Source organism: Sceloporus undulatus, chromosome 6 (assembly GCF_019175285.1).
Source record: "Sceloporus undulatus isolate JIND9_A2432 ecotype Alabama chromosome 6, SceUnd_v1.1, whole genome shotgun sequence".
Taxonomy (NCBI): domain Eukaryota; kingdom Metazoa; phylum Chordata; class Lepidosauria; order Squamata; family Phrynosomatidae; genus Sceloporus; species Sceloporus undulatus.
The window spans coordinates 103,518,346-103,584,265 of record NC_056527.1 but is presented as its reverse complement, the minus strand read 5'-3'; the positions used below and the strand labels follow the sequence as shown (position 1 = coordinate 103,584,265).

Here is a 65,920-nt window from a genome sequence, read left to right as displayed (position 1 = left end):
CAATTTGCAGCAATTGAAATAAACTGTGAACCTAGGGGCAAAGTGGAAGGAAGACAGAAACCGGGACATTTTAAAAGCAGCTGAAAGATGGGACAGGAGAGAATTAACTGGGACTGTCCCTGCCAAAACATACAGTTGGAGAGTGTATGTGTTTATACTTACACACAAATATAAATGCTCTTATCTAAATAACTGTCCTTAACACCACTGAGTGTAGGGTGGGAGGAATCAGGGTCTCACCCTGGAGGAACAGGGAGTTTTATATAGGTTTAAAAAGGACAGCGGACAGCATTTCTGACTTCTGAAGGGCTGAAAGCTGATCAGGATGCAAATAAAGACAAATAATATTCTCTATCTTGGGCTTTCTCCCTGGTATACTGATCTATACATCTATCAGTCTACTTCAAGCACTGGCTTTCTTTTGACTTTCCAACTTTTAGGAACTGAAGATGAAAACCACAATGAAGCAAGATTGTTGAACTATATTAAAGCAATTGAAATTATACAGCAAGGAAATGCAAGTTTTGTGTATATACCTCAAAGCATGTGTATTTTTCTTAACAGTTTTGTTGTTGTTGCTGCTATTTATAAGGAGAGGCACAGAAATAGCCATGGCACTGAAGGCTTCCCTCAGAGATACAAGAAAAACTGTTTCACCAGTCATTGACTATATCCTTTATAGGTTACCTTTACAGCCATAAGAGCTAGAAACTTGTTTTTGAAGAATACAGATAAGTTGAATTTCTTAGTAGGGTAAATTTATGTCCAATTCAGAATTTGGATTGAAGGGAGCTCCTTGGTTTGCTGCTCTTTGGCATCTATACTGCACTACAAATATTTGTGTTGGCTTTGGTACAATTGCATCATCGTGTCTTTCTCCAAAGAGTTTTGCAAATGAAGATGACTTCTAGTGCAGTGAATTCCATTATAGAAGAACTAACATTCCCAAGGGAAATGGTCTTATGCCAGATATGACAATTTCTCCGTCTAGCTGAAGACTGTCCACTCCGTCTGGCATGGGGCTTCTCTGCTGGGAGATCTTTTCCATTCCCTGCTACCTGATCCTTTTAACTACAGATGCCAAGGGTTAGAACTTTGGAGCTTCTGCATGCAAGACATGTGCTCTACCGCTGTGGTCCCTCCTGCCATAAATGAGCTTGGAGATGGTAATATAGAGACACCCTTGAAGCTTCAGATATCAGAGATGGGACAGAGTTGGCAGGACGATAGAACTGACCAAGACAGGCAGGCAGGAATATATTCTTAGGATGAGCAGCTACACCTTTAAATCATGCTCTTCAACTAGTGCTAGCTATCCCTATCCAAAATCCAACTCAGAAAAATATAGCTGCCAGCAGAAGTGACACAGATAGACCTCTCTTTCTACACTTGAATAGTCAGCAAATGTTGCTGATCTTTGCTTTTTAACAATCATATCCAAACTCTGTCAGCACTCCCTCCAACTCAACCCTTTCTTTACCATCATACCACTCAGTCATGAACAAGGGCATCATGTTGAAGCTGGATTTGCCAATCTTTCTTCCACTGGGATTCAGTCAGCCCCTCCTCTACAATTATTCAGTTGTGTTGAGCTTTTAATAAATACTCAGGGCTAGGGGGCTCCTAGACCTTGTCAGACCCAATAAAGATTCCCAGTATGAAAGGCCAAGTGCTGCCTCACTGAACTGGAGCCTTAACCCTAAAACCAGACCGGTAGCAATGACCAGTTAGTAGACACCCTGGATTCAGCTCTACATTGAATTGGAAAAGACAGACAAACCAAAATAAGATTAAAAATGTATTTACCATAAAAAGGGGGGAAAATAGCCAGTATCTGACCAGAGAACCATACAAACTTATATTCAGGCAGGCCTGAAGATAACAGTTTAGCCTAACTCATATATTAACAGACATTGGACCAGATCCCAGAGTCGAGCATGTATACAGTACAATGCAATGACACCCATCATGCAGCATGTCTTGCAGCAATGCATAGCGAGGCTGATTTTAGACTAAGGCCTTTCTACATCTAACAACCAACCAAAGGTCTCTGTGATGGAATCTTTGTGATGGATGTTTGAGGTACATGAATTTTGCTCAGCTGGAATCTTTTGGGCTGAGCAAAATTCACGCGCCATGCCCAGCTCAGGAATGGGTTAGGGTAAGCGATGGCATGGGGACGCCTTGAGGACAGTTTAGCATGTGATAAACTCCATTTTCACTCAGCACACGTGTTCCTTGCCCATGCCCAGAACGGATACAAAAGTGTGTGCTATAAGCTCCTTGATGACAAAGATCCTTTAAAAAGTTATGAATATAAAAAAGATGTAAGCATCAAAAGATTATATAAAACATCCATAAATCCACATGAAAATGAGAGAGAGAAGGGATATTACAATTAACATAGAAAATGAAAAGAAACCAGATACTGTATTGAAGAATTTATTTTACTGATCTGAGGAATAACTTTGTTCTCTACCTTGTGCTCTAAGTTTCTCCATAATGACTAAGGACCACATTTTCTGTTTCCACTGACTTATGGATAGACTTTTACCTTCTCTGTTACTTTGGAGAGATTTTTGTTGACAAAAATAATCCAAAGTCAAATGATAAAGTTAAACAACCAACTTCAATATGGACAGTACTGGGTAAATTTTTTAGTTTATGTATAATTCCTTATTCTAGTCCACTCCTGTTCAAGAGATGGAGGGCAAAATTGATGTGCAGCTTTTTAAAACCCCACTGTTGCATTGCCAGAAACTCTGTGAGCATCCTCTTTGCCCACTTTCCTACAAGGTTCCCAGACCTGAAGCCCAATTACATACAAACACAGAGAGAAGAAAATGTCAACATCTGCATTTGGCACTAAACTCTGTGTTTGCATGATGTTGTTGTGGAATTGCACTGAGTTCTGCTTAAATCCTGTTGGCTGGTTTTAATCTTTTGGGAGGAGTGAGAGACCCATGTCAGAATCTGGTGAAAGCTGTGCCCCCCCCTTTGTCAAAAAGGTGCATTTTCTCAAAAATAAAACAAAAAAACCCACAATTCTCAAAGTAACAGGAAGGGGGTGGAAGGAAATATAATGTTCCTAGTTCATGGACTCACTGAAGTTCATCCATGGATGCTTTAGGGCCCCATGGACCACACGTTAAGAACCTCTGCTTTAAGGTGGCATAGGACTTTTGTTATGATAGCCACATGGTTTGAGTGCTGGACTGCAACTCTGGAGCCCAGGATTTGATTCCCTGCCCAGCCATGAAACCTGTGGGGTGACCTCAAGCAAGTCACATACTCCCAGCCTCAGGAGATGACAATGGCAAACTTCCTCTTGCCAAGAAAACTCCATGATAGGTTTATCTTAGGGTCACCATAAGTTGGAAATGACTTGAAGGCACACCACCACCACAACAACAATGGACTCTTGTTGTTCTTGCTGCAATACATAGCTACCTCTCTGAGATAAAAAGACCCTACAGTTTTAATTTTCAAGGCTGCCTTCTTGGGAGAAGTGATGGTGTTCTAGGTACAAGAGTATATGTTTTATTTGGTAATTATAATATGGGTATGTATGGAAGAGCTCTGCCTATCCTTTGACTTTTGTACGTCTCTGTTTGAATCCGGTCCAGTTAGCCCACTGATATTAACCTATCTATCTGTTTGCCATAATGTGTCTCACTCCCCTAACCCCCCTTTCCCATCTTAGTTTCCCTTTCCCTCTGAAAGTCTTCTCTTGAGCTCTCTCTAATCCAGAGGCGGCAGCTGCATCTATTTTGAGCTCAAGGAGCTCCCAGCTGCTCCCCTTATAGGGTAAAAGCCGGTGCCCCAGCAGGGGACAGACATGGACACCACCTCCTTCAAGACGGATCTTGTGGCTGGGGAAGGAGTGGGGGGGGGGTGACGGAGGAAAGGGGACCTGTCAATCATGGGGGGCAGGGAGGAGGAGAGTGATGCTGGGGTGAGGGACCTCAGCAAACTCTGTCCCTACCAGCACACGCACATGTGGTTGTGGCACCATGATCTTGGTTGTGCATCTTCCAAAAAACCCTCAAAACTCCCTTGTGCATAGAGAGGAGAGGGAAATACAGATATGCTTTTTAGCAGACAGGGTTGGTCCTACGATTAGGTAGAGTGAAGAGCCTACCTCAGGAAGCAGATTTTAAGTGTCAAGAAAGGGTCACCATTTTCTGGATATGTAATTTGTTCTTTTACTGACAAGGAGGGCAAGAAGTGCTGGTGGAATTATCTGCCCCATTATCTGCCCATAGGATGTGACAGCTTTGGAGATAATAATGTGTCATCAATTGGATGGGAAGCTGGCATTTCCTGCTCTACCTTGGGCAAGAAGGGATCTTTGGCTTGCCCTGTTATAGTGTTTAACTGAATTCACTGGTGATGACACAAACAACAAAGTACTGTATAAGCTATCTACAGTATTGGATGTCTCAAGGAACTCCCTACTTGTTTCCCAGGAAGAAATTACAAAGAAGAAGATGTTTTAGATGTATGATACTTCATATGAAGATAGATAAGAAGAGCTGGGAGGACATGATCAGACCAAAGACATAGCAATCAAGCCTTGTTCTCCTTTGGGTACCCTACCTAGAGCTTTGAGGAGAGGCAGGAAAGAAATTATTATTATTATGGAAATAATAATTATTAATTTATTATTATTAATTATTATTATTATTAATAAAATTTTCTTCCACTGCAAAATAATAATAATTTTGCCATTTGCCCCCTCCATTCTTCTCCTTCCTCCTCTTCCTCTTCCCTCCCACATTCAGAGGGAGCAGAGGGCATTCACGTGAGGCTAGCATTCACGTGAAAGTGGAACCAGGAAGTGGCCCCCTTCTTCATCCCAGGTTCATGATGTGTTCAGAGCCCCACTGAGCATGCACAAGGGTGCCAATTCGAATTGTCGAATCTGCATGGTATGTACTGGTGTGATAATTTATTTTGCACTCACTCCACTTTGTCTCAGGAATGACCACAATTTCGCTGTTCACGTGTGATAATTCATCATGTGAATTGCCTTGGATTCGAATTGACTCTGCCTCCCTTTCCCTTCGAATTGGCTTTGGATTGGAGTTCCAGTTTCACGTGTGATAAACTCCTTGGCAGAAAGAGCAGCTCTCAAGAGAATTTGAAAGTCATGTGTGGAACCTGGTGATGGGAAAGCTGCTTCTAAAATATTCCTTTTCACTAGGCTTGTGTCAAAAGTAAATAGTTCAAAATGGCATACATAGGATTTCTCCAAGCTTTGTGCCAGGGGAATTCAGCTGAACAGAGATTTGAACCTATCCTAAATGCACCAGAACCCCTCTCATTTTGGAAACTAAGGGCCTGAACAGACAGGCCAAAATAAAGCTGCTTTGGGTCTCTTTGGAAGTATGCTGTTAAAAGAGGCCAGAAGCCGTGCCAAAGCCACTCTCCAGTCCTAAGGTCTAGAACACAGCTTTGGCGCAGCTTCTGGCCTCTTAAGAGGCATGTGTCATTTAAACAGCATACCTACAAAGAGACCCAAAGCAGCTTTATTTTGGCCTGTCTGTTCAGGCCCTAAGTAGGGTCAACCTTGGTTAGAACTTGGATGGGAGACTGCCACTAAATACTAGGTGCTGCAGGCTATATTTCTGAGGAAGGAACTGGCAAAACCTCCTCTGAGTATTCCTGGCCTAAGAAAACACTATGAACTTCATGGGGGTCACCATAAGTCAACAGATGAGTTGCAGTCACACATATATCCGTTATATGTCTTCTAATGCTCATTGTGCTCCCAATGTCAGTGAATTTATTTCAGCACTTTGGAGAGCACCTTGAGAAGATCCTGTAAGGCAGTGATTCCCAAACTCTGTTCCTCCAGGTGTTTTGGACCTCAACACCAAGAAGCTCCAGTCACCGTGCCCCAAAGCCAAGAATCCTGGAAGTTGAAATTGAAAACACTTGGAGGACCAATGTTTGGGAACCACTGCTGTATGGTTTGGACCAAAACTTGGAATAGATTCACTGATCCTTGGAAGCCACTAGCTGCCACTGTTTCCCATGAAAAACAGAGACAGAAGAAAAAAACTTCATATGACTGCAATTATGAGGCGAAAGGGATTAATGGCCAGAAAAATGGGAGTCGTAACCTAGAAGTGAGCCATAAGCTGAGACAGTACTACATCTTTGTGGCCTGAAAAGCTCAACCTGTTGAATTTCTTTCAGGGAAAGAAAAAGACATAAACTTTAAGCGATTCACCCATTGGTCACCGCCTATGGCCTGGTTTATTTTTTATGCAGCTGTTGTTCATACACTTGAAGCAACAACTTGGCAGGTTGAATGGAGACACCCTGAAGTGACCTGCAAACTATTAAGGAATAAGGTGCTAAATGTATAAACTTTCTGCCTTAAGCCTGAGGCTGGATCTGCACTGCAGAAGTAATCCAGTTTGACACCACTTTAACTGTCATGGCTCAGTGTTGTGGAATTCTGTAAACTATGGTTTTGTGAGACATTGTGCTTTCTCTGTCAGAGAGCTCTGGTGTCACAACAAACTACACTTCCCAGAATTCTATAGCATTGAGCCATGGCAGTTAAAGTGGTGTCAAACTGGATTATTTCTGCAGTGTGGCTGGAGGCTGAGACTGATCTGGGATACTGGGAGCTGGAACAAATCAAAGGCTTAATTTGCAATCTGGTTCACCAAATATAGAGCCCTAGAACCTGTGGTTTTGAGTTTTAATGAAGAAAATGCCTCTCTGAGCACTTGGGAATGGAGAAGTACCTAACAACCAGCTTCAGCCTCACAGACAGATAGTATGCATTCCTTCCAGGTGGTCCTCACTAAGCCCTGGACTGGTCTTTTCTTAGAAATGAAGTACTAGGAAAGTTCTTTCGAGGGCTTTGGGACCTTCCAGCAAAAGGTTTGGGGACTTTATTTTTATGTGGAGAAGTTGGTGGAAGTGGGCCAGTTGGCTCCATGGAACCTTGGAGAAGAGAAGAAGGTGCACTGGAGTTATTCTTGTATCTCTGTGAGAGTATGGATTACTGACAGTCTTCGTTGCTGAGTCTCTGAGAAACAAATTCAAACACCCTCAATTTGCAGATTTTAACATGTTACATCTGAAAGCAAGGATGGGGGTACCTGTTTGTTTTGGTTTGTCTCTTTTTAAAAAAAAAACTTGCATTTTTTTTAAAAAAGGAAGAAGAAAGTTCTCTTTCTCTGTTAGTAAAGTTAGTGTTTGTACCCTGCTCTTCTTCTAAAGAGCTCAGCAAAAATATTCCACTTTATCCCCTACAAGTACACTGTGATGTTGTTTAGGCTGTGAAGTAGTGACTGGCTCAAGATCACTCCGTACTTCAAAGCTGATCCCAGCCTCCCCTGGGACCAGTCCAACTCTCTATCCATGACACACACTCCACACAGGCTTTCCTTAGATTTTCCTTCTGTCTCAAGGACTTCAAAGCTTCTTAGATGATGTGATGGTTTTTGTGAAGCACTAGACAGCTGTCAGATGTTTGGGTGCAAAGGACCTCCTTAATCCAGCAAAAGGAGGCAACTCATAACTGATTCTATTCATCATATTCCATAACTGGTTCTGGGCTGGGCAGTTGGCAAAACAAAAAAGATGCAGCACTTTTGTCTATATCTTGCCCCAACAATTTCACACTAGAGCAGGGAACAAGATGGTTCGATCTCCATTCCACCTCCAGAGCCTGATTGGACTTCCATTTGAGTCCCAATTCTATTCTAGCAATGAGACAGGATCTATCCAGTACAGGACAAATCAGCAGACACTGTGTTAGTGGTGTACATGTGACACCCAGTGTGGATCATTTTTAAATATCCCCATCCTCTCTTCAACAGCCTTCTCTGGGCTGGGCGGAGCTGTTGGCAGGGCAGGAAAGAGAGGAACTTGCTTTCCTGTCTGGCCAGCAAAGCCATCAGAGGGCAGCTCCTTCCCACCAGTGGCCACTGGTGGGAAAGGGCTGCCACCACCACCCCACAGCCTTTACAGGTCTGGCATTGCTCCTGGGCAAACAGGAAAGGGATTCAATTTGCTTTTCCACCAGACTAGCCAGACCCAGAGGGCCCCTTCCCACCAGCACACCAGGTGGCACCCCTTTTTGAAGTGTTACCCAGTGCTTTCCGCACCCCCCACTCACATCCCCAATGATGACCCTGCAGTGCTGACCACAATGGCAGGTGAATGAATGGCTGTGGGGTCTCAGATGGAAAGGCCAAGTAGTAGTAGTAGTAGTAGTTGTTGCTGCTGCTGCTGCTGCTGCTGCCATCTCAACATCAACTGCCTGAAGCTGTTGCTTCATTGCTGGATGCCAGGATTGGCCCTGCCTGAATGTATGTTTGTATTGGGATGTGGGATGGGGTGATCAATTGCTGGATTTCTAAGGAATCCTGTTTCCTTTGCCTTATATACAGTGGATTTTGACTACTGCAAGGAGAAACTAAAAATGGAGTGAGTAGAGAAATGATAGGTAGTATTATGGAAGAGGACATAGCTGCAAGATTAAAACAGTGAACAGAGGTACTTGTCACTTCACTGTTCTAGTCAGGTGGCCACGCTGCAACATTTTGTTTTAGCAAGTCTTACTTGTGAAGGACTGTAACTTCCACAATTACAATGCTCTGCCCTTATCGATGTTTCTGGAGTTTAAATTGTTGCTCATCAGAAATCCTTTCTGCTGCACTGCAAATCCTTTGTTGATCTATTAATAGATACTAATCTTTGTTATTGTTATGTGTCTTCCAGTTGACTCCAACTTATTGCAATCCCATCACAGAGTTTTCTTGGCAGGATTTATTCAGAGTGGCTTTGCCAATGCCTTCCTCTGAGGTTGAGAGAGTATGACTTGCGCAAGGTCACCCAGTAGATTTCCATGGCTGAGAGGAGATTCAAACCCTGGTCTCGTGGCATCCTAGTTCCACACCCAAACCTATATCATGTTGACTGTCTGAGATACCAGTCTCGATAGATAGCAATCTATCTTCTGCTGAACCCCGCAGAGTTCATAAATGTTTTGGACTACAGAATTCCCTAGCCAGCATGATCAGTGGGGGATTCTGGAATGTGTAGTCTAAAAAAAGGAACATTTCTAAGCTCTGCCTGATTTAAAGGATGTGTGGAGCATGCGTGATGAGCTGCGCCATTGTCTTCAGACAGCTCATGACCTTCAAGGGCATACCAGGGCCTCAGTGACAGTGAGGTCTCAATCCCGCTGTTTGCAGGCTGTCCCTGCTCAGTTTTGGTCATTTCCTCAGTCGCCTATGGGACTTGCAACTTGGCCTGAGGTAACCCCATCCCTCTGCAAAGAGGCCCTGGGGAAGGGTGATAAGTCGAAGATGAGGTGGGGAAACTGACCCCACCAGCTGCAGCTCCTGGCACAGCAGGGTGAAGCAAGGACATGGTGGGGAACCCCAGGCCATGCGCTGAGCCAAAGCCCACATAGACTCAAAGGTGGGTAGCATGTGCCTAATGGATAGGCAGTGTTGCTCACAGGAGGTAAAGGCCAATACGCTCCCTGCCATGACAAAATAAGGCTCATTCGTCATTGTTCCTCCTCTCACAAAACCGAATTGCTATAGGTGTCATGGGAGGATAATTCAAACGGGACACATACATCAGCTCAAATGCCTACTAGTCTGCTTCCTGTCTTGCATTAGCAGTGCATGTCTGCAAGGACAAGGTAACAGGAGTGCAAATGTGCTTTTTTTTGGGTGTCATTTGAGAATATATTCCAAGAAAGAAGCAGGTTTGGATTTGGACAGTGGGACTGAGAGGCAGTCGTTCAAGGTACTTGAAAAGTGGCATTCATGCCAGAAGTGATGGGCTTTGCTCCTACACGTCATCACTTTCCTGCCATCTTTCTTTCCTTCTCACATCCTTATAGAGACTCAGAAAGTCATGGGTGTCACTATATATTGCTCCCATTGTCCTTATAGAGATTCCGAGAGCTGTGAATGTCACTATATATTGCTCCTATTGTGCACTGGCCTTGTTTCTCAAGGTTTCCCTCTCTTGGCCCTCAGGAATGTGAGCCCAAAGCCCCCACATCTCCCTCCTGCAGCCCCCGACTCCTCTCTTCTCCTCTCTCCCCCCTTGCCACCTTCCATTCTCTCTTGTGGCCGCTGACTTTGCCAATCCCAAAAGGTTGCAGCAGTAACCTGACCCTTGCGGGATGCAGCTGCTGGGCTCGTTATTGGGCCCAGGGAACTCAACACCCTCTCTTTGCTGCACATAAAATTCACGGGTTTCCCAGGCTGGCCGGTTGCATAACTTGACCCTGAGCCCTGTACAAATGGACTCCCTACTTGTTCCTGTTCGAATGATCCAGCCTCAGAGACCCTAGTGTCCTGCAGTTAAGCAATTATGGCCTATTCTCTTGGGGTCACCTCGGGGACCGGAGTTTAGTCCATGGGGATGGGAGGCATGCATTCTTAACCACAGGACATTCTGAACCACAGCAAAACCACAACGGGCTCCTTCATCAGAAGGGTGCACCACTGAGCAAAATTACAGGCACACGTCAGTTACTGATGTAGATGTGTTCCTGGGCAATACAGTTGGCCCCCACATTTGCAGCTTTGTCTTTGCTGGGTTTGATTATTTGTGGTTTTGATTAATATGTTCTCTCTAGAACTCTCTAAGTCCTCCAGGGCAGTTCTGCTGGACGTTGACGATAGAGTGGTGCTGAAGAATTAGAAATTCCTAGAGAAAACACTTCTCTGGCCATTCGTAGGTCCTCCAGCATGATTCCATGACCAACTTCTGGCAGAAGTTGACCATAGAGTTGCACTGGAGGACCTGGAGATTCCTAGGGTAAAAAGAATAGTTTTTTATCTGTGTTTTTTCCACATTCACAGTGGTCCTTCACCCCTAATCCCAGTGAATGTGGAGAGACCCCTGTACTTCTTTAGCAGACAATTAGGTACTAGCAGTAGCATCCCTGAGGTTGGTGTCACCCAGTGCCATGAGGAGTGAACTGCCTCACCCGCCCATCTAGCCACCCAGACTGCTGCTAAAAAGCTTTCAGAGTTTGCAGCTGCTACCATGCTGGACCCTGAAAGCACCGCTTCCCCATGAAGCTGCCACTACTGAGGGGAGTGGCACTGCGGCCTCTGGAGAACCCATTTAGGGTCCAGTGTGGCTGCTGGATCCAGTTTGACTGTTGGGTGAGTGCCAGTCCCTCCAGGTGTATGGCCCCACCATGGAAACTACTTCAAGGAACACAACAACAAATGGCTAACTTAAGTCCTATTGCAGAAAACATTCAGGGGTAGCTGTGTTGGCCATTTAACAAATACAAACGAAAATCCATCAGTGATACCTTTATTGGCCAACTGAAATGCACAATATACTTGTTGCAAGCTTTCAGTGCTCCATGGGCTTCTTCATCAGGAAAGATGTTACAAACATCTTCACCTGTTTTCTCTTGTTTGGTTTGTAACATCTTGCCTGATGAAGAAGCCCATGGAGCTTTGACAGATTTCAACAAGTATATTGTGCATTTCTATTGGCCAATAAAGGTATCACTGATGGATTTTTGTTTGTATTAAGTCCCATTGATTTCAGTGGGTCTGCTCTAAGTACAACCAAGTCATGATTCAAGCCATTCCTCAACACTTTGTTTTCTGTTCACCTCTGCACCAGGCTTTGGTCTTATATTGTCTTGCTACTGAGTTGTGTCCATCCAGACTTAAAATTGCTGTCATGTTTCAGAGAAGAAAAAAACACAGGAGATTTATCACATGGGGAAAAGGACATCCTTGTCTCATCCTTTTCCCGTCCTTATCATGCGATTGTGTGAAGATTATCAGATGTCGCGCTTATCTGGTCATTATCCCATCATTGAACTGATGGACCATGATCGTGAGAAAGACTTTCACATGATGTTGCTCTTAACCTTTCAATGTCCCATCAATGAAGTGGAATTGTCCATCAAATTAATACAATTCCACTTCAATGATGAGACAAAGTGCAAAGTCTCTGAAATGCTTTCACATGATCAGGATAAGGACGGGATAAGGATGGGAGAGTGATCTGCTTTGTTCTCAACCTTGTTTTATCCCCGTGTGATAATCTCCACATCTGTGTGCTTCATGAGCAAAGTCAAAAGATCAGAGTTGAGTAATACTGTTTATTGGACCACTCAAATGTAATTTTTAAAAACTGAGTTTTGGACTCACAGACTCTTCAGTATATCAATCATTGCAGAAATTAGGATGAGGGTGAAAGAGAAAAGTCCCAAAATCATCATGACTAAATGATAATACCACAGGAACTGTAGTTAGAAAGTCCCAAGATGGTTGCTGCAGACTTGAGCTTGAGGTATGATAGTATCTGGTTTTCCCCTCAAGGGACATAGACTAAATTGCCTTTCCCCATTTCTTTAGGCAAAAGGCTGCCAGTCATTCCTAACTAATCTTTAGACAAATTATATTGCTCTTGTGTTGGCTTGGAGTTATAAAGAAGGCAAAGGATGATGGGATACACAGCAATAATAACAGGATAGACATGATGGATGGGAAGACAGGTCACGATAACAAAAGAACACATTAACAAATACGTGGAATACCTGAACGAATTCAAGTCAGCAGGGCAGGATGGCATACACCCAAAGGATCCCAAAGGAGACAGCTGGGTAAACCTTAGTGGTATTAACTATTATGTTTGAGAACTCATGGAGAACTGGCACAGTACCAGCTGCAAAAAGCACAAAGAGAGAAGGGAGGGAGGGAGCAGAAGAAGGAACAGTTGTGAATGTACAGACTGGGAGAGGAAAGCTGTGTTAGTCTGCTAGGGCATAAGAAGGGAAAGGCAGGTGGGAAGGAATCTGGCACCATCTTTAAGACCTACTCAGTTCATTTATGTATTTCAACCTTCAGATGCATTGATGAAGTACAGTATTAAAGCCACAGGTATTTAAACAGTGGACTTTATCAAATGAGGGAAAATTGGGGGATTCAAAAGGCATTATCCAGGGAAAGTCGTGCAATCGCAGCTAAGATTATCACATGATGTTGCTGTTAGAGAGGACTTACCCCGGGAATAAACAGGGAATGACTATCAACAAATAATACACTGGGAAATCCTGTGAATGATTTCTTGCTGGTTATTCCCTGGTTATTCCCAGATAAGCCCTCTCTAATCGCAGTGTGTGTGATAATCTTAGCCACGATTGCATGACTTTCCCTGGATAATGCCTTTTGAATCCCCCGATTTTTTCCCTTGTGTGATAAAGTCTACAGTTTGTTGTGAGGATGGGATGGGATTTAATAGGATATAGAAAGTTGCAAATTGTGACCCTGGCCATAAACCTTCAAAGACTTGTGTAAGGGCACATCCAGACTGATTGGAAAATATTAGATTTTGTTCCAGTTTCTTTCCAATTTTATATTGGGATAAAATAAACCAACCCAGGGAGCTGGAATTGTATTGGGAGCGGAGAGAAAATATTCTGAGAGAAACAAATTTAAAATGGATAACAGGGATAATATAAATTTACTTTTCAAGTGTAACTAAATGTGTGTCATTAAATTTACTTTTAATGTTGCAAGAAAATAACAATCTAGTTTCTTTCAAAAGGATATTTTTTAGGCACGTTAGCAGAAATTGTTTAAGCCTTGTCTATCAGTTTTAAGGAGCTGTTTCCTTAAAGTAACAAAAACCAACAGGCAGTGCAACACATTACTTTTAAACATTGTCATAATTGCATAATTACCTCAAAGGAATTGCTTTCTAAAATATTACAGTGATCAATGGAAACAAATGGCTTCTTTAAAAAAGTAGCTTTCCAAGTTTTGAGAAGGACACAACAACCTTTAGTAACTTGGTTTACTCAAATGTTATGCCTGAAATGTTTTGGGGATCCAAAACTGTGAATGTAAACCATGAATCCAACAGAAACCATTGCAAGTTGTTTGACAATCTTGCTGGGCTATACACAAGATAAATATGAGGGACAGCTTTCATAAATAGGCAGAGAACTCATCAGCAGGGGTGGACTCTGTGGGTAAAAATGTAATATGGTAATAGAATAGCTGTGAGAAGATGATGAATAGGATGTGATCCTGAATGATGTGCACAATATCAGAGGGGTCAAATGGGAGTGGAAAGCTAGAGCAGTGCCATTTTTCTCTTCCCTGGACACTTTTGCTCCTGCCTCACTGCACCCTACCCCTCAGCTGGCTGCCCCTACATGAACTCTTGATGGTGATTCCCTGTGGATATTTATGGCCTTGAGCTTTCAGAAAAGCCCCTAAGAAGTGTCCCCTTTGTTCTCCCAGCAGGGACATAGCTAGGATTTTAGGAAGGGGGGGTCCAGACTAAGTGCCACCATTATAATGGGGCTTGGGTGCGGCAGTGCAGCAGCACACACCATTCATTTTTCTAATGGAAGGGGGGGTCTGGACCCCAAGAACCCCCCCCTCTTGGTTACGTCCCTGCTCCCAGAGACTTTACCCCTTCCAGGACTGCTGTGAATGGGTTACACATGTGTGATACTCTAATAGGAAATTCTATGATCACATCTCCCTTGGTTTTTGTTGTTGTTGTTGAAATAGGAAGTGCCTATCCTCCAGTGTTTCACTGATGATGAAAATGAGGTCAGTGTGACCAAGCAACATCACAGAGCAAGAGCTAAGGAAGATCAAGGCAGAAAGTGCAAAATCAGGGTTATTACTGAACGTAAAGAAAACTCTCTTATCCAGAATTCCAAAATCCAAAATGTTCCCTTTTTTCATGGGTGGCTCAGATAATGCCACCTTTGGAGTTTATCAGACAAGGTAAATTGGAAGTATAATCCAATGGCGATCCGAACTCAATCATGGGGTTTAATGTTTTTGCGTGATAGACTACCACACACAATTTCAGGCAATGGGAAGTCAGTCTGAATGTAATCATGGGATATGACATTATTGCGTGATAGACTACCACAAGCAATTTCGGGCAATGGCAAGCTATTTTTGGGCAATGGGAAGTCAGTTTGAATGCACTTCAAATTCATGTAAATTCGCTGAACTAACAAATTCACGTGAATGCGTTCTGGCCCCACTTTCTTTTCATTTGAAATTAAGAGAAATTCCTCACGTGTGATAAAGTCCTTTGCTTTCTGAAGGTTCGTTGTCCACAAAGTTTGTTTAAAAATAATTTAAAATATTGTAAAAATATTGTGTACAGTCCACCCTTGCTATCACTCTCTTTATCTCCTCAGCACTAATGATAGTTGATTGTGTTACTTATAACTTAATTTCCAGCTTGCAGCAGGGTCCTTTGTACCCTGGCCTCCCTGCCTTTGCTTCAGCATTATGCAGTTAGGGACAACTATACACAAGATGGGTTGATTCATCTGGATCAGAAGTCATGTTTGAATTAATTTTCATGTAACTGATTCAGGTGATCAAGGAAGTGCATATAATGAGGGGCAGAGCCTGCTGCCAGACACCTTTCCACCACAGCACACACACCATATTTCCTTACTCTTTGTATGGTACATGTTAGAAAAGGGCTCTTGACATGCCCATATTTATACCACAAAGATCTGAGATTTAGCTGATGTGCACAGTCCCTCTATCTATGCATATCTCAACTAACCACCACACCAAGATGTAGAACCTAAGCACTATACCACACCAGCTGCCCATATGATTTTGAAATTTTCTTCTGAGCAGCTTGTAATAGCTCCACTCTGTTTTGCTTTAGCCAGACCTCATCTGGAATAGTGTGTCCAATTCTGGGCCCCACAACTGAAGGAGGATGTTGACAAGCTGGAGTGTGTCCAAAGGAAGGTGACCAAAATGGTGACAGGTCTGGAAACCATGTCCTATGAAGAGCAGCTTAGGGAGCTGGGTATAACCTGGAGAAGAGGAAAGATAAGAGGTGACATGATAGCCATGTTGAAACATTTGAAGAGATGTCATGTTGGGGATGGGGCAAGCTTGTTTTCTGCTGCTCCAGAGGCTAGGAAATGACGCAATGTATTCAAACTACAGGAAAAGAGGTTTCACCTAGACATTATGAAGAATTTCTTGATGGTAAAAGCTGTTTGACAATGGAACACACTCCCTTGAAGTATGGCGGAGTCTCCTTCTTTGGAGGTTTTTAAGCAGAGGCTGGATGACAATCTGTCAGGGGTGCTTTGATTGTGTATTCTTGCATGGAAGAGGGTTGGACTGGATGGCTGTTGTGGCCTCTTCCAATTCTGTGATTCTATGGAGACTTTAAAAGCAGTCTGCTAACAACTATTGCTCTGTGAAGTAACAAATAACGAAATAACAGAGCCCATTGACAATGGCTCCAAACACATTGCAGAAATAAACCAGTTTGAGACCGCTTTAATTGCCCTGGCTCAGTGTTATGGAATTCTGTGAACTATAGTTTTGTGAAACATTTAGCCTTCTCTGTCAGAGAGCTCTGGTACCACAATAAACTATGATTCCCAGAATCGGAATCTCAGACTGGATTATTTCTGCAGTGTGTTTGGGACCAGTGTCTCAGTAGGACTTCATCTGCAATACTAGGCGTTTGTGTATGAAAATGAGATCTGGGGTGTTCAGAGGCAAAGGGAAGGGAGATTCAGGGGCTGGGCTGACTGCTAGCAGGGCAAGAAGGATGCAGTGAAGGTTCAGCCTCAGGTTAAAGCAAAGAATGTCACCGCAGCAGCCGTCAAGTAACCTTATCTTCCTCTTAACTGCCCCCAAACCACTGCACACACAAGGATTTGGTGTCCGTGGGCCAGAGAGGATTTAATGTTCCCATCGGGGAGAGTCCTGAGGAATCACATGTCTTTTTTGGGTGCAGAGGAGGCAGCAGCAAAGAGAGGGGCCAGGGGGGTCAGGGTGAGGTGGCGCTAAAGGAAAGCTCATGATGTGACAAAAAACACTTGCTAATCGTTCCCAGTGGAAGAAGGGTGCAGCCGCAGAGGCTTGTCAGCCAGAAGGGGCTCCCTCCTCAGACCAGTTGTTTTGCAATTTTCCTGGATTGTGCCACTTCAGACTGCGAGTGCAAAAGGGTGAGCCCCAGGATAGGTGCTTCCAAATGTTAGTGGACTTTCTTGTGGGCATTGGGATTGTGCAAATGTAATTTTAATTTCGTGTAAATGCATCTTGGAGAAGTAAATGCATCATGGACTACAGCTCCCAGAATTTCCCAGCCACCATTCTGAGGATTTTGGGAACTGTAGTTTTTAAAAATTAAGTTTTCCAAGCTCGGCCCACAATGTCCCAGAGTGACACTGTGTTTGGGAACTTTGTTGGAAATTTTAATGGCAGCTGCCAGGTGCTGAATGGAATGCCAGTTCGAAAGGGCACTCCAGGGCATGTGTCAGGGATGGGGCCACATTAGCAGCCCAAAGGTGCCACATTCTTGCAACGGGCCTGCTGATGGATGCCATTTTTGAACAAATGCACATATTTCCTGCAATTAGACAAAAATAACATTGAGAAAAGCAATGTGTTTCAGCCTCTTCTTGCTATCCTAGTTTTCTACTTGCAAGAAGATGCCATCACCTCCCAACCCTGTTAACAACAAAATTGGGGAAACATTCAGTAATGTAGTTTTTGTGGGTTTCTCGGGCTATGTGGCCGTGTTCTAGAAGAGTTTATTCCTGACGTTTTGCCTTTATCCGTGGCTGGCATCTTCAGAGAATGCATTCTCTGAAGATACCAGACACAGATGCAGGCGAAACATCAGGCATAAACTCTTCTAGAACATGGCCACATAGCCCAAGAAACCCACAAAAAACTATGGATGCTGGCTATGAAAGTCTTCAACTTCACATTCAGTATGGTGATCTCCCAAGTCTAGTCTGAAATAATGCAGTCTACTGAATCACCTCAGAACTTGGACAGGTCTTATTACTATCTGCTACAAACTGCTTGTGTGGAACAGGTTTGAGATGACCGAGATGGTGGCATAACGCCTTGCTGACAAGTCCCGTTGTCGCAATCATCACACTCTTTATAACTTGTTTTACTTCTGGTTTGTCGTCTGGGTAAAATGAGGAAGATAAGGGACTGTAAGGGTGCAGTCCTAAGCACACCTACATGAGAATAAACTTCTTAGGGCTTTCCTCTGTGTAAGTGATACCCCATCTTGAGAAGAATCAAGTCAAGTGCAGTAACATAAGCATGCATAGGACTGGGTTACGAAAGCACAGTGTCAAAATCAATGTAGTAATAATTATTCTTTTCGGCAATATAGCCTTTAGATATAATTCCCCACAATTTAGAAAATTAGCTTTTGGGGAGTTTGTTGTTCTTGTGGGCCTTCAAATCATTTCTGACTTATGTAGACCCTAAGGCATAGGAGAGTGTGCTTGTCCAAGGCCCCACAGTGAGTTTCCACATCCAAGTAGAAAATCAGACCATGATCCCCACAGTTGTAGTTCAACACTCAAACCACTACACCATGCTGGCTACAAATCCTCAAATTCCACATCCTGTAGTCACGCTGACTGGGAATTCTGGTAGTTGAAGTTCAAACAACAACAACAACAAAGCTCATTCTTCTTGCATTTGGCATTGGGTTGGTGAGCAACCTTATCTCTGGATGAATGCAAGATCATATGCTGCTGTTCACTCAGCCCACATTATCAGCTTCTTGTTCTTGACTCCAGGGCTGTCCCTGGGAAAAGTTGCATTCTTAACTGCTGCTTAACTCACAACATGAACAGCTGCCATGCAAAAATCCAGTCATATTTTATAGGGAATCCTTTCCCTAGATAGCAACAGGGTTTTAAAAACAAACAAACACATTATGCTGATCTGTGATATGAGGTTTCAATTCCCCCCATTTATTCTACTGACCCCATGCTAGATTAAATTGCCTCAGAAGCCCATCTCTTGCTCCTCCTTCTCCCCTCCCCACAACAGGTCCTTAGAAATCTCCAGACACATTCATCACCTCTTTACTTGATGAGTTAAGGGAGCGCCTACTATCCATCACCCTTGAATTCAGGTACTTCTTGGAAAGAAGCTGTTACTATCATACAAATGTCAAATGGGGATGGGTGGGAACCAAAACCAAAGATGCTTGTAATGCTCAAGGAATCTATTTCCTACACCTCCATGCACTAACTTCATTCTTCCCATTTGCTTTCCTGGAAGTCAGACCAGAAGTGAGGAATTAATGAAAGGTATAAATAATTATTAAATTTAACACAGTGTGTTTCCCATAGTGGGGATACCTATGGCAAAGCAACCTAAATGCTTTTTAGACTGCTGTTTGGTTGCTCACTATTAACTGGTGATGTAAACTCTCTTGTTTCCACCTTTTTATGGTTCTTTATCTTTTAGCCTGACTTGATTTAGACTCTGGACAGCCATTCAAATAGAAGGTATCTTCAAGTTAAAGACTGTCCTCTGAAATGCAGGAAACATAGGCACTCTATCTCACCAAACATAATATCCACATCATAAAGCCTTGACACAAAATTTTACATCACACATCTCACCATAACACTCTGTATACTCCAAAATTTTCAGTGAGTTGTTTATCATTCTGTATGGTACTTGAAAAGTGGGTACCCATATGATACCCAAAGATCACCAAGGAAATGCGTCTTTGCTGTTATTTCTTGGTTAGGGTTAGATTGTGGGGACATGTCTCCAAAATATCTGAAAAATATTTGCAACTATTTTTTCAAAAATGTTAATTATCTTAATTTGGAGTTTTTGATTTGTTTCCAATTCTTAAATGTCTCATTTTTAAAAAAAGATTTAAGTAATCATCAACACATTATTTGCTATATTTAACCAGCTCAACAACTTATTCAGACAAGTTGTTATCCACACAAGAAGTGATAATCTCACCACATGGAAGGAGCTTTCTTTCAGGTGAAGGTTCATGCTCTTAGGAGATGTATCGATAAACTATTTTGGCAATGTGCGTGTTGAGCTATCATTTGATGAAAGCTTCAAACAACCAGTGATCATTTGACTCATGTGGCTGCCTAGCTTCATGCGTGGAAAGGGAAGGGAAATGGGCCAAATGAACCACTCAAGAAAGAGGAGACCATAGACTGTAAAAAAGTTCAGAATGAAATACTGGGAAAGATCCCTGCAACCTGTGACTCTAGACAGCTGCAGTCAATCAGTGCTTATAATAATGATTACATGAACAAAGCCAATATAAGGCAGGTGAATATGTTCTGTCTACATTCTGATCTATAAACTTCATATATTATATCTTAAATGTCATTACCTGTATTTTCATGTTTGTTACTGACATTGAAAATGTAATTTAGTGAAAAATAATACAGATCTGACTGAAATCTACTCTGGATGCCTATTTTGATCACAAATAACACTTTCCACATACTTAGGTAAGGGAATGGTTATATACCAACTTTCCAAAGAGTAAGTTTTATTGAATCCAGTGAGACTTACTTCTGAATAGCCATGTACAGATTTATGTTGTGGAAGAGGGAAAACATAATGGATTTGATATAGATTTAGCAATAGGGAGAACAGATCAATTGAAATAAAAATAACCTATGCTAGTTTTAATTTAAGACTCATTGGTCTAAATGGGTCGACTCTAAATATGACCACATTTGGAGTTGACTCAGTGACCACAAGCAGAGGAAAAAGCATTCAAAACACAAATATGAAGAAATCATTGCTTATAGCTGTAAAAACAATGTAAATTATGCATTCATTTGAAACACAGGATGTAGGAGGGTCTTGCATTTGAACCAGAAAAACATATTACCGCACTGAATTTACTCAGGTTTCTTGACATATCGTTTACAACTCTCATAAAAGAAATAAAGAAAAATTACACTTCTTTTTAAAATTTAAATTATATGGAGCTCACCTAATAAAATGGAGAAATTTTAAGGGCAAACTGTATCATATATACATACAACATATAACTAATAAATGACATCAATGAGCCAATTGACAATAGGATTTGTGTCAACCACCATAATAAATGGTTCATTCACGTTATGTCGGATTTTTGGCTATTGGCCACAACAGCCTAAGGTGCAACAACCCTGCTTAGAGACAATACACCTCAATTAGACAAAGACTAATAGTAGGGCACTCCAGACTATGAGTTTCCTTGGGCCATCTGTCTGGTCACTGTGAGAGACTGAGGTAGATGGACTGACACAGTACTCATACTATATGCATGTATGCAAGATATATAGGTGATTTATCATCTAGTATTGAAGGTATTATATAGTATTTCCCATTTACACAGAAAGGCATGAGAAGCCACATATATGCGAATGAGGGCAACCCAGTTCTCTGTGTATCTTCATTATAGATGACAAGAGACAGAAATAAACCCTAAATCTGCTAGAGGCAGGAGGGAGAGGCTAGAGTGAGATCTCTTGCAAGGAACAGGCGAGTGTTTGAGTGACACATGGGTCTGTGGACACCAGGCCTCCTCTCCCCTACTCCCCCCTCCCTCAAGCCAACCATCCTCCTGGCTTCTCCCTCTCAAGTCAGCAAAAATACCTTCTCTCCGCAGAAGGCCATATGCGAATTGGTGGCTGAGGTGATGTCAGCGCCAGTCACCCAATGGGGACCCACCAACAATGTCCGAGGATCTGGGCCCCAGGCTGCCTCATAAGGACGTGTGCCAGCCTCAGAGCTCGGTGAAGGCTTCTGTACGAGGACGGGTCGTATGGGCTTTCCCTCCATCGTTGGATACTGTGTGCCAAGGACCATGGTCTGCTGAGAAGGAGGAGGAACTCAAAGGGGGCACGAGTGACACTCCATTGACCATACTGTCAGGGAGCAGCAAAAGCAGGCCTAGGCAAAGGAGAAGAGAGGAGAACGTCTTTAAACACAGCATCGGGGCAGCTGTGGTAGGGCAGAAATGGAGAACGCCCATGCCAAGACAGGGGAGGAGTGCCTGGCTTACTTTGGAGTGAATGAGCACACAGGTCTCTCTCCTGACCAGGTGAAGAAGAACCTGGAAAAGTATGGACACAATGGTAAGTGTCTATCGAAGCCATGGTCCTCCTGGTACCCAAATGGCCAGGTGGCAGAATGCAGAAATGGGCAGAGAGAAGTACAGAAGAAAAGAAGGAGGGAAGACAGGCAGCCAGCAGAAAGGACAGGGTTGGAAAGATGGATATGAAAGCCAAAGGAAAGCAAGGATGATCACCCAAGAGATGCAAAAGTTTATGGATACAAAAGCATGGGTTATAAACTGAAAGGATGGATGAACAGAAGGAGAGGAAATGGGAGGATGGAACCCAATGCATCATAATTGTTACATAGTCACTAGAGAGAATGAAAGAAATTCAGAAGGGAAGAGCTGAGTGAGGATTTGAAGCTGACAATAGAAAGTGAACAAGAGTAGAGACAGAAGCAATAGTGAGAGAAAAGGAGCACTGAAGATTGTAAGCTTGGGGGGCGGTAGCCTGGCTGGGGACAGGGCAGCTGCTGCTTTGCTAAGAATAACCCAGTAATTCCCTTTGGTATGAACTAGATATCAAAATTGCTGATGGGCAACTTATAGGAGCAGCCGGGAGGTTGGGGGGAGGGAGAGGGCAGTGTTGATAGTCCATAACTACTGGGGAGGCTATTTGAATGCAAGGTAGATGTAAGAAAGGGATGTCCTTGGGGAACATGGACTTAGTTACAAATGTCATGGTTGTAATATATGCAGGGGTCAATATGGACAAAAGAGTCTTGCTTTGGGGAGTAGTAGCATTCTGTCAAAGATGCAACAATTGAATATTAAGGGCTGTGTTGTTTCTCTTTCTTTTCCCATGTAAAACACCTTCCTAGATGCTAGTCTCACTTTTAGTGAAGGAAATGGGAGAGGACTCAAGTGTTGGACACCCCAGTAGGATTATGGTTAGGAGTGGATTGGATTGTGTGTGCCTATGCCACTTGTCATTATATTCCTGAGTTTGCAACTGCATGTAAGAGACAACAGAACATGTCTTCTGTCTCCTCCTGGAGTTCTCTCAGCAAACCCTCCTACCTTAAACTTAATTTTGCAACAGTAGCTTGGGCCCAATTGCATTTTTCAAAGTTACATCCCATAAAGGACACCTTAGAGTCTGCCGCTCTGTCCCATGTCTCCCTCACAATCAATCCTACAACCCTAAAATGATCCTATGCCTTACTTTAAAGAGTTCAGCATTGAGCCCAGATTTTCATCTTGAATTCTATATGGGACTCTAAACTTGAATTCTAAACTTTATCACAGAGCTTTAAACTCTAGACTCCTCTGTCTCCAGTTGTACCTGACAAGCCAATCCACAAAGTAATCATAACAGTCATGACCCTAACCATCTCTTCTCTTCTCTTCTCTTCTCTTCTCTTCCAATGTGCTGTCTCCAAACCTCACAGAACTCCCAGCTGAAGAAGGTGAGTCCCCAAAATGTATATGAAGAGTTATTGGGAGGCCTTAGGAAACCACTCTGTAGTCTGATCTGCTCTGGGCTAAATTAGTTTTGCTGACTTTGTGGAACAACAACCATGATTTCATGTTTGATCCGGAGTTTTAGGCTTTGAGACTTCTTCTCAGGGTCTCCAAAGCAAGGATTAAAATTTCAGACTGAAGACTGGAATCAAAGGGATAGCTTATTTTCTACAGAGCCTGGAAAACTCTTTTGCTGTTTGTTTTGTCCCAGCCTTCCTGAGAGCCAAAAAACTCTTGTTCCCCTGCAAACGTCAGTAGGCTGTGCCTCTCTCCTACCAGACTCCATTGCCTGAATTGCCAGGTGACCCGTAACTTTCAAATGCCATCTCTGGCTCTTAAGGCCTCAACATCAGGATACTAGCAAGTCCTGCCAAAGATCCTGGCAGGGCACCGAGGGATGAAAGTTAAGTATGTCCACCCTTTGAGGTGCTGCTCAGCAAGCCTTGGTGGATGTGGACTAGTTGAAAGGAAGGAGGTGCTTCCTCTGGATGGCAAACACCCTTTTGGAATCCTAAAGGTAGAAAAATCAGTTCAGAAAAGACAAATTGGAATTGGGAAGCAAGGATAGGGAAAGGAACAAGTATTCTCCATGACTCTTCTACTTCACATTCCTCTCCTGAAGTCACTTGTTCCCTACTAGGGTTTTCTTAATGTACAAGGTTATCAAAGAAAGCTCCCCAAGACCTGACATTATGCCAGCCTACACAACTAGGCCTTGTCCAAAAACCTCTCCCAAACTGAATCCATCTTTGGGGCCAAATGCAGGTCATTTTGAGTGCCCCCAATTTCTCTTTCCCTATTTACACACCTCTTCTACTCACCCTCAGAAACTGGGTAGGGTAGACCACATTGTTTTCCCTCATCTGTTTCCTCTACTGAGGCTTTAACTTAATCCCTTCTTGGTTATTAGGCAAAACCATTTGGGAACTGGTGGTGGAACAATTTGAAGACTTGCTTGTGCGAATTCTTCTACTCGCAGCCTGCATCTCCTTTGTAAGTATCCACAGAACTGTGGCCAAGAGAATATGGATTAAAGGACACAGGGCTGAGGGAGATAGGATTGCTTGGTGCAATGGCTGTTGCAGTTTGGAGACATATGGAGAAGAAAGATATGCTGAGCTACATTGTAGGCGAGAGACTATATTGGATGCCTATTGGTCATAGTACTAACAGTTTCTGGGGAACTCTAATTTTTCTGATCTATGTTAGGAGTTTATCACATGAAAGAGATTGGGAGTTTATCCTGTGAATATGATAATAATATAATAATAAATTTTTATTTGTATTTCCCAGCCTCTCCTAGGTGGATTGAGGCGGGATTACAACCCAATACAATATACAATATACAAATACAAAACACAACAATAAAAACAGCAATATAGTACAATAGAATATAAAAATAGATAACAATTAAAAACGATACTATCAAAGTGAAAGGAGAGAGATGTTTCAATCTAGATCAAAGAGGTCAAATATGTCTTATAAGAGATCAAGTGGGTAAGATCGCTGGAAGAGATCCGTCTTAACTGCCCTCTTAAAGGCCTCCAAGGAGGTAGTGAGATGGATCTCTTCCAGGAGACTGTTCCAGAGTTTTGGAGCAGCTGCAGTAAAGGCTTTCTGGAAAGTGGAAGTTAGCCTGGTTGTGTGTAATTCCAACAAATTCTTCCCTGATGTTCTAAAAGTGCGGGGCGGATTATGTAGGGAGAGGCATTCCCGCAAGAAACTCAGGCCCAAGCCACATCCCAGAAAAAAATGACGTAAAAACATGAAACAATTTCACGCAACGTCACACAAAACCCACCATTAAAGTGGTCACAATATTTTTACTTTTGGGATTTCAGTGACAATACATTCCTGATATTACTTTATTTGGTCAATTGTACATGATAATCATTCGTGCAATTACTTGCCATTTTCACTTTATTTATGGGATGCTTTAAATGCATTTTAGTTTTTCTTTAATGCCGAAATTAGCCCCAGTGTGATAAACTCCTTAGAGAGCTCTGTAATCCATGACCTAGGCAGTCTTATATTTAAATGTATGTGAAGAGGGAAAATAGCTGGGTAATGTGAAGAGACATAGCCTGTAATGGTAAGGCCTCACCTATATCCTTAGGGGTTGAGGAGGGGAAGCTGTAGTAGCACACATAGATAAGGCTCATCATCCATAATTGGAGAAGTTAATGAGAGCCCAAGTTTACTCTGGATTCGGACAAAATAATTTGACTTGGAGGGCAAAATAATTTGACTTGGGTCTAACCTGCACTGTAGAAAGTATAAAGGTTGACACCACTTCATCTGCCATGGCTCAGTGCTATGGAATTCTGGTATTTATAGTTTGCTGTGGCACCAGAGTGCTCTGACAGAGAAGGCTAGATAGCTCACAAAACTACAAATCCCAGAATTCCATAGCATTGAGCCATGGCAGATAAAGTGGTGTCAAACTGCATTATTCCTGCAGTGCAGATAAGACTTCAGTGAGCAATCTGATTCAGATTTGGAAGGTGCCTCATATGCTAGTGTATAAACTACAGATTGTATTTTCCCTCATCACATATATTTAAATATAAGAGTGCTTAAATTAAAGGTGTACATTCAGAGCAAGAGATTGTGGAGTGGTGTGTGTGTCCCACAGCCCAAGTTTAGCTTCCTTTTGCCTACACACAGTATATTTGACAGAACTGTTAACCTATGAATTCAGTAGTCTGGTTTGTCCCTCTGCATTTAAAGGCAAGCTATCTATGTTTTATTTAAACATTTTAAAATGTCACATGTATTCTTATATAATGAAATGCACATCTGTCTTTTCCTTCCTCTGCCTTATTAAAACCAGAGAAAACAGCTCTAGAATGGAGGGGGTAGTAAAGTCCCTTGTAGTAAACTAATAGGTTCTGTGCGCTACCATCTTCTGTTATAAACTGAGAGCCATAGGCCCTTCAGTACCTGTAGAGTAAGCTGCATGTCCAGAGAAAGTTGTCATAATAAAATGTAGGGATATAATCACTGATCATATTATTGATTTCTGTATCCACTCTAATAAATACATATGCTAAAGCCAATAAGAAGACAAGAAGTTCCCTGCTCTTTACGTTATTATTATTATTATTAGCTTTATTTATAAAGCGCCGTAAATGTACACGGCGCTGTACAAAACCAGGTAAAATCAAAAATATATAAAAGCCTGCCTATGGCATACAATCTAGAAGTTAAAACAACAAATTAAAAACATCATAAGAAACGAGTAAAACAACAAATATCCAGTATTGAATCAAGCATCAGAACAACAATGTTCTTTTATGGAAGAATTTCTTGGGTTAATGGGAGATTGAGCCTTTCCCAGTCTTTTATGGCAACTTCCCTATTGCATCTGCCACCACAAAATCTGAAGCAACAGAAGTTCAGGCTGGCTTCCTTGGCCATAGCCTTCCCTGCTGCCTAGTTTCTTGACACCTGAGATGCACTCCGCTTAGAGTGCGACACTAAATCCCCCAGGAGCACATGGTCTAACTCAGCAATAGGAGGTCGTTGTAAAGGTCACAGTTAATGGCTTGGTTCTCATGTAGCCGGAGCCCTATACCTTCTTCTCAGAAAACCTAGGAACTTTTGAGTTTTTTCAGCCAAGGATCAGAAGGCCTGTGGTGCTTCTGCCTGAAGAGAAAGACAAGATGGTGCCCTGTCCCCCATGCCGCCACATATAGAAGCTGACTGTACTGTTAGATTAATTTGATGCTAGTGATAGGATAGCATCTTCCACCACCCCTGAGGACAACAGACCAGCTTAAGGGATAAGGATAGGCTGTGTGGCACACATAGCTCTATACTCCAAAAGAGTGTCAAGAATAATCTAGCTACTACTTGAAGCCATCGCCTCACTCTTCTTAGTGGTAGAGCCAATGCTACGTATGACTAGGTGTGTTCTGGTCCTGTCACCATCCATTTCCTCTTCCTTCTCCTCATGCACATCTGGAGAGGGCATGATGGGATTTCTAGACTTGGAAAAACAGCCGTCTTTTTAGAATACTGAATTCAGTTGCCACATTTATAAAACATAAGCCTGGGAATGCCAAAGAGAGGGAGAATAAGTTGTGAACAATCTAGCTCCACTCTTCATTTTGATGCCTGGGCTTCAGCATTTGCCCCTCCACATTACAATTAAACACCAGCAAACTTAGGAACATTCACATCCTTTGTTGTTGGCTATGTGGACATAATGGTTTCCGATACTGTGGCTATTTTTAAAAGCAACACATGGAACAGGGAATGCATGACTCTCCAGGTGTTGTTGGACTGCAATCCCTATAATCCTTTACCACTGGTTGTACTAGCAAGAATGAGTGGATGAGCCAAAAACTGGTTGAGAGATTTTCAAATCATTACAAAACAGATTTGTGGCACAGATTGAACACCACCCTTCTGATAATAATAACTCCATAACAAATCCTTGATGTAAGAGCAGTAGATTACAAGATGCATGCTGGATCCCACAATATCTGTGTTAAGCACACAAGCCCCAAGCTGTATTTCTGTAACACCTATATACATATGCATATGCTATTCACTCCAGTAGAGGGAAGCACGGAACATAGTACAGATCCACACACTTAGTATGAATTTTACACATGCTTTCTTTTTACATGTGAAGCTATGTGTGTACAGTTGTTGCACACTTGCACCTGCCTGCACTCTTATACAACATCCATATGTTCACACAAGAGACAAACAGGGGCCTTTTGTGCCGGTGCTCTCAGGTTTCGCAGGATCAACTTACATGCTTCATCTTGTACACATGCAAAGTGCAGGCTGGCTTCAGCTGTCTTTAGATCCCAAATGTCAAGAAGAATCAAAAGGCATATGTGACCCCAGAAGGATAAGAGGAATTGGGGGAGAGGAGAGGGACGGGTGAGCCAAAATTCCCAAGTGGAAAATGAACACGAACTATATCTGAGCAAAAGGGAGGTTAAAGATTCACCTTTCCTCCCTCCCTCTTCAGATTTAATGACACATCTCTTCTCTTGGCAGGTTCTGGCCTGGTTTGAGGAGGGCGAGGAGACTGTCACAGCTTTTGTGGAACCATTTGTCATCTTGCTGATCCTGATTGCCAATGCCATTGTTGGAGTATGGCAGGTAAACACACTGTCTAGCAAACACACAAAAAGAGAAGCATTTATAACATGCTTCGAAATGCTCCATGTACATCATTACTTAGTGTTGCCATTACACTACTCCTGTACAGTAGGTCAGTGTTATTATAACCATATTGCTATGTCTGAAGGGAGAAGAGCAAACTGCTTCAAGCAGGAAGGAGGTATAAGACACAGGAGAGAGTTAAGATGCAGGATAAGACAAAGATGGTTAATAAGGACTTGCACAGCCTCAGTTTGCTGTGATTCTATTTATTTACTTGCTTTGGGGAGAAAGGGAATGGTATGGTAATGAAGGAACTTCCTTTCTTGGGTGGGCCAGTGGTCAGATTGGACAAACTGCTGCCTCCACAATGTCTTAACTGTTATTGGATCCTTTTGCTTACAGGAAAGGAACGCTGAGAATGCTATTGAGGCTCTAAAGGAGTATGAGCCTGAGATGGGCAAAGTATATCGGTCTGACAGGAAGTCTGTGCAGAGAATAAAGGCCAGGGACATGGTTCCTGGTGACATTGCAGAGGTGGCAGGTAAGTTCCAGTGTGGTGTGGTGGAGTATTAAAGGAGCCAGGGTTTGGCTCATGGTAAAGAAAACTAAACAAAGAGTGGGTACCAATGCCAAGGAGATGCTGGGACAACTCAAAGCATCTTTCATAAGATGGCCCCATGTGGCCCACAAGCACCAGTCCCCCTGTAATTCAAGCCATTAGAAAGATTTCACTAAAGATGACAGAGGTAACATTCAAAATGGCCACCCTCAAATGAGGGCGGCCAACAGCTTTAATTGTTCTTTGTTATAGGGGCCATCCAGGAAAGCATCCTTTGCTTCTCAACTTACTTGTTGAGAAAATAGGATTGAGACAAGCCAGAAGAGGATATCCCAGTGTTTCACTTTGTTCTGCTTTCTAGAATAGATGTACTGTATTATTCTCTTCAATCAGACAAAAATACTTTGGGAAGGACATAGTATTAGCCTTACTCTAGCCACATTTACACAGATAAACAAGAGCAGGTGTACGTACTCCACTGTGAAGAGGAGTTGGCATTCTTTCTCTCACACTTCAACAGCACTGTACTTAAAATCTGGAGGTCATTTCACGCTACACATTTATTGTGCTATGGTTGTATTTTAGCTACCATGGTTCCATCTGATGGAATCCTGGGATCTATAGTTTAGAGAGGGGTGTTTAGCCAGAGTGCTCTAGTGCCTCACCAAACTTCAAATCCCAGAATTCTGTAAGAAGTTCCCAAGTTCCCAGGACAGTAAAAGTGATACTATAGTGCTATAAATGTGTTGTGTGAAAGGCCCCCTCTGCTTACTGTTTATTATGTTGAAAGAATTGTTGATGTGCATGTCATACGTTTGGGCTGTATTGACTGTATGCTTTCTCTATTATTATTATTATTATTATTATTATTATTATTATTATTATTATTATTATCATCCTTTTACTTATTTATATCTTGCCTTTTCCCCAGTATAGGGACTCAAGGTGGTTAGAGAAGTGAGGGACTAACTAAGGGTGAACAAGTCAAGGACAGGCATGTTCACATTAAGCATTTAGTGTGTTCAGCCAGCTTAGCCTTGAACAAGGGAGCATGTTAGTTTAAATGTGGGCAGTGTGGCAAGAAATAGCTTTCTGTGGTTGCAATAAGTAAGTGAAGGTGAGGAGAAAGAGGAAATGCCAGCTTCTATGTAAGAAAAAGCTGAGGACTGACCTGTTTGGGGAAACACAGGAGGGTGGGTAGGGCCTACTCTCTTGTTTGGGATTTACACAGTTGGTTCAGTGAAAGTCAATTAGGCCTTAATTAGGGCAAGGAAGGGGACAAGATCTGAATTAATATACATATAAAATAATGTCTTTTGAGAGTATCTGAATTTATCATTGGTAGAAAATTAATTAGTGGGGGTCCCCCTCTCTGGTTGCAGCAAACTCTGGCCAGTGCTTGTCAATGACAACTTGCCAACACTAACACCAGAGTCTGGGGGGAGGATTCTGGGAGTTGCTGTCTATAAAGGTAACTTTCCCAAGCACTAAGATGAACTGTTTTTCTTTCTATTCTCTGCTCCCCACCTGCATTTTTAGGGATCTGCTTCTGCCAATTTCCCCTTTCAAGGTGTGTGTGAAAGGTTGAGTATGTTAGTATCCCTGTCCAATTCCCATTTTTTTCCTAGGGGAAGACCCTTTTCAAAAACAAATGAACATCTGGCCACTTTGAGGTTAGAGAACTGAAGATTTGGGGGATTTTCTGAAATTTTTGTCAGTCTTTGCAGCCTTTCGAGTGTCCCAGGAGAAGAAAAATTTACCCCCCAGGTCCATTATAGTTGCCGACCCCAGCACTGTAGAAAATAACCAAATTTATATTGTGTTAAACCAGAGTGTCACTTGCCAACAATCGGTAGGGAGGGTTACCCTATGTGTTCAGATAGTGCCCTCTTTCAACCTCAGTCCACAGGGGGCAATGGAGATGCTGCTTCAGCAAAATGTTTGTGGCTCACCCATCCCTCCTCCCCAGCCATGCCTGTCCCTCCATCAAGTAGCTTGTTTACTCCTTGGGCTTGGCCTGTCTTGACCCAAGAGGAGCAGCAGAGAAGGAGAGAGAGAGGAGGGGTTGTTTTGGGAACAGTCAGTCCCCATAGAGGTTGCAGGCTGGAGGTGGAGCAGTGAAAACAGAGCCCTGAGGAATCCCCTTCAGCTGCACTTACTGAGTAACAGCTGTCCTCCAGGCTAGGCCCGCAGCCAACTTGTCCTCTCCCTTCTCTCTGAATTAATTTAATTCAAAGATCATTTGCTCCCAGGGCAAGTTGCACAGGTGTTTCCAAAATATAAAGGGCACTCAGCCACCCACTATCCTGCTGCAGTCCCTTGTGGGATGGGGCTGCCTCCCTCAAAAAAATTCCTATTTATCTGCATGTGAAAAAGAGAGTGAGTCTGGGAAACATAGCAAAAAACCCCAAAGTCCTCCAAATATGAGGAAAAAAGAAGATTAACATTTGCATAACATCTGTGCATATGCTCATTTATTGGTATATATGCAAAAGTGATTCCTAGGTCTCATCATACCAATAAAGACTGGGACCAGAAAGACATTTGTGGGTTTGCTGAGCCTGCAGTTCTGCTGCTAACTGTAGACCCACAAATTCAAGGCTTCAGCCTGTTTTCTGTCTTGCAGTTCTTTATGTTGTAATTAGATTTGGACTGGACAATCCTTCCAACAGAGGACTATAGAATAGGGCATATGGCAATTTGACCCTGCGGCAGGCCTGCCCACTGACTTCATATTTAGGATTTTGTCAAGTCCCTGTTTTTGTTCTAGTTGAGAAGAGAAAGCATCTTTCAAATAGCTGTATAGATAGGAAAATGTATAATTAAAAGTGTATCTGCATGCACATACACACACGTTTATATGTGGAAATAAGCTCAGGAATCATTCCAGCATAAGTTCCCAAAGGTTCTGAGTACTTTGCTCTGTATGGGGCAGTTAAGTAAGAAAGTTCTGTCTCTCTCCCCCTCTGTTACACAGTCTACTCATTTGATCAAGCTTCCTAATTTTGCTTGATGCATCCTCAGTTTATTGCATATTGAATTTATTTATAAAATACTTTTAAACCATATTTGGGGATAAAAAAAATCTTTAGTTGAGAAACAGCACCTTAAAAAAATGTAAGAATGTATATCAGCAGCATCTTGCGTCTTACATCTGAGCTCCAGTAGTGGCTTGCCTGGTTGCACCCGCAAAGCTCAAAAGCAGAACAATAAGGCCACAGCCTTTTCCTTTATTCCTACCATCAGCTACTCAATATAGAGGCCCCATTTCCAGCTATGGCAAATAACACACAGTCCTTACCAGAATCACTTATCTGCTGCCTGTGATTTTAATTCCCCCCTTTTAAAAGCTGGTGATAAGTGACCAGATGTAAAAGAAGGAGAGAAGGCTCCTGTGGATTGCACAGAAGAGGGAATTTCAGCAGGTCTCACTTTTCTCATGATGAGCCATACTTGGCAAAATTCCCTCTTCAAAACACAGCTCCTGTGCCCTCATTTACAATTGGCCTCCTGCTAACAGATCTCACAATATTCACTGGGAGGGAATTTGACAGGTTAATAATACACATTGTAGAGAAGTCAAGGGCCTTGTGCTCCTAGGATGGCGGGGATCTGAGTAAGAGATAATTCTGACAAGTGCTCTGTGCAGCCTGTTGTCAACTATATGTATCCCATCTGATAATTATAATAACAATGAGTATGATATTATTGTTGTTGTTATTATCTGGTAGTGATGATGATGATTTTAAATGTGGTTGGCCCAGCAGTTTTGGAGATGCAGGAACATGGGTTTGGCCACTTCTCTCCCAACCTGGCCTGGTCTCAAGTTCGCCTCCCTGTTAAAGGGACCCATGACCTCTCCATCCCCTTGAAGGAGAGAAGGCAACCGGGTGGCCAATGGTGCCCAACAACCGGCTTCACCTTGTATGGACAGTGGCGGGCAGCTGGTGATGCCTCGGGAATGTGATGAGGCAGGCAAGGAGGGAGCGAGAGAGACACTTAATGCGCTGGTGGAAAAGCGAGCTGGGGTGCATGGGGACATCTAGGGTTACCGTGCCCTATAAGATGGAAGAGGGGACAGGCAAAGGGAAAGCCAGACACATAGGGGCAATGTTTCTACAGTGTGGCCAGGAGTTAAGGAATAGGGCAAAACACCCTAATTTTCACCTCCCTCAGGCTTTTCTCATTGGTCTTGTGGGCACTCAAGGTATATCTCTTCACAATTCCTCATGAACCAGGCGTTCCTCGGAATGTCATTTGACCTTTAACTGCAACCAATGGTTCCTTTTGTAGATCCTTGTACGTTTGCTTGGTAGAAATGGCTGTCAATACCTTGCCCCATAAACTACTTTACAGCGAAAAATGAATTAGTCATCATGGGAGAACTTTTGAGAGTTTAGTGTGTGAGGAGGAACTCAGTGGGTTCTTCTATTTGGAAGTGATTTGATTTAACCTAGATAGGGGGAGGATTTTCACAAGGTATGATAAGTGTTGAGAAGAATCTTCTTGAGGATTCAGTAGAAAGATGTGGAAGAAACTAACCCAAGTCTATCAAATGTAAATGTCCTTTGGAAAGCTATGTTTGGTTTTGTTTTATCCACATCTTGATTCCATTGAATTAAAATATGGCATAGCAGGATAAATAAATATTTGGAGCAAAGTAATCCTGAGTAGCCACATTTTAACAAGTATTTCTGCAGTAAACTGACTTATTTTGATTTGATTTCGCTGTAATTAATTTAATTCACTTCTAGCTTGTTATAGTGTATCTCAAATACAGGTTTTGTAAAATAATGGAATGCTGTGGCATGAACATCATACTAGTATGAGAACAAATAGTGTTCAAAATCCCATTTACAACATGGTCAATTACCATATCTTAGACTACTTAATAGGCCCCAAAGTATTATTTAACAAGGAAACAAATATCAGCAAAAAAGTCAGTGCAGGAACTCAGTCAGAAATTACAAAGATGTTGGTTTTTTTATTTATAATTTGGAAGTCCACTATGGCATTTATAAGTAAATAAATAGGTAATAAAATAGATAAAGCATTCAAGATCGCTTTGTCTGTAATATGGTAGAGCTGCATCCATATTGTAAACGGGGTATACACTTTTATATATGCTCTTGAAGCTACACGTAGAAAACATATTCTTCAGAAAACTACTTGGCCTGTAGTCCTACATTTACTTGGATAGGTCCCACTAAACTCAATGGGACTTATTTCTGAATCAACAGGATTGTGCCATGGGAATTCTTTTCCATGACAGTTAAAACATGCTTTCAAGACATGGAGAACATGTCATCTTACACCTACATTCTTAGGTGTTGGTACAGGGATCATTCCAACACTACCACTTCTTTATATTGTTGAAGCTTGACTCTGCCTGAAGAAACTCTATGCCTTTTTAAAGGACAGAAAGTGCTTTGAGATTTTACGCTGCAATAGTGTAGACGTGGTGGTTAAACAAGTTGTGCTGAGTTTTGAAACAATAGAAAAACTATTTATTAGAGGTTTAGTAGGGATAAGCATTCATTCATTTGCTGAGCTGTCAGTCATCCAGATGCAAAGAACAATGCTCTTGCACTTTTAATGTTTGTGGCAATTAAAACTACACTTGAAAGGATCCCCCTTTCTCTAAAACTATTAAACATACAAGAATGTTGTACATTTTGCTTCCGGAAAGGCTATGATCCCACATTACAACTATCTTCATGTCCCCTCTGTCTCTGCCACTCTTTATTTTTCTTTTCCTTTTCATTAATTTTGCTGATGATAATGAGATGAGACTTCTCTTATGCAGTCACTCAGCCTCATTGATAAAATTTTACTTGTAGCCTCCCATGTTTCCCCACCATTTTTTCTTTCAAAATAAAAGAAACAGTCTTAAAGAGGAGGAAGTAGAATAGCTACGGAATGCATTTTGCCATGAGCTGCATGTCTGGAAGCAGACCTGGATCTCTTCTGCACTGAACAATTACAGCACTTTGATCTCAGTTTATCTACCATGGCTTCATCCTATTGAATCCCAAACTTCGTAGTTTCTTGAAGTACAGTTGGCCCATGGGTTGCACATGCTTTGGATTAATGAGTCTGATCATTTGCGGGTTGTCACACTCCATATTATTAAATGGTGTTGACATGAACACAGACACAGTGAAGCATGCACATTTGTGTCACCGTTATTTAAGAATATGAGGTGGAAATATTTGCATTTTTTCACATCTGTGTGGGGTCCCAGAACTGAACCCCTGCAGATCTGAAGGACCAACTGTATTTAGAATTCTCCACTGGAAGGTGTCTCTCACCAAACTATAAATCTCAGAATTTTGTAGGATGCTGCCATAGCCAAGAGCGGTCTTTGAGACTAACTGAAAGAAAGAAACTGGTAGCACGAACTTTCGTAGACTTCAGTCTGCTTCTGAAATCTATGAAAGCTCATGCTACCAACCTCTTTCTTTCAGTTAGTATACTTTGCATACTGATTTTCCAGACTCACGTGGCTATGCCTTTGAATAATTGGGTAGTGTGAGAGATGATGATTAGCCCTAGCATTCCATGTCCACAGAGTGGCCTGGATTTAACAGAGGCAGAGGTCATGATTTGCATCTTTCTGAATCCTTTTACATTCTATCCTACTCCCACAACTGTATAAATATTCTTTCTACCTCAGGCCTTATAATCACTCTGTACTGAAGAAGTGGGTTTATATCTATGAAAGCTCATGCTAAAATAATAGCCAATTAGTCTTACAGGTGCTGCCACATTTCCCCCCTCCTCCCTTCTTTCTTTCTATGCTTGATTTAACAACACTGTATTCTACTGCCCTCCAGTGGTCACCACAACCTGCTTTTGTTTGGTCATGCACCTTCTAGGCATGGAAAACTCTTCTTTTTGCAAGTAGATTTGAATGGGTGAGGTGCATAACTCATCCACAGGATGGGATAGAGATATCATTGACCTGAGAGTTGCCTCAAGGGTGCCAACTGAGGGCATACAGTTGGTGCATGCAGAGTGCTGAGGGTTTCCAACTGCAGTTGGTGGCATGAAGGGAGATAAAAATGACACCAAGTTTTTCCATTTATGCAAAGGAATCTTGTATTCCTGAGAGAAAGAATCATAGACTTAAGTCTATGAGAGCTTATGCTATCAACTTCTTTCAGTATGCAAAGGGATCTTGTAGTACCTTTGAGACTAACTGAAAGAGAGAAGTTGGTAGCATCAGCTATCATCAATGTGAGTCTACTTCCTGACATGCAAAGGTAATGCAAGATCCCTTTGCATATTGATCCAGACTAAAACAGCTATGTCCTTGAAAGAAGCTTCTTTCCCTGCCTTTCCAGAGTGTGAGAGTGTATAACAGTAAGAACTACTTAGCTACAGAGGAGATAAGCCAGCTGCCTCTCCACTTCAGGCCCAAGTGGCCCGATCATATATAAAGCAAATATAGCTGAGGGTCAAAGTCAATGTTAACAAAAATTCCCTTTAGCATGCTTTCCTTTACACCGTGGAATTTTCTCAGAGTTACTTGTCCCATCAATCAGAATTGCAAATTAGGTCCATACTTACCTTCCATTTACCAATCAGATTACAGGGATGAAAGCACATTAAACTCTAAGGGAAGGAAAACCACATGCTATGAGTGATGTCTTGTACTACTTGATGGAGCATCTGCTAAAAACATGCTAAAAGTATTTTCCACTTAGACCCTTATATGCTCCCAGCAAAAGCTTCTAGGTAGTGGGACAGAAGATGTGACAGAGGGAGAAGCCTTCTCACTGAGATGTACACTTACTTCGGTAGCACAAATGCCTTTCATTATTACATAGATTTTTTGTGGCACTCCAGTACTTACCTCATGCCACAACAGTAGTCTGCTACAGCCTCACAGTTTAGGATCCATTCATTTATAATGAAATATATACCCTGCGTTTCTGCTCTAACAGAGATGTTAAATACAGTTGACATCATTTTAAAATATTAAAACAAATCAAGTAATTTGCAGCTAGAATTCATGAATGTTCTCTCTCTCTCTGCAGTTGGTGACAAAGTACCAGCTGACATCCGTATTATTTCCATCAAATCCACCACTCTGCGTGTGGACCAGTCCATCCTGACAGGTACAGCACACTGTGTTGTAGTTATTGTTATTTCTTAAACAAGGCACTGTGCAGCACATGTGATGTACGACAGCGATAAATTCCTCACTAGGCTAACAATTTTAAGAATTGGGAATAAGGAAATATAACATTAAAGTAAGATGCTACCATTTAAAAACTCAGCAGATCCGAGAACATTTGGGAAATCAAATAATTGTTTTATGCCATTTCTTAAAATTTGGAAGCAGCTGGGTTATAGGAATATCTGGAGACAATGAGTTATATTGATAAAGCAATGGATAGTGAGTGAGGGAAGGTAGTTTGGGGGGAGTATGTGTGGGTGTGTCTATCCCATCTGTACACACTCTTTGCATTGTTGGAGGGGGTTCTTTCCTGAAAGGATAGATGATTCAACTCTTTATTGCTCTACCAGGTGAATCTGTCTCCGTGATCAAACACACTGACCCTGTCCCAGATCCTCGTGCTGTGAACCAGGACAAGAAGAACATGCTGTTCTCTGTGAGTTCAACCAACAGAGCTGAAGATCTAAGTCCTATGTTCAGGTGGTGGTGAGAGACTCACTGAACTCTTTCTCCCCAGTAATGTGTATTCGTAGTGATATGGGATGGTGGAAGGGATATAACATCACCTCACTGCTGTTTCCCTGCCATCTCAAACAGCTGCTGGGAACAGGAAATGCCATGCAATGATGACATTTCATTACACGTTCCTCCCAGTTACAGATTACTGGGGAGATTGAGGAGGAGAGAAAGGCATAACAGACCTGTGAGTTCAATATGTCTCTGTAGTCATATGTACAGGGGGAAAACATGGTGTGCTTCCTCAGGTAGCATTGATTTCATCTAGTGAAATTGAGGGGTTTTATACACTGACAAAAAATAAAACAAACAAAAAAATCAGCTTTACCTTGCATTTTCCTGGTCCTTAGTGACCCCACAATGGTCCTATTAATGATACACCTACTCAGAATAAACCAGACTCTGTTTATTTTATTATTTTATTATAATTTTCTAAAACAGTGGAGTAAAATGAGTTTTTAAAATTGGTATTAATGCCTAGAAGAAGTAATTTCACTGTGAAACTGGGCATACATCATGTATTCCTACAAAATTGGAAGCGAAATGAGTACAGTTTTTTCGCCTGTGTAGACAACCTCCGAATGACAAGAAATTAAAGACAGTTAAAATGATAGATTCTCAAGTACTTTTTATAGACAGCATAATTTATTACAAGAGCCAGCATGGTGTAGTGGTTTGAGAATGGGGCTATATGACTCAAGGTTCAAATCCCCACTCAGCCATGGAAACTCTAATCAAGTCACATTCAGCCTTTAGGGGACTCAAAGGCAAGCCCCATCTGAACAAATCTTGCCAAGAAAACCCCATGGTAGGGTTCCTTTAGGGTCACCATAAGTCAGAAATTACTTGAAGGCATACAGCAACAAATAATTTATTAATTTGTTAATTAAACAGTGGAACTTGGTACCAGAAGATGTGGTGATGGCCATTAATTTGATGGCTCTAAGAAGGGAATTAGATAAATTAATGGAGTAGAAGATTATCAGTGGTTCCTAATCATTATAGCTATGTATTGCCATCAGCATTAGAAGCAATATGCCTCTGAATGCCCCAGTTGGTGAGGAACACAGAAGGGTGATGCTTTTGTAATCATATCCTCCTTATGAACTTCCCATAGGCAGCTGGTTTGCCATGCAGCTGGTTTATGTGAAAAGAATACTGAGTTAGGTCCGGTACAGACTGGTGCAAAGCGCCGGCCTGGGACCGATTTTAGGGCTCTGGAGAGCAGAGCGTTCGCACGCTCCCAAGCCCTACTGTGCTGTCTGGGAGCCATAGTGGCTCGCCCCCGTCCACACAGGGACTGCCATGATGACGTACGTGTGGTACAGTGTCCAAATAGCGCTGCGCTGTGCAGATGTCATCGGTGTGCACAAGGGTGGCAATGGTGCCCAGCACACACAGTAAAAGAACTTGTCGGGAGCGGGTTCTTTTTAAGGCTCACTAGGCGTTTGGTTGCTGCGGCCTCCTGGGGGAGAAAGGGGTGGCATCTCGGCACCTCTTTCTCCCCGTCTGTGCAGGCCTTTAGATAGGCCTCTTCCAGAAGAACTCCAGTTATGTTTGTACATTACCAAGGGATGTGGTGGGCCTAAGATAACCTGAAGTCTTGGAAGCAAGATACACATACTTACAAAGTAAATATGCATATATCTGCTTGTTTTGAATAAAGTTATTGTGCTTTTATTCCTCCTGAGGCATTCTGCAGCACACAAAAGCCATTCTGTGACTAGAAGGGTAGGGTGGGATGGCAGGAACATGGCAGTCAGGATTCCTGATATAATTTGCAGTATTTTGTGAAACTACAGTTCAAATGCTATGTTGGGCTAAAATCATAACAGCTGGACGTATGGGGAAAGTCTAGGCTTGCAGCATAGTGTTGTGTTTTATAGCCATAAAAGCTACAAACCATGGCCTTTTATTAAATGACAGCTCAGATTCACAGGATAGAAATTGTGCAGAATAACCCAGATTTTTGCTCACAGCCTCTTTTAGCTTACCTCCGGTAGCTCCATTTCACTATATTATTTCTTCAATATAGTCCAACAGCTTTCTTCATCTCCTTATACTCTCGTTTTTCTTGGTCCCTCCCCACACCATCTTCTCTACCTGTTTCTAGGGTACCAACATTGGTGCAGGCAAGGCTATTGGCATTGTTATCGCCACAGGCGTGAGCACTGAGATTGGCAAGATCCGCGATGAGATGGCAGCCACTGAGCAAGAGAAGACACCCCTGCAGCAGAAACTGGATGAGTTTGGGGAGCAGTTGTCCAAGGTCATTTCACTCATCTGTGTGGCTGTCTGGCTCATCAACATTGGGCATTTCAACGACCCCGTCCATGGCGGCTCTTGGATCCGCGGCGCCATCTACTACTTCAAGATTGCTGTCGCCCTCGCTGTGGCTGCCATCCCAGAAGGTCAGCTGAGGCCATTCCGGGTTCCCACATCCACCTGTCTTGGGATTAATAAGTGCCAGTCGATTGCTTTTTTAAAAATAGCTTTTGCTCTCATCGTTGCCTCCCCCCATTTTTTCCCCTGTCTGTAGAGGTTTTTCTTTTTAATTGTTTTGCTCACTATCTTGTGCACTGAACAGTGGATGGTCCCATTGTTTTATAAAACAAAAGGAGTTAGATGAAAAGGCAATGGTATAAATGAATTTTATTTTATCAAGTCATCAGTATGTTGGACAATATACCATTAAAGAATCAGTGTAGACACACAAAGAGGAAAAAATATCTATCACCCATTATTTATTCCTGCTGGTGCTAATTTTTTTTTTAAGTTTCTCAGTTTCAAAGAGCAGTGGCTTTCTTCACCAAGCAAACAATAAACTGACATTTCCCACACATAGTACAGTATACAGTCAGACAATTAGTGTATGTACCTCTCTCCATATGCAAATTAAATAAATAAATCCACAAAACATAAGGACCACCATACACAACAGATGGAAGATTGGGACCTAGCAGTAGATTTCTGTGTGATCTGAAGTTAATCAATTATTCTTTTACATCAATAAAAGCAACAAAATAATTCCTCTACGGTCCTTTATTCAGAGTTTAGAAAAGTTATTTTTGGACTACAATTCCTAGCCATCATGGCCAGTGACCGAGAGGTTCTGGGAGTTTTAGTTCAGAATTTTTTCCAAGCTCGTCTCTTTGTTCATCAGGACTGCCTACTATCTGCAGCTACTTAGAAACATAGAATTTAGAAGCAGAAATGTTTTCTGGTAGTTCTGTTAAGAGTCCTGGAAAAGAGAATCTTTAGTTATCTTTAAGCTACTCTCTGTTACCTCTTGCCATTGCCCATGCTGCCTTCAGCTGATGGAAATTGCAGTCCAACAATATATAAAGGGTCACCTGTTCCCATCCCTATGTTAGACTTCAGTTTATTCCATTATAAGGCCTTATGTTATTAATATCTAAATTCTCATTCTCTCAGTGCCAGTGACACAGCTCTCTAAGGGCTTTCCTTTAGCCTTTCTGTAACAGGTGCCTCACTTGAGATTCCAAAGATTACCTGTAGAATGTTCCAGATTCAAAGAATTCCTTAATATTGAGCTGTGGTCTTCGACTGCATTTATCAGTTGAAACCTTGGTTTTATTACCATAGACCTGGATGTAGGAAATGACAGATTCCCAAGACTTTGGTGCGTTACAGACCGCCCTAAAGCGGGCGGTCTGCCGCCGCCGCCATTCGCTGAGGAGGGAAGCCCCAGCGGCCAAACCACGAGGCTTCCCGGTGCAGCGAAAAAGGAGCGCCGAAATGGCGCTCCTTTTCAAAACACGGAAGTGGCGCCGCGCAGGGCGAAGCGCACCCTCGCGGCGTCACTTCTGCCGCGACACGTCTGGATTCTATGCGTCCAAGATGTCAAAATGGCAGCGCCCATGTGGATGGGCGCCGCCATTTACGACGTGCTCCGCGCGTGTTGGGGCCAGGGCTGTTTAGGAAGGGGCAACTCTTCCTAACCCTACCACGCCCCTTCCTATCCCTAGCACGCACGGAGCGTGTCGTAAGTGGCGGTCTGTAACCCGCCATCGTGTTGTTAGTGGTAAAAAAACTAAGGAGTTTATCAGACAAGGGAAATTGGAAGTATAATCCAATGGCAATCTGAACGCAATCATGGGGTTTCACGTTATTTCGTGATAGGCTACCACACACAAATTTGGGCAATGGCATGCTATTTTCAGGCAATGGGAAGTCTGTTCAAACGCAATTTGCAATCTCGTAAATTTGCTGAACTAGCGAATTCACGTGAATGCGTTCTGGCCCCACTTCCTTTTCATTCTAAATTAAGAGAAATTCCTCATGTGTGATAAAGTCCTAAGTGAATGAAGGGAGGCTAGGATGATCGAAAATAACCAATAAATAACTCGAAAGCTTCACTGTCCATTGATTAATTTTTTAAAAATGTTTTTCTATGTCTCCTGGCACACACACACACACGCACACGCACACACCAGAAGCTACCCATCTCCTTCATTGTTGTGATTGCCAGCAGTGGGGCACTTCACCCCAGTTCCTACTGCCCACTTCTCAGCAAATCCCCATTGGCAAATTTGTTTTAAAGTCAAGCAACTGTGAAGAGGGGGGAGCTCAATCTACCCCTTCACCATTGATCTCATAACCAACTTTTCCCTTCCTCTTTCTCCCCATCCTGTTTCTCAGGCCTTCCCGCCGTCATCACCACATGCCTTGCCCTGGGTACCCGCCGTATGGCCAAAAAGAACGCCATTGTCAGAAGCTTGCCCTCTGTAGAGACCTTGGGCTGCACCTCTGTCATCTGTTCTGACAAGACCGGCACCCTCACCACCAATCAAATGTCTGTTTGCAAGGTGAGCTGAAGCCAGATATCAGCATTGTCTATCCAATTCCCATGTCCATTCTCCACACCAGTCATTGTGACATGTCCTTCCTTCCTCTCTCTGCAGATGTTTGTCATTGACAAAGTGGATGGGGATGTCTGCTCCCTGAATGAGTTCTCAATTACTGGTTCCACCTACGCCCCTGAAGGAGAAGTGTGAGTAAACCTATGCAAAAACTGCAAGTCCTGAACTCATCCTATTAAACTAATCCTACACCCTGAGGATAGAAATAAACCTGGCTTAATCTTTAAAACCCTATGTGTCACTTTGAGATAATAAGAGTTAATCTTAATCTTATAATTCTCTTAACATTATTTTAATTCCTACCCTTCATCTCATACACAATGATTTTAACAACTCTGTCTTCTTTCATTAAACACTTCATAACTGCTATCATTCTAGAAAGGGGAAATGGAAGGTACTCCTATATTGCCATTACTAACATCCTTTAATCTCTGAACTTTTTGTACCGGAGGCAAAAGCATCGATTAACTCTTGTGTTCAGCAGCAAAACTAAATTTCATTTATAGACCTGTTTAGGCATTTGATGCTCCACATGAACTACCACTGTCACCTTTGTCCACCACATCTTGGCAAGTGACTCTCTGCAACGGAGAGCTGGATCTACAAATTTAGGCTTTTAGTATGATTTAGAATTACCATAATTGCATGGGGAGTCTGTATGAGTAGAGCAGATTCCTAGTGCAGACAGTTGCTTACCAATATATTGGGGGGGGGAGTAGGAGAATTAACATATTTGTGCCAACTTTCTCTCTGTGCAGTATTCTTTGTGGAGTGAGAAAAATATGAGTGAATAGGGCTAAAATCATGTTACCACTCTGAGTTTTCTCCTATTCTAATTCTCTTGCGACTTCTTGACAAATCCTTAAACATATTTTGTAAGAATGGAGACATGTCCAAGACGGAGCTTCTTGTCTTTCCTCCTAAGCCCACCCTTCAACACTCCTTTTCTGTCTCTGTGGACAACATTTCCATTCAACCAGTCCAGCAAGCCCGCAGTCTTGGCTTTATCTTTGACTCTTCTCTGTCGTGTATCCCTCAGATCCAGACCACAGCCAAGGCTTGTAGATTCTTTTTGTACAATATTGCCAAAATCCGACCATATCTCTCCGCCTCTACTGCCAAGATCCTGGTCCATGCCCTAGTGATCTCACGACTTGATTACTGTAATGTCCTCCTGGCTGGGCTTCCTCTTTCTCACCTCCGTCCTTTAATCTCTGTTCAGCATTCAGCTGCACACATTATCACTTCCACCCACCGCGCCGACCACATCTCTCCTGTGTTGGCATCCCTTCACTGGCTCCCACTCCCTTTCTGCATTCAGTATAAGCTCCTGCTGTCCACGTTTAAAGCCCTCCATGGACTGGCCCCTCCCTACTTATCAGACCTTCTTTCTCCTCACCTTTCCACTCGGGCCCTCCGTTCTGGTAGTCAAGGTCTGCTGTCTCAGCCCAGGATTTCCTCTGCCCCATCTCGGATTCGCCCCTTTTCACTTGCTGCCCCTCACTCCTGGAACCTTCTTCCCCCACAAGCAAGAGCCATCACTTCTTTAACCAGCTTCAAAACGGAGTTGAAAACCATCTTGTTCAGAGAAGCCTTCCCAGGCATTGCATAATTGTCACTTACTATTTGATGTTCTTGTGGTGCCTGTTTATTGAACCATTTCCTGTATTGCTATGTACTGTATATGTATTATCCTACTTGAGAGTATGTATTTTCCCTGGAAAATGATTAACCATCCATTATAAAGCCTCGCCCTCCCTCCAGTCCATCTGCCTTGGTCCAGGCCTTGGAGGTAGAGAGGAACTGCTGGACCTCTTACCCTTTCCCTCCACCACTCCCTTCTCCTTCTGTGTCATGTCTTTTTAGATTGTAAGCCCGTGGGCAGGGAATCGTCTAACTAAAAGATTGTATGTACAGCGCTGTGTAAATTTACAGCGCTTCATAAATAAAGGTTAATAATAATAATAATAATACAGAGTGGCCCTCCCATTTTATGACAGGAATACCACACATGTGGCCCTCCAGATGTTAAAATGCAGCTCCCATCATCCTTGGCCATAATAAGGATTAGGACTAATGAGAGTTGCCCTGCAACAATATCTGGTAGTCCGTAACTTGCCTGTCCATGTGGCTCCACTACCAGCCACCTTTCACTAATTTGCTAAAAAGCTAAACGTATTAATAAAGTAATTCCCACAATGTAACATACTGTGACTCCAGTAATCTTAATTTTAATAATTTCATCATTTGTATTTGTGGTAGTATTTTCCTGTCTGAGTCTGGCTTATTTTTCTCTCTTTCTCTCTCTCAATTCCATGATCTGTCATATATGCAGTTTTAAGAATGATAAAGTGGTCAGAACTGGACAGTATGATGGTCTTGTTGAACTGGCTACTATTTGTGCCCTCTGCAATGATTCCTCTCTGGATTTCAATGAAGTGAGTGATTCTTTTTAGGTTCATATCCTACTTAGTAGTAGTCTTACCTGCCTAGATACCCTAAAGGCACCAGATCCCATCTGCTTTTGAAAGCTTAGCAAGGTTAGCTCTGGCTAACGCTTGGATGAGAGATGGCCAATGATTACCAGATGCTGAAGTGGGAGAGGAAGAGCTAACTGGCAAATGGTGCTTTTCTGAGTCATGTCAAACTCCTCCTTTATATGAAGTTAAGCAGAATGACTGCCAGTGGAAGCCATACCTTTAGGCAGAAAGCTTCTTCAGACTGCCTCATGAAAAATGCCGGCAAAATATTAGTTATATCATCGTGGCTGTTGTTATTGTTATTTTCCTATTAGAAGTAGGATGAGTGGGTACCATTTTGTTATTTCACCTCAGGAAACAAAATGATGTGGACCACTCCTAGAATAAATTATTATTGATCCCTTCCTAATGATAAATCTCTCTGCAGCTCTTGACTATCCCTGATACATCATGTTTAAAACATATTTTCCATTTTTCCTTTCCCCAGGCTAAAGGTGTATATGAGAAGGTGGGTGAAGCTACTGAAACTGCCCTGACCTGCTTGGTGGAGAAGATGAACGTATTCAACACAGATGTGCGTAGTCTCAGCAAGGTGGAGCGTGCCAACGCTTGTAACGCTGTAAGTAGTAGCTTCTGAGAACTACTCTTTTCCATTATCCTGTCCTGCTCCAGCACTTCAGCCTATCGCTTGTCCCACAACCCCATAGAAAAAAATAGATGAAGAGACTAGGCTAAGAGGGCCATTGCAATAGTAGAGTAGAAAGTATAAATGCAATGTATATATTAGGGATGGACAAATCTAATACACTTGTCCCTCAACATTTGCGGCTTTGACTTTTGCGGATTTGATTATTCATGCATTTTATTAATATGTTCTCTCTAGGAATATCTAGGTCTTCCAGTGCAATTCTATGGTCAACTTTAAGTCACACTGAAGAACCTAGAGATTCCTAGAGAGAACACTCCACTGGGCAATTATAGCTCCTCCAGTGCAATTCTATGGTCAATGTCTGGCAGATGTTAACCACAGAGTTGCACTGGAAGACCTAGAGATTCCTAGAGAGGTGTTCTTTCAGGTAAAAAAACATAGTGTTTATGTTATTTGTACTTTTTCCACATTCACGGGGGTCCTGTGTCCCAAACGCCAGAGAATGTGGAGGGATGGGTGTAATTCTGTTTTCACTCTCTGTCTCTCATTCACTCAAACTAATGCTTGTGACACAGCTTGAGAAAATGTATTTTTGGGGAGGCCAAATCCCCAAATTTCACAACAAATGGCCATGCTGCCATTTGGAGCAGTGCCCCCCCCCACATAACTCTTCAAATCCTTAAACATATTTTTACTGGTTTCTCCAGCATTTTACAATATTTTTGTAAGTCTGCAGGAAATTTGGTACATTTCTTCCATTACATATTTTTATCTGCTCTTTTTGCTACGTTTTGCATTGTTTTTGCATGTATTTTTGACTGGAGAAAAAGATTGCATGCAGCCATGATTTTAAATATGTATACATGCCTATTTGCATTTATGAACACACAGAAATGATGTACAGAAGAATCAGAGAGAGCGAGACAATATGTGTAAGTGAAATAGTACAGAGAAAGGTCAGAGGGTCATTTTCAGCTCTAACTCATGTGGCCCACACCAATGCCATTTTTGATTACTGTAACAAACATTTTTGGCAGCTGGAACTTTTTGTTGGGCATTTTCCAAAGTGTTTTCTGGTTGTGTCAGGGTAGGTAGAGGACAATTAGTTTTAGGACCAAAACTGTGCTCATTAGAGAAATTTAGCAGATTTTTTTTTAGAAGGATTTGGGATTTTTGTGGGATGGTATACTGGGACAGCCAAGGGCCGCATAGGATTACCCCAGAAGCTGCATGATTCTCATCACTTTCCCAAACTCATGGTTTTAATGCAACATTTTGCCCCATGCCAAAAGTAAATTTGTTCCTGGCATCCTGTATTCAGGTCAATGAATGCACAAATGCTAGAGGCATGTCTTTGTTGATATAGTTACAATTAATTATATTTAATTTTTTGTTAGTAAAATGCTTTCATGCATGAACATATCATCTGTTTGGGTGAAGAACTTTGCAATTTCAGATTAACAGATAAATGTTCTCCATCTGCTCTTGCACTTAGGTTCTTTAGTCTCCGATGTTTCAGATGATTTCTATCTATAAAACTTACTTGCAGATATAAAGCTCCTGTTAGTAATAATAAAGAGTCTTATGGCACCTTAAACACTAGCTCATTTATTGCAGAATGAGGCTTTTAGTGGACTAGAGTCTATTAAAGGGTTCTAGCCTGTGAAAGCTTATGCTACAATATGGCTGCAATCCTGAGTGAAGCCCATGGAACTCAATGGGATTTACTTCCATATAGGTGTGTGCCACAGGAATCTTACTGTAGCACAATAATTCAGCTACCTCTCTGGAAGTTAATAAAAGCATTTATTTGGTGCTTCAAAGTGTTTGAATATTTCATACATTTTTGCGGAATCCTTACAATGTTCTTGTATGATAGAGTAGTCTTGCTCCTTCTCTAATGTAACCTCTGCTGTGACTGATAAAAAAATAGTTTACTGCAGATTGCCAGCATTTATACTTCCCATGTTACAAATTTAAAAATGATCCTCTGTTAATTCTGGCCCATGAAGTCCACTCACTAAATACCTGCATCAATTTTTATATCATTTTATATCAATAGTCCCGTGTTCACAGTGGCCTTTTTGACTGGTAATATGAAATGGATTTTTTTTAACCCCCTGCTTTCTTGCTCTTTCATCCTCCTCTATTTTCTAGGTCATCAAGCAACTCATGAAGAAGGAATTCACTCTGGAATTCTCCCGTGACCGGAAGTCCATGTCTGTCTACTGCTCCCCAGCAAAGGCTTCCCGGGCTGCTGTGGGGAACAAGATGTTCGTCAAGGTTAGCAAAGCCCCCTCTCACTATGTCTCCCAAGCAATGAGGGAGCTCCATCTTAGCCCCCAGTTCACATTTCATTCACTGAATTCTCATCTTGCCTTTTATTTGAGAAACATATAGAGGCATTTGTTGTTCTTAAATGGCCAGAGGTTGGAAAAGTTACTTCTTTGGACTAAAACTCCCAGACTCTGTAGCCTGCCATGTTAGTAGCCATGCTGGCAGGTGGAGATGGGTGGTTGTTATCCCCAAAATAATTTTTCCAACCTGTGGTATGACATAGGATGCCCATTAAAAACAGAGCTGCTGTCATCCTTTGTCACATTCCACTGTAAAATTTGAAAGCCTCAGTACTTTTTCATACAATTCCAGAGCAAGGAGGTTCAGTGTATCTTGATGCGCTAGTAGAAAAAAACCAACAGCCTGCATTCCTCTTTTTTCTCCCTTCACAACTCTGCTAATGCTTCTTCTTGTCCACTCATTTCACTTGTTAGATACCCCACCATTGCTACCCTAATTTATAGCAACGTAGCAAACACATAGGGGAAATGACACCATATTTTAACATTTCAACTAATGTGGCTTATTTTCAAGTTTTTGAACAACTGGTGGATTGTAGTGAGAAAAAAATACTTTCCAATTCCAAGTGACCAAGAAGAGAATATTTGTAAACTGAGGATTGGTTGGCTTGTTAGGTAGTTTTTCTCACATTCTTACCATCAGCATCCCTTGGATAGTTCACAGGTATGTGTAGAGAGGTGGGTTTAGAACAGTGTCTGTGGCTTAGGAATTTTTGAAGACTTATTGACAAGCCTAGGGTGGTTTTTTTTTAATGGACGTACATAGTTTTATGGTGCATATACTTTTGAGGATGAGGCAGGTGTTTTGCAATTTTGTCCATTGCAATTTTGTATATTTGGCAGAATATATGCTGTATTCTATATTACTCTGCAGGTTGGAGTTTATATTAAATGTTCTTTTAATATGTCAAAAAGACATGTAGCTGGAATTATTCTTGCTAATAGCTAGTTTGTTATTTACAGGGTTTGAGGTGGAAAAATAAAATGCACAGATATAGGATGGGGGACACCTGGCTGAATGAGACTACATGTGAAAGGGATCTAGGGGTCCAAGTAGATCACAAGTTGATCATGAGTCAACAGTGCGATGCAGCAGCTAACAAGCCAATGCGATTTTAGGCTGCATCAATAAAAGTATAGTGTCTAGATCAAGAGAATTAATAGTGCCACTGTACTCTGCTTTGGTCAGGCCCCACCTGGAATATTGTGTCCAGTTCTGGGCACCACAATTCAAAAAGGACATTGAGAAACTGGAGCGTGTCCAAAGGGGGGCAACTAAAATGGTGAAGGATCTGGAAACCATGCCCTATGAGGAATGACTTAGGGAGCTGGGGATGTTTAGCCTGGAGAAAAGAAGGTTAAGAGGTGATATGATAGTCCTGTTTAAATACTTGAAGGGATGTCATATCCAGGAGGGAGCAAGCTTCTTTTCTGCTGCTCCAGAGAACAGGACTCAGAACAATGGATGCAAGATACAGCAAAAGAGATTCCACCTCAACATTAGGAGGAACCTCCTGACAGTAAGGGCTGTTTGACAGTGGAACAAACTCCCTGGGAGTGCAGTGGAGTCTTCTTTTTTGGAGGTCTTTAAGCAGAGGCTGGATGGCCATCTGTCGGGTATGCTTTGATTGAGATTTCCTGCATGGCAGGGGGTTGGACTGGATGGCCCTTGCGGTCTCTTCCAACTCTATGATTCTATGATTCTTTTACTTAATAGTGTAAAAATAATCATCCAGTCACAAGAGCTTCCTCCTGGAGACCCATCTGAGATGGTGTACATTAGATCCACATTGCAACTGGTAGCCTGGAAAGTACTTTTGCCTGTATTGTATTTGTCCCCAAAAGACAGTTTCTGACATTTCCAGCTTAAAGGTAGCTGGTCCCCAGAGTAATATAGATTAAAGCTTGGAAATGTTACTTTTTTGGACTACTATTGCCACAATCACATAGCCAGCCTGGCCACTATCCATGCTGGCTGTGTGATTCTGGAACGATAGTCCAAAAAAGTAGTAATACTAAACTCGGATACACACAAACACACTGATTGCTGCCCCTTTGTCTTCAAGTCACACTCTTATTGGCTTCTTATTCTTCCTCATATATAGGGTGCTCCAGAAGGTGTGATTGACCGTTGCAACTATGTCCGTGTGGGCACCACACGTGTTCCCCTCACCCCCATTGTCAAGGACCACATCATGGGTGTCATCAAAGAGTGGGGCACAGGACGGGATACCCTCCGTTGCTTGGCACTGGCTACACGGGACACACCTCCCAAGAGAGAAGACATGGTGCTTGAGGACTCTACCAAGTTTGTTGATTATGAGGTAAATCTGAGCTCAAATCACATAGAAGGAGACAGTGAAGAGATGATGAGGCAGAGATAGGAAAAATCACTTCTTTGGAATATATAGTTCCCCGCATCCCAGTCAGCTGGACGATTCTGGGGATTTTGATCCAAAAGCTTCACTGTTCCTAGCTTTGGATCAGAACCAAAAGCACCTGAGGTAAAAATCAGAATTGAAACATATTTGGAAAAGATGTTCTCAAACAAATTTCTCACCAAAAAATACTAATGAATATTTCTTAAGTTAGTTTTGTCTGTTTTTACAGTTCTCAGTTGTGAATGTTGTTAGATTGGGGGTGGAAATTGGGGGTGTGCTATTGCATTTGCATTTGGGTCTGCGCTTTGCTCTGAGAAGGGGAGAGAAACACAAGCTATAGGCCATCAATTTTGTAGACTTATTTTAATACCTTTGTTCTGATATGTCCCCTCCACAGTTGGACCTGACCTTTGTGGGTTGCGTGGGCATGTTGGATCCACCCCGCAAAGAGGTGATGGGCTCCATCCAACTGTGTCGTGAAGCTGGCATCCGTGTCATCATGATCACAGGTGACAACAAGGGCACAGCCATCGCCATCTGTCGACGTATTGGCATCTTCTCCGAGGATGAAGACGTGACTGGGAGGGCCTACACCGGCCGCGAGTTTGATGACCTGCCTTTAGGAGAGCAGCGGGAAGCTTGCAAGAGGGCCTGCTGCTTTGCTCGCGTTGAGCCAACACACAAGTCCAAGATTGTAGAATTCTTGCAGAGTTTCGATGAGATCACAGCTATGGTGAATAGATGGATGGCAATAGCAGGATTGGAGAAGGGTCGGGAGGGTCAGAAGCAACCTCATTCCTATGGCAGCGAGGGAAGAGCTCATTACTGTTGTTGCTATGTGCCTTCAAGTTGTATGGCAACCCTGTCATGGAGTTTTCTTGACAAAATTTATTTAGAGGATGTTTGCCATTGGCTTCTTCTTGGGCTGAGAGGGTGTGACTTGCCCAAAGTGCATTTCCATGACCTAGGGATTGTAGGATTATGGGAAACCAGGGTTCAAATCAAGCAAGGGAAATTGGTATTGCCATGCCAACTGGTCTTCTGTGATATACTGTATAGCCTCTGGACATGGTGATTCCAGTTAACCATCATTAACCAGCTTACAGACCTGTTCACCATGAATGTATCTTATTCCCTTTTAAACTAATGGCTGTTGCACCCATCTTATAGAAATGAATGCCATCAATGACTGCCATTAATTACACTAATGATGGGAAAACTTTTTCAGTGCAACGATTGAATTCCATTTCAGATTTGTTTGGGGGGGCAGGAATAGAGGCAAGTGTAGGATAAGAAATACCAGCAGGTTTTTCTTACTGTCATCTCAGCCTTTTAGAATGAGGTAAAAACGGGGGTTGTGGTTCTCTACCCCAGAATTATCCATTATGTCCCCTCAATTTCACTGTATGTGAAATAGTGCATTTATTATTTTTTCTGCCCTGAATGTACTGGGTGACACTGGGATTGAATATTATGGATGAAGGAGAAAAACATCTATTCATCTGTTTCCTCCACATCATGAATAATTTTGTAAGATTGTGCTATATCCTTCCTGTGCTTAGTTAACTCAGTTAATAGAATCGAATAACATTCTAGACTAAAAATGTTATTCAACCATTAATTTATATGTAGATTTTATAGGCTGCTCTATAACAAAAGTTCTCTGGGCAACTTGATTCCCCACAGAATAATTTAAAATGTATACAAAAATATATTAAAACATCATAAAATCACAAATCACTTGGAAACACAGAGCAGAGAAATGCTTTAGGGATCGGTTTTAAGTTCTGGAGCTCTCTCTTCTCACCACTCATGAAGTGCTGTTATACTCCTGGTTTTCACTATTAGTTCACTATCTGTCTCCTTCATTTCTCCTGATAGACTGGTGATGGTGTAAATGATGCCCCAGCTTTGAAGAAAGCTGAGATTGGTATTGCCATGGGCTCTGGCACTGCTGTGGCCAAGACTGCTTCAGAGATGGTGCTGGCAGATGACAACTTCTCCACCATTGTGGCCGCCGTTGAGGAGGGCCGAGCCATCTACAACAACATGAAACAATTTATCCGCTACCTCATCTCCTCCAATGTGGGTGAGGTCGTTTGGTAAGGCACCCAATCCTCGTCTCTTGTGATACCGCCCTTTTCACTTTCTGTTATCCAATTTCATTTGACAGGTTCAGCTCCTATGCTAAGCATGCCTGGCCAAAAATTTTCAGTCTTGTAAATATTGAGTGATAACAGAGAAATGTGTATGTTTGTGCGTATGTGCCTTCAAATTGCTTATCAGCTTATGGTGACCCCATGAATTTTATAGGGTTTTCTTAGGCAAGGAATACTCAGAGTTGGTTTTGCTAGTTCCTTAATACGAAATATAGCCTACAGCACTTGGTATTCAGTGGCAGTCTCCTATCCAAGTACTAACCAGAGCTGTCCCTGTTTAGCTTCCAAGACCCAATGGGCTCTAGTGTTTTTAGGTTATAAGAAATGACAATTGTGGGGACACCTGCCACCTAGTGCTTGCACATTATTACTGCTTCACAAGAGTTGTATCTCCTCACCTTTATGTTTTTCTTCTCCCTACCCTCCCTTGCAGTATTTTCCTTACAGCTGCTCTGGGTCTCCCTGAAGCCTTGATCCCTGTGCAGCTGCTGTGGGTGAACTTGGTGACTGATGGGCTCCCAGCCACCGCCTTGGGCTTTAACCCCCCTGACCTGGACATCATGAACAAGCCCCCACGCAGCCCCAAGGAGCCCCTGATCAGTGGCTGGCTTTTCTTCCGCTATCTTGCCATTGGAGGTACTTGCTTCTCCCCCCACCCAGCACATCTTGTCATTTAACTCAGAATGTACCATGAACACACATTATGGATGCTGTTTTTATACATGAGCCCATGGTCCATATTCTATATTCGATCTTACATAACTGAATTGCAATCAACTCAGAATTCTGTATCATGCCCAGAAATTTGGACCACAGTTCCCAGAATCCCTTAGCTAGCCTGTCTCATGGCCATGATAGTTAGGAGAATCCAGCGGCATCACTAGGGTTGGTGTCAGCCAGTGCAGTAACTCATGGTGTCAATCCCCCCCCTACATTGACCTCCTCCCATTTCACATGATGCAGAATCCTTAGTAATGCTTTTATGCACTAAGGTTATGTGTAAATCATAATTCCCATATATCACTGAATGCAATGCTAATAGTTGTGACATAAACAAAATTAAAATTATACCTTCAAATTACAATATCATATGCACAACCTAAATGTATTTACATATACATAGTGAAGATTTAGTTAAAATGTGATGTTTTTAAAGAAAATTTAAAAAGAGAAAAAATATTTTTTTAAATTAACATTTAAAATTTTGAAATTCTTTTAAAATTCTGGGGCCCCTCTTTTTCCCTCTCATTGAGCTTCGCTCCATTCCCACCATCTCTTAAAGCATTTTAAAGGGAAGCAGATGAATTCCACAGCCTGTTTCTACCGAAAGGTATGTGTTTGAGAGCAGTGGTGTCACCCCCCACTTAGTGTGTCACCTGGTGCGGCCCATACCCCCTAGTGATACCACTGGGAGAATCCCAGAGTTGTGATACAAAATAGTTTTCCAAGCTATAAATTTCCAATGATAAAGACAAGAACTGTGACAGATTCCCCAATGTTTTTATTCTTGGTCCAGTGGGATACAAATGAGACAGCTCCTTTATTCATACTGCTAAGTCTGTCCCTTATACCAAGAACAATAATCCATATTTATTGTACACAAGAATCCAAATCAGTGTAGCAAGGAATTTAATTCAGTTATTTACAATCTATATTTAGCCCAGTTCCCTTCCAGAGGTCATTCTCTGATCCTCCTCTTTGATAGCAGCAACATTTCTCATTGTTTTGCCCGCAGGATATGTCGGAGCTGCCACTGTTGGTGCCGCCGCTTGGTGGTTCATATATGCTGAAGATGGACCTGGCGTGACCTACTACCAGCTGGTATGCTCTGACTTCTCTGCAGAGGAGTTATGGGGAGGGGGCATCTTGGTAGCTTTCTTGGGATTTCTTCACTCAAGACAGCCATGCTTTGTTTAAGAACTATGTCCTCACTTTTTCCTTTTCTGCTCCCCAGTCCCATTTCATGCAATGCACAGAAGAGAACCCTGACTTTGAAGGTTTGGAATGTGAAATCTTTGAGTCTTCTGTCCCAATGACCATGGCTTTGTCAGTCCTGGTCACCATTGAGATGTGCAATGCACTTAACAGGTAAGGGGGCAATGTGGGTAAGTTTCAGCATCATACAAATTATACTGCATTTGGGGAGGCCCTTCAAAATATCCTTCATATTCAAATCCATGGTGATTTCCATTTCTCTGATCTTCCAGACTGTGTGTACTCTTTATCAGTAGGCAAGCTAGTAGAAAAAAGAAGGGAGGTGTCCATGAGGACACTGGTGCCAGTGGGTGCTCAACTGAGGACCACAGTTTTAAAAGAAAGCTGGGATTGTCCATTTGTTGAACTCTTCACACAAATTACCACATTTTGTTCTTTTCCTGTAATACCATGGAGTCATATAATCTTAACTTCATTTGTTAGAATGCCACATCAGTTTGCAGATCTCTAAAGGGTGCATTTTTGTTAACATTTCTCCTAATGTGTTCATTAGTTTCTTTCAAAATAATGTGGTTTTTATATTACTTTCACCAGTATAAGCCTTTTTATGTACACTTTCCCCAAACATATTTGTTTTCATTTTGACTGGAGAACTGCATTGAAAATTTGGAAAAGTGCAAATTGTTGAGGAATTATTACATTATATTTCTTGCTGAGACCATGGAGAAATTGTTGTTATTGTTGTTAACTACCCTCGAGTCAATTCAGAATCATGATGACCCTGTGGATGAGACATCTTCCCCTATCCTCCACTGCTCTGCTTAGGGGCTGCAGATTCAAGCCCATGACCCCTCTGATTGAAACCAGCCATCTAACATGCAGTTTTCCTCTGTTTCTACTACCTTCTACCTTTACTAGCATTATTGTCCTTTCTAATAAATCATGCCTTCTCATGATGTGGCCAAAGTACTTCTCTAGAATTTCCCTGTGAGCATGGGGAGTATGGAGTTTATAGTTTAAAAACTAACCTTTCCAAGCTCTGTTTTTTGTATTCATTTAAGAAAGTCAAATTAGTTAAGTTTGCATTAAAATATGAACTGAATAAATTAAATTCTTACATTTCCCTACCCCAGCCCAGCCTAGCCTGTTTTCCTGCTCCATCTGTGGCTTTTCAAGTTGATTTGAGATCTATCTCATAAATCTTTTGAGCAACTTTCCTCAAGTGACAGATAGTTCCTAAATAGCTTAAGTTTAAAGAGCCATTGTCTATTTAGTTGTACTGAGCTGTGATTTAGGACAGGGGTCTTCTGTCCCCCCAAACATGAAGGATGTCAATTTCCCCTCAATTTCCTCTTTCTCTCTTGTGCACAGTCTTTCAGAGAACCAATCTTTGGTGAGGATGCCACCCTGGGTGAATATCTGGCTTCTGGGATCCATCTGCCTCTCCATGTCTCTGCACTTTGTCATCCTCTACGTTGATCCCCTGCCTGTAAGTGTTGTTTCAGTCTGGCCTTGGTTCTAGGTTTCCTCTGGATGCCAGTTCACAACATGTCCCTCTTGATATCACTTTGCCTGATTGCTGAGTAGTGGCAAATAAATGTGTAAACAGATTGCACTGAATAGCATTGGGATTGGGTTGTACTAGTACAAAAATACAACATGCAGCCTCCAGATACAGTATTTTTAAACTACAATGATCAGCATAGTCAATGGTGAAGGATGATGGCAGTTGCAGTCGAAGCTAAACATACCCCACCCCTGCATTAGGATGTGGGGATAACACAGAATTCTGAATTTACATATATCTGCAATGATATTTTTATATTGCTTAGTGACTGCTTGTCCTTCATGTTTAATGAAATGAAATATTGTGCCCTTTGGCAGCCCAAGTTATTCTGCAACTTCTTTAGTTTATGCTAATGGTGGGCACCTTCACTATTTCAGCTGTTTTGCACAATTATTATAAAGTGTTCACTGTTTTACAAAACTCATTCTGTGCTAGGCAGCTCACAGGAAGGTAGAAAATACTATTCAAGGCACTAAAGCTGTATTTCCAGCCTTTGGAAAGCTTTCTCCACCACTCTGTTATGTGGTACTGGCAAACACTGATTGCTTCCCTTTCTTCTTGTTCTTCCCAGATGATCTTCAAATTGACACATTTGGATATGCATCACTGGATGGTGGTGTTGAAGATGTCATTGCCTGTCATCCTTCTGGATGAAGTTCTCAAATTCGTCGCCCGGAACTACCTGGAGCGTAAGTTTTTCCAAAGCTAAAAAACACCCTTCCTACTCCAGTTGGGTCCCAGGCCTTGTCCCCTTCCAAGCCTTCTCTTCTTGTCCCTTCACTGGGGTCAAGAGCACCATATAGGGTGCACAAGGAGAACCTTCACAGTAAAGAAGAGAAGGGATTGAGTGTCCCTCTCCTCTGACCTTTTCTCTTGTAGTTTTTTCCCTTTCCCTCACCCTTTCCCATTACTCATGTGATACTCCATCATCTCCATCTGCACCCATCCAGGGCAGTTCCTTTTAGATAAGAGGATGAGAAAAATCCAGGGGCTTGGACACTGAGATTCCTCTGCCTACAATCGGGTGTGTGAGAATTTGATGTCAGTCCCTAGGAATTTCAGATCTGAATTAAGGCAATGATTAAAACATGGGCATCTGAGAGTTTATTTGGCTGTCCAGCCAGAATGGTTTACTGGTGTGAGTGTTGAACTAGGACACTGGAAGCCAGGCTTTGAATTCCCACTCGGCCATAGGAACCTATGGGGTGATTTTCAGCAAGTCACAATCTCTCAGTTTCAGAGGAAGGCAATGACAAACCCACTCTGAACAAATTCTGCCAAAAAACCTCCGCGATAGGGTTGCCTTAGAGTCACTGTAAGTCAGGAATGACTTGAAGCCACACATCAGCAGCAACAAAAATTGGGTTTCCTTTTCAGTTTTTAGCATGGAGTGGGCTGGTAGGTGGGAACCATATGGGAGTCTGGGGTTCTCACCCAGATTTTGTCAAAGGAGGAATGAGTTAATGGGAGAGAAGGAAAATAATCTAGTCTTCTCATTCATAGCCAATGTCCCTACATAGATCTCCATTCCTTGATGGGTTGCCAATTTTCTATTCTTTCCATCTATCCCATTCCATTCCACCTATCTATTCCATCCATTCCATTTCATCTATTCTTCCAGACTAATTACTTTCCTTCCTCCTTATCCACCCTCTTCCCAATGTCTATTAATTCTGGTTTCTTTTATCCTTTTCCCTCCTGTAGCATAGACTCCTTCCCCCTCTATTCTCCTGTATCCTGAATCCCAGGTATCTCACAACCCTTGACCTGCATGCCTTGCTTATTCTTCTTGCTATCTCATCATATCTGCTTGTTGGTCCATTTGGGAAGAGCTGTGGGGACTGTGGGAGGGAAATGTCTTTTCTGTGCTTGAATTGTCTCTTTGCTGCATTTGGAAAGTCCAGGAAACTGGGGCCCAGTCATAGTGGCTGGTGGGACAGGGGAGAGAATAATTTCCTGAAACAGGACTACTCTAAGAAACACCTGTGATTCACACTTGGTTGTATGAACTGAAGCGAGTCAAATTCCTAAAGCAAGGTTGTCAGTTGTCCAGTTTTCTGAATAATGATGTAAGGGTGGGTGGTGTTTGAAATGCACAGACCTTATTTATTTTAAGAAACTGTTCCAATGGTTTTCATACTTAATATCATGAGGGAAATCCACATCAACATATCTGCCACAGAAACCTCATAAACTGCAGAGAACTGAGACGTAGGTCTAAGTCTGACCTAAGATGAGCCACTGAAGTAGCTTAATAATGTATATATTTTTAAACAAGTACAGAGATGGAATGGAGGAGGTAGACAGAGAAACAAACAAACAAACAAACAAAAAAACCAGCATGAAAATACACTATTTTTGTAGTACTTTGCCTGTCATGTCTCCTGGTCAAAAATCCTGACCACTGTAGTTTGGAACAGATGCTAAGAATTCTTTGTTGAAGAGTTCTACTTTCTCTTTCTCTCTATGTCCTTCTTTCTATCTGTCTTATTCCTTACAGAGAAAGACGGTTAAACTAGTATATCTGCAGTGAAACTATACCTGAGGAAGTCAGACTAATGTAACTTATAGTCAGTTATAGCCTCCATGAATGTGTCTATCCTTTAAAGCCAGTTAAGCAGGTGGCTATCACCATACCTTGTAAATCTACAGCTGCACATGGCATGGGAAGAATGTGGGTAAAATGTCTGTTAGGAAAAATTGTCTGCCATTACAGATTTTCTCTTTGTGGAACCATGGAGAGCACCCAATAATCCTCGAATTCTGCCAAACACAGTTCTTAAAGCCACTAAACAATGTCATAGAGCAGTCATCTCCAGTCTGGGGTACACTCTAGAAAACTTCAGACTACAGTCTGCATCATTTCAGATCAGCAAGGCCATGGTTGTGTTGTGCTAGCTGTGGCTGATGGAAGTTGGACTCCAACATACCTAGAGGGAGCTAGGCTGGAGAAGGTTGTAGAATCACTACATACAGGCTGTAGATTCATTGAAAACATTGGTAATCTTCCATTCAAACTTCAGAGTTGTGTTATCTGTTTAGGTTCTTTCAGCCCCAAATTAACATTCTAAAAATTGAGTTCAAATGTTCTTGAAATCAAGTGAGCTTGGAAAAATTGGAACTACAATGCCCAGAATCCCGTTACCAATATTGCCAGTAAAGTGGACTATCTGGCCAGGGGATTCTGAACAAAACAGTACTTTTTCCAGGCTCAGGTTTGAACTGCTCCGTATTAGGCATTGTGCCCATTGAAGGAACAAATTAGCATCTTCTTTTGTCCATCAGTTCTCAAGTACTGCTGTTTCACTTTCTGTGCATACACACAAGAAGCGCATTTGGTCTTGAAATCATTTGTATGCCTTCCTACCAGCTTGTGTTTGAAAGTCATGATTTTACCTGGCTTTAATTTTACATGCACAAAAACAGGAGTATTTCCCCTGTCCAATCTGCTTATCTCTGTCTGTACCCCAGTTGCCTTGACTGCCTCTTGCTGGTTGTTCTATGCCATGCCTGGCCCATCATATGAGCAATTGCTTGGTTCCACATTTGCTGGAGTGGTGGTGGGTGATGCGGTAGGGTAAACTGGATTCAGGGGCTGTTCCTTCACTGGGACCTGCTGCTCTTGCTGTTGCTGGTTTCTACTGTGAGTTGAAGGGTGAGGATGTTTGGGTGAGGAGGGGTACTTCTGTGAGTAGAGGCTGGGTTTTTCCCCTATGGGGTGACCTTTTCTGCATTGGATTTTGTCACACTGTGGCTGGCATTCATGGAGGTGAGTGAACACTGTAAAACTCTCGTCCACCTATATTTTATCCCAATTTCTCTTATAAGGCTAAATCTCTAAGCATGAATCTCAAAGAGTATTTTCATCTACATTAAAATGTTTAGGCTACAGTATGATCAGGCCATACTACACCTTGTGAGGATTTCCAGTCCTGTATTTCACTGATAATATTAATGGTACATTTGTAGAATTGTGGGTTATTTGTAGGGCAAACTGACAGGCAGCTTGAAGGCATGTATACTGTATATACTCATGTATAAGTCTAGAAATTTTAGTCAAAAAATTGACTCCCAAAACCTGAGTCGACTTATCCATGGGTCAATGTAAGTATTGCACTGTACTTTAATTCTTTTTTTAAAAAAGAACCTTCCCCTTGTGAAAAGCAAGAGTGTCATCTGTTCTGGAAACACTCACGCCCCCTTTATATTTTTTCATCCATGAAGCCTTTTGTATGCCGGAATTTTGTATATTTTCTGGCACTGTTTTCCTTTGCTTCACCCTTTGCATCCCTTGTTATACACCCTTAAGTTTTGCCCTCGACTTATCTATGAGTCATATCAAAATCCATAATTTTGGCCCCCAAACCTGCTCTCAACTTATACATGAGGTCGACTTATAGTCGAGTATATACAGTATATACACACATAAAAGAAAATGCTAGACTATCACATCAGTGAAGTACGAGTTTGTAAGTGAACAGATTTGTCTTTTATTTTTCATTTTCACTTTTGCTATGTGTAGGCACTACATATTTGAATAGAATTCAAGCATGAGAAGGAGCAAGGAAGGCTTTCTTAAAGGAACCTGACAGGAATAATAGGGTGTGCTGCTGGCCCAGTGTAATTTTTAAAAAGCCTTCCATTGTGCCATTCAACTTGAATTAGATTCAGCTAGTCCAGATACACAGAGTAGCAGGGGGTCAACATTCAGCTCAGACTATAAACCTCTTGTGCTTATGGTCTAAACCCATCTGATCCCAATCCCAACTACAGTAGACAAATTAAATCAGTAAGACCATGGCTAGGCAAACACATATGTTCCGCTGATTTAGTGGCTCTATTCTAGTTGGGACTAATACTTGGATTTTATACCCTCTAACTGTCACAATTTGGCTGGGAGTGTTAATCCTTTGCTGTCCCACTTTCTCAGCGGCTTTTAAAATGTCCCAGTTTCTTTCTCCTCCTCTTGCTTTCTTGCTGTATCCTATGATTGCTGAAATTTATGCAATCTGAATTCAAAGTTAGTTCAGCAGGAGAGAGAGGACAGGAGAGGATGGGTATTGCTTTGCCCTTCTCAGTTGGGTCATTTTGATTTTTTATTTTTTTTCAGGCTTTTCTAAGCTTTCCTAAATATAAACTTTCCTAAATATAAATTTCAGGGCTCGCTGCTTAAAATAGTAGTGTTGTGTGTTAACTTTTGCCTACTTGTTGCCTGACCATACCCTTTTGACCACACACTGATTTTGCTCAGCCATTTGTGAAATGTTGGAGGGTATAGGATTTGGGCCTATTTTTCAAGATTTCTTGCTACCAAATTCTTCTACATTCACATCCCTATTGTAAATGTCAATAAGAAATTAATGAAGAGCAACTGAGCAGAAAGAAGACTTTAAACTAGTGCACCAGGTCTGTCATTAACACCAGATGTGTGACAACAGTCTGCATTTATCACCTTGTTTAAAAACTTGCACATGGTTTCTCTCCATTCTCCTGAGTTGTCTTTTCTGAAGACTTCATTGTAATTCTCTCTTCTTTCAATGGGAAGAGAGGGGAAATCCAAGGACATGAAGGATGAGATCAGTTGGAGGGAACTGTTTTCATTTTCCTCCCAGTGAACTCTAAAATGGAAACACAAGATAGATTAAACTAAAAAGCAGTTCAGTTAAAATAAAATAGCCAGAATCAGATCCAAAAAGTTTAGAAAAACAAAAGAAGTTGGTCCCCCCACTCAGAAGTAAACCTCCCTAGAAAGTTCCTATTAAAAATTAGGTTTGTCCCAAAGGCTGGTGCTTGTCCCTCTTTGCCCTTTAGAAAAAAATGCTTAGGAAGAAGGATTCTTCTAATGAGTGGTATTTGAGTTTAAAGACAAGGAAGAAAGGGACTTTCTGTTCAAAGGCTGTAACACATATATTGTATCATAATGTGCTCCAATGCCCATGAACATTGGATGAGTCCACTATAATGAAGTGGAACATTGCATTCTGGTCAAGGAGAAGATTGGCCAGCCACATACAGTATATTTCTGACAAGGCCCTGTATCTGTATCAGCCATGTGCCAGGCAGAAGGTCAGCTGATGTGGCTTTCCTAGCAATAAAGAAGCTCCAGTTACCAATTTTTCTGCCTGTCATAAATAATCTGTTAAATCATAAAACTGGAAAGGGACTGCAAGGGCCATATAAACCAATCCCTTGCTATGCAGGCATACAAAGCAAGAGCACTCTGAAGAGATGGCTATCCAACCTCTGTTTAGAGGCCTCCAATGGACAATGCATAAGGGCACTGCTAGGAAGAGGGGGAAACAACTACATATAAGGAGCTAGAGAACCATTAGGCTTCCTCAACAAGATGTATGTCCATCCAGCTTTTCACTAAACAATTTTGTGCCTGATCTGGGTGGAGAGGAAAGAGGACATTATTCCTATCATTCCCTATGCGGGTATTCCAGCCATGTTGGCAAAGACTTGGTCCAGGTTTAGCACTATGGAATCTTATAGCCTGCACTGCTCTCTGTTCCTTACTCTATCTTTTCTCTTACTTCTCTCCCCGCGCTTACAGATAACATAGAAGAGAAGAAGAAGTGAACTTTTGAGTCAACATGGAAATAACCTCTTCATCCCCAACCATGATGATCTCCCCTTATGCCTCTGCCATGTCTGCTGCTCCCATCTATGCTTCTGTGCCCTTCCCTTATTTAATAGCCACTTTTCTTCCCCACACACCTTTTGTACCTCCTTTATCGGGGACTTACCAGTGTGGGTCCATGACATTGGCACCTGCCACGCCGTGTTCCCTGCCAGCTGCTTCCCCACTCCCAAAACACCACTATCTACTTGGCTTCTGTACATTTTGAGCCACCTGCCCTTCCTTGCCCTCGCACATGTGCGCAACCACACACATCCCCACTGCTTTCTGCATAAGTACCCACATCAATTACGTTCGTTCCCCCATCTTCCCATGACTGGAACCCACCTCAAGCCAGGGGTTGGATTTTTTAATGCACACATACACAGAAGGAAACATTTTGTTAGGGAAAACAAACAAGTGAGACTCCTCAACTCGGAGGAAATTAAGAGATTCTTCTAGCTGCTTATTTATTGATATTAAAGAATAAACTCTTAACTGAATCAAATGCTTCTCTGCCTTTTCTTCCATTATTTTGGAAGGGATTGGGGATGCTGAAATTCTTTTTACAAGGTATTCCTTTTCTGGACACAAGCTGTATGTGTGAATTTCTCTTCCCTTTCCTTCTCTTCTCAGTGCTTTGGGCTGCATGACATGCAGAATTGCAACCAGTGCCATCAAAATGGGGAGTGGACCTATTGAACTTCCTGTCAATACAGATGTTTGTAGGCAGAAAATCACTGTCATAAAAGGGGGTATTTGGTTCTTACATTAACTGAAGAACTATTCAAACTGAATCCAGGTAAGACGGAGGTACTTGTTATAGGAAACCCAAGCCCAGGTATGGAATTATGTCAGCCAGTTCTGGATGGGGTCACACTTCCCCTGAAAGACTCTGTCCGCAGCTTAGGGGTGCTCCTTGACTCGTCGCTTCACCTGACAGCTCAGGTAGATGCGACAGTCAGGAGCACTTGTTATCAGCTTCGGCTGATACGCCAGCTGCGCCCCTTCCTGGAGCAGGGAGACCTTGAAACAGTTGTACATGCGCTGGTCACCTCTCGATTGGACTTCTGTAATGCGCTCTACATGGGGCTACCCTTGTCCCAAGTTCAGAAACTTCAATTTGTACAAAATATGGCAGCCAGGTTAATTACAGGTACTCGTCGTACCAATCACATAACACCGGTTTTGAAATCCCTTCACTGGCTGCCAATTAGTTTCCGGGCAAGGTACAAGGTGTTGGTGATTACCTTCAAAGCCCTACATGGCTTGGGTCCAGAATACTTAAGAGATCGCCTACTTCCATACTGTCCGTCCCGCACTCTAAGGTCCTCGGGGAAGAATCTACTTCAGCCAATAAAATCTAGGCTAAGTTCAGTCACCCAGAGGGCCTTTTCCATCGCAGCTCCGAAGCTATGGAATGACCTGCCGAAGGAGATCCGTGACATTTCTACTCTTACAGCCTTTAAGAAGGCTCTTAAAACGGATCTCTTCCGGCAGGCCTTCCCTACCTAGTTCTACTCCCCATTTACTGTGACTTATGTCACTCTGTCCACCAATTCTTCTCTTAAATTTAATGAGAAGAATTAAATTAAAATTAATTAAAATAAAATCCTTGCCTCAAGAAGAAGAGCCCTCCCTCCATGACATCATCATCAGACCTGGGAGGGAGTGAAAAAGAGAGGCCCAACTTCCATCAGGCCTAACTGTGAATGTACTCACTTCGCTCTCTTTAATTTTATTGTATTTTATTTATTTATTGTATTTTATTTTATTATCTTTATTTTTACTGTTGTAACCCGCCTGGATTCCTTGTGATTGGGCGGGCTATAAATAAATAATAATAATAATAATAATAATAATAATTATTATTATTATTATTATTATTATTATTATTCTGGATCAGATCAAATAACCATAAGCTACCTTTGAGGGCCTCATTTTATGAGTGCCCTCCAAATACAATAAATAAATATAAAACATCTGTATCAATATTTTTGGAAGTACTATAGTGCCTCTTAAATACAACATACTTTGGGATCCATCTGGTCTTGAATGCCCATCTAGTACCACACCTGACTTCTCATAGTGTCCAACGGAATGCCTTTGAGAAGTCTGCAAGTGTGGGCTGAAGACAACACTTCTCCCCAGTTTTTGCTCTTATCACTGTGGCTGGCAGATAATGGAGTTTATCACGGGAGGAATGTCTCTTAATTTCGAATGAAAAGAAAATGGGTCCAGAACACATTCACATAAAGTCGCTAGTTTAGCAAAATTATGTGAATGCTCATTGCATTCGAACTGGCTCCCCATTGCCCCAAAATAGCATGCCATTGCCCGAATTTGCGTGTGGCAGTCTATCACGCAATAACGTTAAACTCCATGATTGCGTTCAGATTGCCATTGGATTATACTTCCAATTTCCCTTGTCTGATAAACTCTAATGTTTCTACAGTATGCAAAGGGAGAGAATCAAGCTTGTAGCATAAGCTGTTGTAGACTGAGTTGACTTCATTGGATGCATGGAATGAAGTGCCCCTGCTCCAGTGTTCATGGTGGATCCTATGGTGATGAGATGTTACTTAAAACTTAATAGCGCTAGTGGGATATATCTAATAAGATAATGGTTTAAAATGTGAAACAAAATCCTGAAAAACTTACCGTAACTTAATTTTTTAAAAAAGATAACTAAACAGGAGCTAGAAAGCAGACGTTTTTATTTATTGCTACAAAACATACCCCCTTGTAGCATCATTTCAGTTCATTATGTTACGACCTCATTAAAACATAACTCTGTCCTTGCAGGTCACTTGGCTCAATGTCATCACAGGTAATTTCTAATGTGTTAATTCAAAGTTCTGTAGGACCCGCATGTTGGCAGGATGATGGGAGTTTAACTCCAAAACATATGGAGGGCACCAGGTTGCATAAGTCTGTTCTAGTTGTCTCTTGGCACTGCTACATATAAATGAAATATATTGAAACTACACTAATGCAGTTGCCACGTCAAAATAACTAAATCATCTACTGAGGGGACATCCCCAAATCCCCAGCTGCTTACAACAGATATTCCTCACTTCTGAACATGCTGTATTAGTGATCAGTCATT

The 65,920-nt window shown here is 42.1% G+C and overlaps 1 protein-coding gene across 2 annotated transcripts; it reads left to right on the top strand.

Annotated features, from left to right (window-relative positions):
• The first annotated feature begins 21,586 nt into the window (after positions 1-21,586).
• ATP2A1 (ATPase sarcoplasmic/endoplasmic reticulum Ca2+ transporting 1) lies at positions 21,587-63,314 on the top strand. 2 transcript variants are annotated; one of them, XM_042474557.1, is made up of 23 exons: positions 21,588-21,946; positions 23,319-23,336; positions 24,302-24,384; positions 28,411-28,515; positions 28,921-29,059; positions 37,120-37,200; positions 37,613-37,698; positions 39,892-40,189; positions 42,441-42,607; positions 42,704-42,792; positions 44,997-45,099; positions 45,629-45,760; positions 47,948-48,073; positions 50,253-50,471; positions 50,926-51,261; positions 52,410-52,630; positions 53,121-53,323; positions 54,423-54,508; positions 54,642-54,775; positions 55,994-56,111; positions 56,761-56,878; positions 57,894-57,937; positions 62,746-63,314. In XM_042474557.1, exons 1-22 carry the CDS (start codon positions 21,829-21,831, stop codon positions 57,896-57,898), a joined length of 2,985 nt encoding a protein of 994 aa, XP_042330491.1. In that variant the 5' UTR covers positions 21,588-21,828; the 3' UTR covers positions 57,899-57,937; positions 62,746-63,314. The 2 variants fall into 2 exon arrangements, with proteins under 2 accessions (XP_042330490.1, XP_042330491.1); XM_042474556.1 differs by lacking the exon at positions 57,894-57,937 and having other exon boundaries at positions 21,587-21,946.
• The last annotated feature ends 2,606 nt before the right edge of the window (positions 63,315-65,920 follow it).

What these genes read in the sequence shown, in the direction of transcription:
- ATP2A1 (XM_042474556.1), top strand. Translation starts at nt 21,829, where the DNA reads ATGGAGAACGCCCATGCCAAGACAGGGGAGGAGTGCCTGGCTTACTTT. An exon ending in TGACATTGCAGAGGTGGCAG is followed by an intron (nt 29,060 to 37,119) that starts GTAAGTTCCAGT and finishes CTCTCTCTGCAG; the next exon opens with TTGGTGACAAAGTACCAGCT. An exon ending in TCTACGTTGATCCCCTGCCT is followed by an intron (nt 56,112 to 56,760) that starts GTAAGTGTTGTT and finishes TGTTCTTCCCAG; the next exon opens with ATGATCTTCAAATTGACACA.